Here is a 71,665-nt window from a genome sequence, read left to right on the forward strand (position 1 = left end):
GGCTGCCCCACACCGCCCCATGGCTGCCCCACCCCGCCCCGCGGCGGCGTCCGCGTCCCCCCGCTGGAGGCTGTGCCGGGACTGCCGGACCCACAGCGCCCCACGGCTGCCCCACAGCGCCTCACGGCTGCCCCACACCGCCCTCCGGCGGCGTCCGCGGCTGCCCCACACCGGCCCATGGCTGCCCCACACCGCCCTCCGGCGGCGTCCGCGTCCCCCCGCTGGAGGCTGTGCCGGGACTGCCGGACCCACAGCGCCCCACGGCTGCCCCACAGCACTCCACGGCTGCCCTACAGCGCCCTACAGCGCCCCACGGCTGCCCCACACCGCCCCATGGCTGCCCCACACCGCCCTCCGGCGGCGTCCGCGTCCCCCCGCTGGAGGCTGTGCCGGGACTGCCGGACCCACAGCGCCCCACGGCTGCCCCACAGCGCCCCACAGCGCCCCGCGGCTGCCCCACACCGCCCCATGGCTGCCCCACCCCGCCCCCCGGCGGCGTCCGCGTCCCCCCGCTGGAGGCTGTGCCGGGACTGCCGGACCCACAGCGCCCCACGGCTGCCCCACAGCGCCCCACGGCTGCCCCACAGCGCCCCACGGCTGCCCCACCCCGCCCCCCGGCGGCGTCCGTGTCCCCACGCTGGAGGCTGTGCCGGGACTGCCGGACCCATAGCCCCCCTCGGCTGCGCCACACCGCCCCACACCGCCCCACGGCTGCCCCACACCGCCCCCGGCGGCGTCCGCGTCCTCCCGCTGGAGGCTGTGCCGGGACTGCCGGACCCACAGCGCCCCACGGCTGCCCCACAGCGCCCCACAGCGCCCCGCGGCTGCCCCACACCGCCCCATGGCTGCCCCACACCGCCCCCCGGCGGCGTCCGCGTCCCCCCGCTGGAGGCTGTGCCGGGACTGCCGGACCCACAGCGCCCCACGGCTGCCCCACAGCGCCTCACGGCTGCCCCACAGCGCCCCACAGCGCCCCGCGGCTGCCCCACACCGCCCCATGGCTGCCCCACACCGCCCTCCGGCGGCGTCCGCGTCCCCCCGCTGGAGGCTGTGCCGGGACTGCCGGACCCACAGCGCCCCACGGCTGCCCCACAGCGCTCTACAGCGCCCCACGGCTGCCCCACACCGCCCCATGGCTGCCCCACACCGCCCCGCGGCGGCGTCCGCGTCCCCCCGCTGGAGGCTGTGCCGGGACTGCCGGACCCACAGCGCCCCACGGCTGCCCCACAGCGCCTCACGGCTGCCCCACAGCGCCCCGCGGCTGCCCCACACCGCCCCACGGCTGCCCCACAGCGCTCCACGGCTGCCCCACAGCGCCCTACAGCGCCCCACGGCTGCCCCACACCGCCCCATGGCTGCCCCACACCGCCCCGCGGCGGCGTCCGCGTCCCCCCGCTGGAGGCTGTGCCGGGACTGCCGGACCCACAACGCCCCACGGCTGCCCCACACCGCCCCATGGCTGCCCCACCCCGCCCCGCGGCGGCGTCCGCGTCCCCCCGCTGGAGGCTGTGCCGGGACTGCCGGACCCACAGCGCCCCACGGCTGCCCCACAGCGCCTCACGGCTGCCCCACAGCGCCCCGCGGCTGCCCCACACCGCCCCATGGCTGCCCCACCCCGCCCCGCGGCGGCGTCCGCGTCCCCCCGCTGGAGGCTGTGCCGGGACTGCCGGACCCACAGCGCCCCACGGCTGCCCCACAGCGCTCCACGGCTGCCCCACAGCGCCCTACAGCGCCCCACGGCTGCCCCACACCGCCCCACGGCTGCCCCACCCCGTCCCGCGGCGGCGTCCGCGTCCCCCCGCTGGAGGCTGTGCCGGGACTGCCGGACCCACAGCGCCCCACGGCTGCCCCACAGCGCCTCACGGCTGCCCCACAGCGCCCCACAGCGCCCCGCGGCTGCCCCACACCGCCCCATGGCTGCCCCACACCGCCCCCCGGCGGCGTCCGCGTCCCCCCGCTGGAGGCTGTGCCGGGACTGCCGGACCCACAGCGCCCCACGGCTGCCCCACAGCGCTCCACGGCTGCCCTACAGCGCCCTACAGCGCCCCACGGCTGCCCCACACCGCCCCATGGCTGCCCCACACCGCCCTCCGGCGGCGTCCGCGTCCCCCCGCTGGAGGCTGTGCCGGGACTGCCGGACCCACAGCGCCCCACGGCTGCCCCACAGCGCCCCACGGCTGCCCCACACCGCCCCCCGGCGGCGTGCGTGTCCCCACGCTGGAGGCTGTGCCGGGACTGCCGGACCCATAGCCCCCCTCGGCTGCGCCACACCGCCCCACACCGCCCCACGGCTGCCCCACAGCGCCCCCCGGCGGCGTCCGCGTCCTCCCGCTGGAGGCTGTGCCAGGACTGCCGGACCCACAGCGCCCCATGGCTGCCCCACAGCGCCCCGCGGCTGCCCCACACCGCCCCATGGCTGCCCCACACCGCCCCGCGGCGGCGTCCGCGTCCCCCCGCTGGAGGCTGTGCCGGGACTGCCGGACCCACAGCGCCCCACGGCTGCCCCACAGCACTCCACGGCTGCCCCACAGCGCCCTACAGCGCCCCACGGCTGCCCCACACCGCCCCATGGCTGCCCCACACCGCCCCGCGGCGGCGTCCGCGTCCCCCCGCTGGAGGCTGTGCCGGGACTGCCGGACCCACAGCGCCCCACGGCTGCCCCACACCGCCCCACGGCTGCCCCACAGCGCCTCACGGCTGCCCCACACCGCCCCGCGGCTGCCCCACACCGCCCCATGGCTGCCCCACACCGCCCCGCGGCGGCGTCCGCGTCCCCCCGCTGGAGGCTGTGCCGGGACTGCCGGACCCACAGCGCCCCACGGCTGCCCCACACCGCCCCACGGCTGCCCCACAGCGCCCCACGGCTGCCCCACACCGCCCCCCGGCGGCGTGCGTGTCCCCACGCTGGAGGCTGTGCCGGGACTGCCGGACCCATAGCCCCCCTCGGCTGCGCCACACCGCCCCACACCACCCCACGGCTGCCCCACAGCGCCCCCCGGCGGCGTCCGCGTCCTCCTGCTGGAGGCTGTGCCAGGACTGCCGGACCCACAGCGCCCCATGGCTGCCCCACAGCGCCCCACAGCGCCCCGCGGCTGCCCCACACCGCCCCATGGCTGCCCCACCCCGCCCCGCGGCGGCGTCCGCGTCCCCCCGCTGGAGGCTGTGCCGGGACTGCCGGACCCACAGCGCCCCACGGCTGCCCCACACCGCCCCATGGCTGCCCCACACCGCCCCGCGGCGGCGTCCGCGTCCCCCCCGCTGGAGGCTGTGCCGGGACTGCCGGATCCACAGCGCCCCACGGCTGCCCCACAGCGCCTCACGGCTGCCCCACAGCGCCCCGCGGCTGCCCCACACCGCCCCATGGCTGCCCCACCCCGCCCCGCGGCGGCGTCCGCGTCCCCCCGCTGGAGGCTGTGCCGGGACTGCCGGACCCACAGCGCCCCACGGCTGCCCCACAGCGCTCCACGGCTGCCCCACAGCGCCCTACAGCGCCCCACGGCTGCCCCACACTGCCCCATGGCTGCCCCACCCCGCCCCGCGGCGGCGTCCGCGTCCCCCCGCTGGAGGCTGTGCCGGGACTGCCGGACCCACAGCGCCCCACGGCTGCCCCACAGCGCCTCACGGCTGCCCCACACCGCCCTCCGGCGGCGTCCGCGGCTGCCCCACACTGCCCCATGGCTGCCCCACACCGCCCTCCGGCGGCGTCCGCGTCCCCCCGCTGGAGGCTGTGCCGGGACTGCCGGACCCACAGCGCCCCACGGCTGCCCCACAGCACTCCACGGCTGCCCTACAGCGCCCTACAGCGCCCCACGGCTGCCCCACACCGCCCCATGGCTGCCCCACACCGCCCTCCGGCGGCGTCCGCGTCCCCCCGCTGGAGGCTGTGCCGGGACTGCCGGATCCACAGCGCCCCACGGCTGCCCCACAGCGCCTCACGGCTGCCCCACAGCGCCCCGCGGCTGCCCCACACCGCCCCATGGCTGCCCCACCCCGCCCCGCGGCGGCGTCCGCGTCCCCCCGCTGGAGGCTGTGCCGGGACTGCCGGACCCACAGCGCCCCACGGCTGCCCCACAGCGCTCCACGGCTGCCCCACAGCGCCCTACAGCGCCCCACGGCTGCCCCACACCGCCCCATGGCTGCCCCACCCCGCCCCGCAGCGGCGTCCGCGTCCCCCCGCTGGAGGCTGTGCCGGGACTGCCGGACCCACAGCGCCCCACGGCTGCCCCACAGCGCCTCACGGCTGCCCCACACCGCCCCGCGGCTGCCCCACACCGCCCCATGGCTGCCCCACACCGCCCCGCGGCAGCGTCCGCGTCCCCCCGCTGGAGGCTGTGCCGGGACTGCCGGACCCACAGCGCCCCACGGCTGCCCCACAGCGCTCCACGGCTGCCCCACAGCGCCCTACAGCGCCCCACGGCTGCCCCACACCGCCCCATGGCTGCCCCACCCCGTCCCGCGGCGGCGTCCGCGTCCCCCCGCTGGAGGCTGTGCCGGGACTGCCGGACCCACAGCGCCCCACGGCTGCCCCACAGCGCCTCACGGCTGCCCCACAGCGCCCCACAGCGCCCCGCGGCTGCCCCACACCGCCCCATGGCTGCCCCACACCGCCCCCCGGCGGCGTCCGCGTCCCCCCGCTGGAGGCTGTGCCGGGACTGCCGGACCCACAGCGCCCCACGGCTGCCCCACAGCGCTCCACGGCTGCCCTACAGCGCCCTACAGCGCCCCACGGCTGCCCCACACCGCCCCACGGCTGCCCCACAGCGCCCCCCGGCGGCGTCCGCGTCCTCCCGCTGGAGGCTGTGCCAGGACTGCCGGACCCACAGCGCCCCATGGCTGCCCCACAGCGCCCACAGCGCCCCGCGGCTGCCCCACACCGCCCCATGGCTGCCCCACACCGCCCCGCGGCGGCGTCCGCGTCCCCCCGCTGGAGGCTGTGCCGGGACTGCCGGACCCACAGCGCCCCACGGCTGCCCCACAGCACTCCACGGCTGCCCCACAGCGCCCTACAGCGCCCCACGGCTGCCCCACACCGCCCCACGGCTGCCCCACACCGCCCCGCGGCGGCGTCCGCGTCCCCCCGCTGGAGGCTGTGCCGGGACTGCCGGACCCACAGCGCCCCACGGCTGCCCCACACCGCCCCACGGCTGCCCCACACCGCCCCCCGGCGGCGTGCGTGTCCCCACGCTGGAGGCTGTGCCGGGACTGCCGGACCCATAGCCCCCCTCGGCTGCGCCACACCGCCCCACACCGCCCCACGGCTGCCCCACAGCGCCCCCCGGCGGCGTCCGCGTCCTCCCGCTGGAGGCTGTGCCAGGACTGCCGGACCCACAGCGCCCCACGGCTGCCCCACAGCGCCCCACAGCGCCCCGCGGCTGCCCCACAGCGCCCCGCGGCTGCCCCACCCCGCCCCGCGGCGGCGTCCGCGTCCCCCCGCTGGAGGCTGTGCCGGGACTGCCGGACCCACAGCGCCCCGCGGCTGCCCCACACCGCCCCATGGCTGCCCCACACCGCCCCGCGGCGGCGTCCGCGTCCCCCCGCTGGAGGCTGTGCCGCGACTGCCGGATCCACAGCGCCCCACGGCTGCCCCACAGCGCCTCACGGCTGCCCCACAGCGCCCCGCGGCTGCCCCACACCGCCCCATGGCTGCCCCACCCCGCCCCGCGGCGGCGTCCGCGTCCCCCCGCTGGAGGCTGTGCCGGGACTGCCGGACCCACAGCGCCCCACGGCTGCCCCACAGCGCTCCACGGCTGCCCCACAGCGCCCTACAGCGCCCCACGGCTGCCCCACACCGCCCCATGGCTGCCCCACCCCGCCCCGCGGCGGCGTCCGCGTCCCCCCGCTGGAGGCTGTGCCGGGACTGCCGGACCCACAGCGCCCCACGGCTGCCCCACAGCGCCTCACGGCTGCCCCACACCGCCCTCCGGCGGCGTCCGCGGCTGCCCCACACTGCCCCATGGCTGCCCCACACCGCCCTCCGGCGGCGTCCGCGTCCCCCCGCTGGAGGCTGTGCCGGGACTGCCGGACCCACAGCGCCCCACGGCTGCCCCACAGCACTCCACGGCTGCCCTACAGCGCCCTACAGCGCCCCACGGCTGCCCCACACCGCCCCATGGCTGCCCCACACCGCCCTCCGGCGGCGTCCGCGTCCCCCCGCTGGAGGCTGTGCCGGGACTGCCGGATCCACAGCGCCCCACGGCTGCCCCACAGCGCCTCACGGCTGCCCCACAGCGCCCCGCGGCTGCCCCACACCGCCCCATGGCTGCCCTACCCCGCCCCCCGGCGGCGTCCGCGTCCCCCCGCTGGAGGCTGTGCCGGGACTGCCGGACCCACAGCGCCCCACGGCTGCCCCACAGCGCTCCACGGCTGCCCCACAGCGCCCTACAGCGCCCCACGGCTGCCCCACACCGCCCCATGGCTGCCCCACCCCGCCCCGCGGCGGCGTCCGCGTCCCCCCGCTGGAGGCTGTGCCGGGACTGCCGGACCCACAGCGCCCCACGGCTGCCCCACAGCGCCTCACGGCTGCCCCACAGCGCCCCGCGGCTGCCCCACACCGCCCCATGGCTGCCCCACCCCGCCCCGCGGCGGCGTCCGCGTCCCCCCGCTGGAGGCTGTGCCGGGACTGCCGGACCCACAGCGCCCCACGGCTGCCCCACAGCGCTCCACGGCTGCCCCACAGCGCCCTACAGCGCCCCACGGCTGCCCCACACCGCCCCATGGCTGCCCCACCCCGTCCCGCGGCGGCGTCCGCGTCCCCCCGCTGGAGGCTGTGCCGGGACTGCCGGACCCACAGCGCCCCACGGCTGCCCCACAGCGCCTCACGGCTGCCCCACAGCGCCCCACAGCACCCCGCGGCTGCCCCACACCGCCCCATGGCTGCCCCACACCGCCCCCCGGCGGCGTCCGCGTCCCCCCGCTGGAGGCTGTGCCGGGACTGCCGGACCCACAGCGCCCCACGGCTGCCCCACAGCGCTCCACGGCTGCCCTACAGCGCCCTACAGCGCCCCACGGCTGCCCCACACCGCCCCATGGCTGCCCCACACCGCCCTCCGGCGGCGTCCGCGTCCCCCCGCTGGAGGCTGTGCCGGGACTGCCGGACCCACAGCGCCCCACGGCTGCCCCACAGCGCCCCACGGCTGCCCCACAGCGCCCCACGGCTGCCCCACACCGCCCCCCGGCGGCGTGCGTGTCCCCCCGCTGGAGGCTGTGCCGGGACTGCCGGACCCATAGCCCCCCTCGGCTGCGCCACACCGCCCCACACCGCCCCACGGCTGCCCCACAGCGCCCCCCGGCGGCGTCCGCGTCCTCCCGCTGGAGGCTGTGCCAGGACTGCCGGACCCACAGCGCCCCATGGCTGCCCCACAGCGCCCCACAGCGCCCCGCGGCTGCCCCACACCGCCCCATGGCTGCCCCACCCCGCCCCGCGGCGGCGTCCGCGTCCCCCCGCTGGAGGCTGTGCCGGGACTGCCGGACCCACAGCGCCCCACGGCTGCCCCACACCGCCCCATGGCTGCCCCACACCGCCCCGCGGCGGCGTCCGCGTCCCCCCCGCTGGAGGCTGTGCCGGGACTGCCGGATCCACAGCGCCCCACGGCTGCCCCACAGCGCCTCACGGCTGCCCCACAGCGCCCCGCGGCTGCCCCACACCGCCCCATGGCTGCCCCACCCCGCCCCGCGGCGGCGTACGCGTCCCCCCGCTGGAGGCTGTGCCGGGACTGCCGGACCCACAGCGCCCCACGGCTGCCCCACAGCGCTCCACGGCTGCCCCACAGCGCCCTACAGCGCCCCACGGCTGCCCCACACTGCCCCATGGCTGCCCCACCCCGCCCCGCGGCGGCGTCCGCGTCCCCCCGCTGGAGGCTGTGCCGGGACTGCCGGACCCACAGCGCCCCAAGGCTGCCCCACAGCGCCTCACGGCTGCCCCACACCGCCCTCCGGCGGCGTCCGCGGCTGCCCCACACTGCCCCATGGCTGCCCCACACCGCCCTCCGGCGGCGTCCGCGTCCCCCCGCTGGAGGCTGTGCCGGGACTGCCGGACCCACAGCGCCCCACGGCTGCCCCACAGCACTCCACGGCTGCCCTACAGCGCCCTACAGCGCCCCACGGCTGCCCCACACCGCCCCATGGCTGCCCCACACCGCCCTCCGGCGGCGTCCGCGACCCCCCGCTGGAGGCTGTGCCGGGACTGCCGGACCCACAGCGCCCCACGGCTGCCCCACAGCGCTCCACGGCTGCCCCACAGCGCCCCGCGGCTGCCCCACACCGCCCCATGGCTGCCCCACCCCGCCCCGCGGCGGCGTCCGCGTCCCCCCGCTGGAGGCTGTGCCGGGACTGCCGGACCCACAGCGCCCCACGGCTGCCCCACAGCGCTCCACGGCTGCCCCACAGCGCCCTACAGCGCCCCACGGCTGCCCCACACCGCCCCATGGCTGCCCCACCCCGCCCCGCGGCGGCGTCCGCGTCCCCCCGCTGGAGGCTGTGCCGGGACTGCCGGACCCACAGCGCCCCACGGCTGCCCCACAGCGCCTCACGGCTGCCCCACAGCGCCCCGCGGCTGCCCCACACCGCCCCATGGCTGCCCCACCCCGCCCCGCGGCGGCGTCCGCGTCCCCCCGCTGGAGGCTGTGCCGGGACTGCCGGACCCACAGCGCCCCACGGCTGCCCCACAGCGCTCCACGGCTGCCCCACAGCGCCCTACAGCGCCCCACGGCTGCCCCACACCGCCCCATGGCTGCCCCACCCCGTCCCGCGGCGGCGTCCGCGTCCCCCCGCTGGAGGCTGTGCCGGGACTGCCGGACCCACAGCGCCCCACGGCTGCCCCACAGCGCCTCACGGCTGCCCCACAGCGCCCCACAGCGCCCCGCGGCTGCCCCACACCGCCCCATGGCTGCCCCACAGCGCCCTACAGCGCCCCACGGCTGCCCCACACTGCCCCATGGCTGCCCCACCCCGCCCCGCGGCGGCGTCCGCGTCCCCCCGCTGGAGGCTGTGCCGGGACTGCCGGACCCACAGCGCCCCACGGCTGCCCCACAGCGCCTCACGGCTGCCCCACACCGCCCTCCGGCGGCGTCCGCGGCTGCCCCACACTGCCCCATGGCTGCCCCACACCGCCCTCCGGCGGCGTCCGCGTCCCCCCGCTGGAGGCTGTGCCGGGACTGCCGGACCCACAGCGCCCCACGGCTGCCCCACAGCACTCCACGGCTGCCCTACAGCGCCCCACGGCTGCCCCACACCGCCCCATGGCTGCCCCACACCGCCCTCCGGCGGCGTCCGCGTCCCCCGCTGGAGGCTGTGCCGGGACTGCCGGATCCACAGCGCCCCACGGCTGCCCCACAGCGCCTCACGGCTGCCCCACAGCGCCCCGCGGCTGCCCCACACCGCCCCATGGCTGCCACAACCCCGCCCCGCGGCGGCGTCCGCGTCCCCCCGCTGGAGGCTGTGCCGGGACTTGCCGGACCCACAGCGCCCCACGGCTGCCCCACAGCGCCTCACGGCTGCCCCACAGCGCCCCGCGGCTGCCCCACACCGCCCCATGGCTGCCCCACCCCGCCCCGCGGCGGCGTCCGCGTCCCCACGCTGGAGGCTGTGCCGGGACTGCCGGACCCACAGCGCCCCAACGGCTGCCCCACAGCGCTCCACGGCTGCCCCACAGCGCCCCTACAGCGCCCCACGGCTGCCCCACACCGCCCCATGGCTGCCCCACACCCGTCCCGCGGCGGCGTCCGCGTCCCCCCGCTGGAGGCTGTGCCGGGACTGCCGGACCCACAGCGCCCCACGGCTGCCCCACAGCGCCTCACGGCTGCCCCACAGCGCCCCACAGCGCCCCGCGGCTGCCCCACACCGCCCCATGGCTGCCCCACACCGCCCCCCGGCGGCGTCCGCGTCCCCCCGCTGGAGGCTGTGCCGGGACTGCCGGACCCACAGCGCCCCACGGCTGCCCCACAGCGCTCCACGGCTGCCCTACAGCGCCCTACAGCGCCCCACGGCTGCCCCACACCGCCCCATGGCTGCCCCACACCGCCCTCCGGCGGCGTCCGCGTCCCCCCGCTGGAGGCTGTGCCGGGACTGCCGGACCCACAGCGCCCCACGGCTGCCCCACAGCGCCCCACGGCTGCCCCACAGCGCCCCACGGCTGCCCCACACCGCCCCCCCGGCGGCGTGCGTGTCCCCACGCTGGAGGCTGTGCCGGGACTGCCGGACCCATAGCCCCCCTCGGCTGCGCCACACTGCCCCACACCGCCCCACGGCTGCCCCACAGCGCCCCCCGGCGGCGTCCGCGTCCTCCCGCTGGAGGCTGTGCCAGGACTGCCGGACCCACAGCGCCCCATGGCTGCCCCACAGCGCCCCACAGCGCCCCGCGGCTGCCCCACACCGCCCCATGGCTGCCCCACCCCGCCCCGCGGCGGCGTCCGCGTCCCCCCGCTGGAGGCTGTGCCGGGACTGCCGGACCCACAGCGCCCCACGGCTGCCCCACACCGCCCCATGGCTGCCCCACACCGCCCCGCGGCGGCGTCCGCGTCCCCCCGCTGGAGGCTGTGCCGGGACTGCCGGACCCACAACGCCCCACGGCTGCCCCACACCGCCCCATGGCTGCCCCACCCCGCCCCGCGGCGGCGTACGCGTCCCCCCGCTGGAGGCTGTGCCGGGACTGCCGGACCCACAGCGCCCCACGGCTGCCCCACAGCGCCTCACGGCTGCCCCACAGCGCCCCGCGGCTGCCCCACACCGCCCCATGGCTGCCCCACCCCGCCCCGCGGCGGCGTCCGCGTCCCCCCGCTGGAGGCTGTGCCGGGACTGCCGGACCCACAGCGCCCCACGGCTGCCCCACAGCGCTCCACGGCTGCCCCACAGCGCCCTACAGCGCCCCACGGCTGCCCCACACCGCCCCATGGCTGCCCCACCCCGTCCCGCGGCGGCGTCCGCGTCCCCCCGCTGGAGGCTGTGCCGGGACTGCCGGACCCACAGCGCCCCACGGCTGCCCCACAGCGCCTCACGGCTGCCCCACAGCGCCCCACAGCGCCCCGCGGCTGCCCCACACCGCCCCATGGCTGCCCCACACCGCCCCCCGGCGGCGTCCGCGTCCCCCCGCTGGAGGCTGTGCCGGGACTGCCGGACCCACAGCGCCCCACGGCTGCCCCACAGCGCTCCACGGCTGCCCTACAGCGCCCTACAGCGCCCCACGGCTGCCCCACACCGCCCCATGGCTGCCCCACACCGCCCTCCGGCGGCGTCCGCGTCCCCCCGCTGGAGGCTGTGCCGGGACTGCCGGACCCACAGCGCCCCACGGCTGCCCCACACCGCCCCATGGCTGCCCCACACCGCCCCGCGGCGGCGTCCGCGTCCCCCCGCTGGAGGCTGTGCCGGGACTGCCGGACCCACAGCGCCCCACGGCTGCCCCACAGCACTCCACGGCTGCCCCACAGCGCCCTACAGCGCCCCACGGCTGCCCCACACCGCCCCATGGCTGCCCCACACCGCCCCGCGGCGGCGTCCGCGTCCCCCCGCTGGAGGCTGTGCCGGGACTGCCGGACCCACAGCGCCCCACGGCTGCCCCACACCGCCCCACGGCTGCCCCACAGCGCCTCACGGCTGCCCCACACCGCCCCGCGGCTGCCCCACACCGCCCCATGGCTGCCCCACCCCGCCCCGCGGCGGCGTCCGCGTCCCCCCGCTGGAGGCTGTGCCGGGACTGCCGGACCCACAGCGCCCCACGGCTGCCCCACAGCACTCCACGGCTGCCCCACAGCGCCCTACAGCGCCCCACGGCTGCCCCACACCGCCCCATGGCTGCCCCACACCGCCCCGCGGCGGCGTCCGCGTCCCCCCGCTGGAGGCTGTGCCGGGACTGCCGGACCCACAGCGCCCCACGGCTGCCCCACACCGCCCCACGGCTGCCCCACAGCGCCCCACGGCTGCCCCACACCGCCTCCCGGCGGCATGCGTGTCCCCACGCTGGAGGCTGTGCCGGGACTGCCGGACCCATAGCCCCCCTCGGCTGCGCCACACCGCCCCACACCGCCCCACGGCTGCCCCACAGCGCCCCCCGGCGGCGTCCGCGTCCTCCTGCTGGAGGCTGTGCCAGGACTGCCGGACCCACAGCGCCCCATGGCTGCCCCACAGCGCCCCACAGCGCCCCGCGGCTGCCCCACACCGCCCCATGGCTGCCCCACCCCGCCCCGCGGCGGCGTCCGCGTCCCCCCGCTGGAGGCTGTGCCGGGACTGCCGGACCCACAGCGCCCCACGGCTGCCCCACAGCGCTCCACGGCTGCCCCACAGCGCCCTACAGCGCCCCACGGCTGCCCCACACTGCCCCATGGCTGCCCCACACCGCCCCGCGGCGGCGTCCGCGTCCCCCCGCTGGAGGCTGTGCCGGGACTGCCGGACCCACAGCGCCCCACGGCTGCCCCACAGCGCCTCACGGCTGCCCCACACCGCCCTCCGGCGGCGTCCGCGGCTGCCCCACACTGCCCCATGGCTGCCCCACACCGCCCTCCGGCGGCGTCCGCGTCCCCCCGCTGGAGGCTGTGCCGGGACTGCCGGACCCACAGCGCCCCACGGCTGCCCCACAGCACTCCACGGCTGCCCTACAGCGCCCTACAGCGCCCCACGGCTGCCCCACACCGCCCCATGGCTGCCCCACACCGCCCTCCGGCGGCGTCCGCGTCCCCCCGCTGGAGGCTGTGCCGGGACTGCCGGATCCACAGCGCCCCACGGCTGCCCCACAGCGCCTCACGGCTGCCCCACAGCGCCCCGCGGCTGCCCCACACCGCCCCATGGCTGCCCCACCCCGCCCCGCGGCAGCGTCCGCGTCCCCCCGCTGGAGGCTGTGCCGGGACTGCCGGACCCACAGCGCCCCACGGCTGCCCCACAGCGCTCCACGGCTGCCCCACAGCGCCCTACAGCGCCCCACGGCTGCCCCACACCGCCCCATGGCTGCCCCACCCCGCCCCGCAGCGGCGTCCGCGTCCCCCCGCTGGAGGCTGTGCCGGGACTGCCGGACCCACAGCGCCCCACGGCTGCCCCACAGCGCCTCACGGCTGCCCCACAGCGCCCCGCGGCTGCCCCACACCGCCCCATGGCTGCCCCACACCGCCCCGCGGCAGCGTCCGCGTCCCCCCGCTGGAGGCTGTGCCGGGACTGCCGGACCCACAGCGCCCCACGGCTGCCCCACAGCGCTCCACGGCTGCCCCACAGCGCCCTACAGCGCCCCACGGCTGCCCCACACCGCCCCATGGCTGCCCCACCCCGTCCCGCGGCGGCGTCCGCGTCCCCCCGCTGGAGGCTGTGCCGGGACTGCCGGACCCACAGCGCCCCACGGCTGCCCCACAGCGCCTCACGGCTGCCCCACAGCGCCCCACAGCGCCCCGCGGCTGCCCCACACCGCCCCATGGCTGCCCCACACCGCCCCCCGGCGGCGTCCGCGTCCCCCCGCTGGAGGCTGTGCCGGGACTGCCGGACCCACAGCGCCCCACGGCTGCCCCACAGCGCTCCACGGCTGCCCTACAGCGCCCTACAGCGCCCCACGGCTGCCCCACACCGCCCCACGGCTGCCCCACAGCGCCCCCCGGCGGCGTCCGCGTCCTCCCGCTGGAGGCTGTGCCAGGACTGCCGGACCCACAGCGCCCCATGGCTGCCCCACAGCGCCCACAGCGCCCCGCGGCTGCCCCACAGCGCCCCACGGCTGCCCCACACCGCCCCATGGCTGCCGCACACCGCCCCGCGGCGGCGTCCGCGTCCCCCCGCTGGAGGCTGTGCCGGGACTGCCGGACCCACAGCGCCCCACGGCTGCCCCACAGCGCCTCACGGCTGCCCCACAGCGCCCCACGGCTGCCCCACACCGCCCCCCGGCGGCGTGCGTGTCCCCACGCTGGAGGCTGTGCCGGGACTGCCGGACCCATAGCCCCCCTCGGCTGCGCCACACCGCCCCACACCGCCCCACGGCTGCCCCACAGCGCCCCCCGGCGGCGTCCGCGTCCTCCCGCTGGAGGCTGTGCCAGGACTGCCGGACCCACAGCGCCCCACGGCTGCCCCACAGCGCCCCACAGCGCCCCGCGGCTGCCCCACAGCGCCCCGCGGCTGCCCCACCCCGCCCCGCGGCGGCGTCCGCGTCCCCCCGCTGGAGGCTGTGCCGGGACTGCCGGACCCACAGCGCCCCGCGGCTGCCCCACACCGCCCCATGGCTGCCCCACACCGCCCCGCGGCGGCGTCCGCGTCCCCCCGCTGGAGGCTGTGCCGCGACTGCCGGATCCACAGCGCCCCACGGCTGCCCCACAGCGCTCCACGGCTGCCCCACAGCGCCCCGCGGCTGCCCCACACCGCCCCATGGCTGCCCCACCCCGCCCCGCGGCGGCGTCCGCGTCCCCCCGCTGGAGGCTGTGCCGGGACTGCCGGACCCACAGCGCCCCACGGCTGCCCCACAGCGCTCCACGGCTGCCCCACAGCGCCCTACAGCGCCCCACGGCTGCCCCACACCGCCCCATGGCTGCCCCACCCCGCCCCGCGGCGGCGTCCGCGTCCCCCCGCTGGAGGCTGTGCCGGGACTGCCGGACCCACAGCGCCCCACGGCTGCCCCACAGCGCCTCACGGCTGCCCCACACCGCCCTCCGGCGGCGTCCGCGGCTGCCCCACACTGCCCCATGGCTGCCCCACACCGCCCTCCGGCGGCGTCCGCGTCCCCCCGCTGGAGGCTGTGCCGGGACTGCCGGACCCACAGCGCCCCACGGCTGCCCCACAGCACTCCACGGCTGCCCTACAGCGCCCTACAGCGCCCCACGGCTGCCCCACACCGCCCCATGGCTGCCCCACACCGCCCTCCGGCGGCGTCCGCGTCCCCCCGCTGGAGGCTGTGCCGGGACTGCCGGATCCACAGCGCCCCACGGCTGCCCCACAGCGCCTCACGGCTGCCCCACAGCGCCCCGCGGCTGCCCCACACCGCCCCATGGCTGCCCTACCCCGCCCCCCGGCGGCGTCCGCGTCCCCCCGCTGGAGGCTGTGCCGGGACTGCCGGACCCACAGCGCCCCACGGCTGCCCCACAGCGCTCCACGGCTGCCCCACAGCGCCCTACAGCGCCCCACGGCTGCCCCACACCGCCCCATGGCTGCCCCACACCGCCCCGCGGCGGCGTCCGCGTCCCCCCGCTGGAGGCTGTGCCGGGACTGCCGGACCCACAGCGCCCCACGGCTGCCCCACAGCGCCTCACGGCTGCCCCACAGCGCCCCGCGGCTGCCCCACACCGCCCCATGGCTGCCCCACCCCGCCCCGCGGCGGCGTCCGCGTCCCCCCGCTGGAGGCTGTGCCGGGACTGCCGGACCCACAGCGCCCCACGGCTGCCCCACAGCGCCCTACAGCGCCCCACGGCTGCCCCACACCGCCCCATGGCTGCCCCACCCCGTCCCGCGGCGGCGTCCGCGTCCCCCCGCTGGAGGCTGTGCCGGGACTGCCGGACCCACAGCGCCCCACGGCTGCCCCACAGCGCCTCACGGCTGCCCCACAGCGCCCCACAGCGCCCCGCGGCTGCCCCACACCGCCCCATGGCTGCCCCACACCGCCCCCCGGCGGCGTCCGCGTCCCCCCGCTGGAGGCTGTGCCGGGACTGCCGGACCCACAGCGCCCCACGGCTGCCCCACAGCGCTCCACGGCTGCCCTACAGCGCCCTACAGCGCCCCACGGCTGCCCCACACCGCCCCATGGCTGCCCCACACCGCCCTCCGGCGGCGTCCGCGTCCCCCCGCTGGAGGCTGTGCCGGGACTGCCGGACCCACAGCGCCCCACGGCTGCCCCACAGCGCCCCACGGCTGCCCCACAGCGCCCCACGGCTGCCCCACACCGCCCCCCGGCGGCGTGCGTGTCCCCACGCTGGAGGCTGTGCCGGGACTGCCGGACCCATAGCCCCCCTCGGCTGCGCCACACCGCCCCACACCGCCCCACGGCTGCCCCACAGCGCCCCCCGGCGGCGTCCGCGTCCTCCCGCTGGAGGCTGTGCCAGGACTGCCGGACCCACAGCGCCCCATGGCTGCCCCACAGCGCCCCACAGCGCCCCGCGGCTGCCCCACACCGCCCCATGGCTGCCCCACCCCGCCCCGCGGCGGCGTCCGCGTCCCCCCGCTGGAGGCTGTGCCGGGACTGCCGGACCCACAGCGCCCCACGGCTGCCCCACACCGCCCCATGGCTGCCCCACACCGCCCCGCGGCGGCGTCCGCGTCCCCCCCGCTGGAGGCTGTGCCGGGACTGCCGGATCCACAGCGCCCCACGGCTGCCCCACAGCGCCTCACGGCTGCCCCACAGCGCCCCGCGGCTGCCCCACACCGCCCCATGGCTGCCCCACCCCGCCCCGCGGCGGCGTACGCGTCCCCCCGCTGGAGGCTGTGCCGGGACTGCCGGACCCACAGCGCCCCACGGCTGCCCCACAGCGCTCCACGGCTGCCCCACAGCGCCCTACAGCGCCCCACGGCTGCCCCACACTGCCCCATGGCTGCCCCACCCCGCCCCGCGGCGGCGTCCGCGTCCCCCCGCTGGAGGCTGTGCCGGGACTGCCGGACCCACAGCGCCCCAAGGCTGCCCCACAGCGCCTCACGGCTGCCCCACACCGCCCTCCGGCGGCGTCCGCGGCTGCCCCACACTGCCCCATGGCTGCCCCACACCGCCCTCCGGCGGCGTCCGCGTCCCCCCGCTGGAGGCTGTGCCGGGACTGCCGGACCCACAGCGCCCCACGGCTGCCCCACAGCACTCCACGGCTGCCCTACAGCGCCCTACAGCGCCCCACGGCTGCCCCACACCGCCCCATGGCTGCCCCACACCGCCCTCCGGCGGCGTCCGCGACCCCCCGCTGGAGGCTGTGCCGGGACTGCCGGACCCACAGCGCCCCACGGCTGCCCCACAGCGCCTCACGGCTGCCCCACAGCGCCCCGCGGCTGCCCCACACCGCCCCATGGCTGCCCCACCCCGCCCCGCGGCGGCGTCCGCGTCCCCCCGCTGGAGGCTGTGCCGGGACTGCCGGACCCACAGCGCCCCACGGCTGCCCCACAGCGCTCCACGGCTGCCCCACAGCGCCCTACAGCGCCCCACGGCTGCCCCACACCGCCCCATGGCTGCCCCACCCCGCCCCGCGGCGGCGTCCGCGTCCCCCCGCTGGAGGCTGTGCCGGGACTGCCGGACCCACAGCGCCCCACGGCTGCCCCACAGCGCCTCACGGCTGCCCCACAGCGCCCCGCGGCTGCCCCACACCGCCCCATGGCTGCCCCACCCCGCCCCGCGGCGGCGTCCGCGTCCCCCCGCTGGAGGCTGTGCCGGGACTGCCGGACCCACAGCGCCCCACGGCTGCCCCACAGCGCTCCACGGCTGCCCCACAGCGCCCTACAGCGCCCCACGGCTGCCCCACACCGCCCCATGGCTGCCCCACCCCGTCCCGCGGCGGCGTCCGCGTCCCCCCGCTGGAGGCTGTGCCGGGACTGCCGGACCCACAGCGCCCCACGGCTGCCCCACAGCGCCTCACGGCTGCCCCACAGCGCCCCACAGCGCCCCGCGGCTGCCCCACACCGCCCCATGGCTGCCCCACAGCGCCCTACAGCGCCCCACGGCTGCCCCACACTGCCCCATGGCTGCCCCACCCCGCCCCGCGGCGGCGTCCGCGTCCCCCCGCTGGAGGCTGTGCCGGGACTGCCGGACCCACAGCGCCCCACGGCTGCCCCACAGCGCCTCACGGCTGCCCCACACCGCCCTCCGGCGGCGTCCGCGGCTGCCCCACACTGCCCCATGGCTGCCCCACACCGCCCTCCGGCGGCGTCCGCGTCCCCCCGCTGGAGGCTGTGCCGGGACTGCCGGACCCACAGCGCCCCACGGCTGCCCCACAGCACTCCACGGCTGCCCTACAGCGCCCCACGGCTGCCCCACACCGCCCCATGGCTGCCCCACACCGCCCTCCGGCGGCGTCCGCGTCCCCCCGCTGGAGGCTGTGCCGGGACTGCCGGATCCACAGCGCCCCACGGCTGCCCCACAGCGCCTCACGGCTGCCCCACAGCGCCCCGCGGCTGCCCCACACCGCCCCATGGCTGCCACACCCCGCCCCGCGGCGGCGTCCGCGTCCCCCCGCTGGAGGCTGTGCCGGGACTGCCGGACCCACAGCGCCCCACGGCTGCCCCACAGCGCCTCACGGCTGCCCCACAGCGCCCCGCGGCTGCCCCACACCGCCCCATGGCTGCCCCACCCCGCCCCGCGGCGGCGTCCGCGTCCCCCCGCTGGAGGCTGTGCCGGGACTGCCGGACCCACAGCGCCCCACGGCTGCCCCACAGCGCTCCACGGCTGCCCCACAGCGCCCTACAGCGCCCCACGGCTGCCCCACACCGCCCCATGGCTGCCCCACCCCGTCCCGCGGCGGCGTCCGCGTCCCCCCGCTGGAGGCTGTGCCGGGACTGCCGGACCCACAGCGCCCCACGGCTGCCCCACAGCGCCTCACGGCTGCCCCACAGCGCCCCACAGCGCCCCGCGGCTGCCCCACACCGCCCCATGGCTGCCCCACACCGCCCCCCGGCGGCGTCCGCGTCCCCCCGCTGGAGGCTGTGCCGGGACTGCCGGACCCACAGCGCCCCACGGCTGCCCCACAGCGCTCCACGGCTGCCCTACAGCGCCCCACAGCGCCCCACGGCTGCCCCACACCGCCCCATGGCTGCCCCACACCGCCCTCCGGCGGCGTCCGCGTCCCCCCGCTGGAGGCTGTGCCGGGACTGCCGGACCCACAGCGCCCCACGGCTGCCCCACAGCGCCCCACGGCTGCCCCACAGCGCCCCACGGCTGCCCCACACCGCCCCCCGGCGGCGTGCGTGTCCCCACGCTGGAGGCTGTGCCGGGACTGCCGGACCCATAGCCCCCCTCGGCTGCGCCACACCGCCCCACACCGCCCCACGGCTGCCCCACAGCGCCCCCCGGCGGCGTCCGCGTCCTCCCGCTGGAGGCTGTGCCAGGACTGCCGGACCCACAGCGCCCCATGGCTGCCCCACAGCGCCCCACAGCGCCCCGCGGCTGCCCCACACCGCCCCATGGCTGCCCCACCCCGCCCCGCGGCGGCGTCCGCGTCCCCCCGCTGGAGGCTGTGCCGGGACTGCCGGACCCACAGCGCCCCACGGCTGCCCCACACCGCCCCATGGCTGCCCCACACCGCCCCGCGGCGGCGTCCGCGTCCCCCCGCTGGAGGCTGTGCCGGGACTGCCGGATCCACAGCGCCCCACGGCTGCCCCACAGCGCCTCACGGCTGCCCCACAGCGCCCCGCGGCTGCCCCACACCACCCCATGGCTGCCCCACCCCGCCCCGCGGCGGCGTCCGCGTCCCCCCGCTGGAGGCTGTGCCGGGACTGCCGGACCCACAGCGCCCCACGGCTGCCCCACAGCGCTCCACGGCTGCCCCACAGCGCCCTACAGCGCCCCACGGCTGCCCCACACTGCCCCATGGCTGCCCCACCCCGCCCCGCGGCGGCGTCCGCGTCCCCCCGCTGGAGGCTGTGCCGGGACTGCCGGACCCACAGCGCCCCACGGCTGCCCCACAGCGCCTCACGGCTGCCCCACACCGCCCTCCGGCGGCGTCCGCGGCTGCCCCACACCGCCCCATGGCTGCCCCACACCGCCCTCCGGCGGCGTCCGCGTCCCCCCGCTGGAGGCTGTGCCGGGACTGCCGGACCCACAGCGCCCCACGGCTGCCCCACAGCACTCCACGGCTGCCCTACAGCGCCCTACAGCGCCCCACGGCTGCCCCACACCGCCCCATGGCTGCCCCACACCGCCCTCCGGCGGCGTCCGCGTCCCCCCGCTGGAGGCTGTGCCGGGACTGCCGGACCCACAGCGCCCCACGGCTGCCCCACAGCGCCCCACGGCTGCCCCACAGCGCCCCACGGCTGCCCCACACCGCCCCCCGGCGGCGTGCGTGTCCCCACGCTGGAGGCTGTGCCGGGACTGCCGGACCCATAGCCCCCCTCGGCTGCGCCACACCGCCCCACACCGCCCCACGGCTGCCCCACAGCGCCCCCCGGCGGCGTCCGCGTCCTCCCGCTGGAGGCTGTGCCAGGACTGCCGGACCCACAGCGCCCCACGGCTGCCCCACAGCGCCTCACGGCTGCCCCACACCGCCCTCCGGCGGCGTCCGCGGCTGCCCCACACTGCCCCATGGCTGCCCCACACCGCCCTCCGGCGGCGTCCGCGTCCCCCCGCTGGAGGCTGTGCCGGGACTGCCGGACCCACAGCGCCCCACGGCTGCCCCACAGCACTCCACGGCTGCCCTACAGCGCCCTACAGCGCCCCACGGCTGCCCCACACCGCCCCATGGCTGCCCCACACCGCCCTCCGGCGGCGTCCGCGTCCCCCCGCTGGAGGCTGTGCCGGGACTGCCGGATCCACAGCGCCCCACGGCTGCCCCACAGCGCCTCACGGCTGCCCCACAGCGCCCCGCGGCTGCCCCACACCGCCCCATGGCTGCCCCACCCCGCCCCGCGGCGGCGTCCGCGTCCCCCCGCTGGAGGCTGTGCCGGGACTGCCGGACCCACAGCGCCCCACGGCTGCCCCACAGCGCTCCACGGCTGCCCCACAGCGCCCTACAGCGCCCCACGGCTGCCCCACACTGCCCCATGGCTGCCCCACCCCGCCCCGCGGCGGCGTCCGCGTCCCCCCGCTGGAGGCTGTGCCGGGACTGCCGGACCCACAGCGCCCCACGGCTGCCCCACAGCGCCTCACGGCTGCCCCACACCGCCCTCCGGCGGCGTCCGCGGCTGCCCCACACCGCCCCATGGCTGCCCCACACCGCCCTCCGGCGGCGTCCGCGTCCCCCCGCTGGAGGCTGTGCCGGGACTGCCGGACCCACAGCGCCCCACGGCTGCCCCACAGCACTCCACGGCTGCCCTACAGCGCCCTACAGCGCCCCACGGCTGCCCCACACCGCCCCATGGCTGCCCCACACCGCCCTCCGGCGGCGTCCGCGTCCCCCCGCTGGAGGCTGTGCCGGGACTGCCGGACCCACAGCGCCCCACGGCTGCCCCACAGCGCCCCACGGCTGCCCCACAGCGCCCCACGGCTGCCCCACACCGCCCCCCGGCGGCGTGCGTGTCCCCACGCTGGAGGCTGTGCCGGGACTGCCGGACCCATAGCCCCCCTCGGCTGCGCCACACCGCCCCACACCGCCCCACGGCTGCCCCACAGCGCCCCCCGGCGGCGTCCGCGTCCTCCCGCTGGAGGCTGTGCCAGGACTGCCGGACCCACAGCGCCCCACGGCTGCCCCACAGCGCCTCACGGCTGCCCCACACCGCCCTCCGGCGGCGTCCGCGGCTGCCCCACACTGCCCCATGGCTGCCCCACACCGCCCTCCGGCGGCGTCCGCGTCCCCCCGCTGGAGGCTGTGCCGGGACTGCCGGACCCACAGCGCCCCACGGCTGCCCCACAGCACTCCACGGCTGCCCTACAGCGCCCTACAGCGCCCCACGGCTGCCCCACACCGCCCCATGGCTGCCCCACACCGCCCTCCGGCGGCGTCCGCGTCCCCCCGCTGGAGGCTGTGCCGGGACTGCCGGATCCACAGCGCCCCACGGCTGCCCCACAGCGCCTCACGGCTGCCCCACAGCGCCCCGCGGCTGCCCCACACCGCCCCATGGCTGCCCCACCCCGCCCCGCGGCGGCGTCCGCGTCCCCCCGCTGGAGGCTGTGCCGGGACTGCCGGACCCACAGCGCCCCACGGCTGCCCCACAGCGCTCCACGGCTGCCCCACAGCGCCCTACAGCGCCCCACGGCTGCCCCACCCCGCCCTCCGGCTGCCCCACACCGCCCCACGGCTGCCCTGTGGCTGGTTGGTTGGTTTGGTTTTTTTGCCTGTACGTGCCTCAGATTAGCTTCTTGACTTTCAGAGCCGTTCACCAAAAATGTAATTTTCAGAAAAGGTACCCAAACTTCTCTGGAAACCACCCGGAGTTGCTCACCTCACTTATACCTCTCTGGGCTCTGCGCCCAAGCCCATTTTGCGCAAATTGCAACTGACAAATAAATCACATAGGTATAAGAAATAAAAGACGGATCTTGTGCTGCTTGTGCTGAGTGAGATTAATTCTCAGATTTATCTCATATGATTTTGCGTCCATCACTGTCCTCTTTCCAATCTTATAGTGGATTTTTTATTCCCTTAAGTCCTACTGGAGGTACTTCTAAATTTGCTCCAGCATTAGCTTATTTTCTTTGCACATGAGCAAGCAGCAGTCTTTTGCTAAAGTTAATTTTGCTTCATAGGATTTTAAAGGAGACTTCCATGGCAATAGTTTTCTTCCCCCTGTAGCAGACGACTTTCTTTTTTATTATTACTGCAGCAATATCTCTGGCATATTAGACAAGAAGAGATTAACAGACTACTACTGTAGTTATTCATGAAGAAAAACAAAGTTATAATAATTTTTTTTATTATTAGCTTTGTAGTTTTACTAATTTCTGGGTACAAGAGGTAAGTGAAAGTAATAAAGTTCACTCTGTTAAAAACAAACAGAGTAAGACTGAACGTAAAATAAGCAAAAGGAAAATTCTGTACTGTTGCTTCACAAGCAAGCTTGATGTTTCAGTATTGTGGAGATTTGTGTGTGACTGAAGAAGCAATTGAAAGACAATCCAACATTAGTATATTTATCAAAATCCCAACTTTTTTATTTTTTATAAATTTTATTTCAGCCTGAATTTTTCTCCCCAGAAACAATATGGGAAAAAAATCTTGCAAGTTCTGGATATTCTAAAACATACCTCAATATCTTTTACTCCTTTGGAGACGACAGCCCCTATTCGCCAGTAAAGAGAGCTTTGGTAGCCTCGACAGTTCTGCATCCATGCAGTAGAAACTTTTCTCTGGGAAAAGAAAGTAAACAAAGAAAAACAGAGATACCTGTTGACTTGTGCAACATCTTGCCGTTGCAATCTTTAGTAGAAAGCTATACCCTCTGGAGTGGCAGGATAATCTAGGATACTTGAAATGGCACTGAAATTGTATGTAATTTCAGTCACACAGCAGTAGCCATAGAGAGACCCTTAGGGAAAAGTAAGAACAGCAAAAACATATTTGATATTCCCACCTAATATTCTTCCAGTTTCCTGTCTTTTTCAGCTAAAAGGATTTCCTGAGCTGGATTTTGTTTGCACATTTTGTCCCCTCGCTGTTGGTGGCTGGTTTAGTTCAAGATGGTCTTTTTGAGCCTGTGTAATTTTTTGCATCCACAAGGAGTTCTTCTCAAGGAATTCACAGGTTTTCTGTCTACTGACTGAAGAATAAATTCTTTTTATGCATTCAAATGACACCATACCTTCTTAAAGATTTGTAATTATTTCTTTCTGATGGGTTTATTTGGTATACCAATATATGCCATTTTGCTTCCTGACATCATGGAACCATTTCTGAGAAAACTTACTGCAGCTTAGAATGAATAGTGTGCTTATTAACTGGTACACCTCAGTGATAGCCTTTGTCACTACTGCTGCAGGATCTGTGTTGGTTTCAGGATACAATTTAAGTGTATATTTTGGAATTTCTGCTCATTGTGTGGAGAATATTTCTATTTTAGTTTTTATTTATTCATGGGCTGTGCATTTTTTGTCAGGTTCCAGAGAACATTTAAAACCTTCAATATGATCATCAGCTGCTACCAGAGTGGTTATGTTTTATCTTCTGGGATACTCTCACAGCTTTGGCTGGCAGAGGTACTCAGAATACATCCTCCTATACATTCTGAGTCACAGAAAATTTTCTCACATGTGGCTCAGTAGAGCTTTTAAATTAAAGTCAGTAAGCTGCCAGTAAAGTGTACTCCATAAGAAAACCTCAGTTCTGAAACAGATTGGAAAAATTATCTTTAGTGATCTTTAGAAGAAGTTATCTTTAGAAGGTTATCTTTAGAAGATAACCTATTACTATAGGTTGCCATTCAGGTTGAGCTTTGATAAGAATTGGTCTTTGGAGCCAGCACTAAAAATTCTGTTGTTATTTGTTAACAATATTCTGTTGTTCTAGGTTAACTTCCATTAATTGCTTTTTGTGTTGAATTTTACCTTATTAAAATAATACATTTCTGGGGAACTTCAAGATCTACAGTCCAGATCCACACTGGATTTTAGGCATCTAATTCTTATTATTTTTAACAGAATGCAGGTTTCTCAATCTGACTATCTATGTTATGCTAAAGTACTTGGTAAAATCACCAATGTCTTGCTTTTGAAGGATTGAGCTTTTGTTTTGATGGAGAAAAATATGTACCAATATTATTTGTGATTTCAATACTTTTAAGTGCAGGTTGTTACGATTTCAGTTTAATGGACATCATTAGCTATGGTAAAAAAGATTTTATGTTAGTCATCAAGATGCTTTAGGAAGTTTTAAAGGGATGAACTGTAAAATGTGAGTATCTCTTAGCCTTGGATTATACTTCTTGATTAAGCTATTAATATCTGCTGATCGTTTTGATGTAAAAGCAATACCATCACTTCAGGTGCATGAAAAGTCAAAAACTGGTCCTTAGCTCCTCTAATAGGCAAAAGGTATAATAAAGGATTCTAACTGATGGCAATTGTGTTTGAATCTTAAAACTTCTATAATTTCTATACTGATGAAAAATATTGTTGCTTCTTCCTTTACTTGTGGGTCTATTTCCCCTAGCTGCTGTTAATTATAACATTTGTGTTCCTCTGCAACAGTGGCTTTCAGCCTCCCTCAGTCTACAGACCTCTACAGAATTTTGCCTGGACCCTCAATGAAAAAGTTAATCCTACCGACAGTTGGATTAGTGAACTGGTTTTCTTACTTGTCTTTCACAGACTTCTTTTATATACTTCATAAGCCCTTACAGGTACATGTATCACTTTTTAAAAGCACTATTAATATTGTCCATAATCAGCTGAACCAAGCAATTCAGTCCCATTCATTTTCAAAATTTCAGTCGCTCTTTCCATGTCTAGGGACATAAAATGCAATTTAATCCATTTTTCTGAGTCACAGCTTAGGATATGGGCGTGATTTCACCGTCTGCACCTCCTATTTATTAACTATTTACATAAACATCTCCCATCACCATCTAGGCTTTAGGAATACTAGCATTCTGGTTTAATTTCTCATAGGTTAATAAAGCAGTAAAGCAAAAAAATAGTCCTGGCAAAGAAGTACCTTAACCACAAAAATGTCTCTATATTAAGCAAGAGCTAAAGGTATCTGAAAATAGCTACACATCCCAAGATATTATTTTCCACTATGTGATACCTTTAACAATGTATGTTCTGTGTGAGTGGGCCAGTGCAAGTGTCGCCTCTACACAAGTGACACAAGCTCTGCAGTGCTCCCTGCTTTTCATTGCCCAATGTTTTCAGGCCTCCATGGAGATTGTATCGAAACTGCCAAGGTCCCTCAGAAGTAGGGCGTCTGAAATGGCACACGATCAGGCAATTAAGTCATGACACCAGTTTAGGCACAAAATGTTGGATGCAAACCATTAGCAGCAGATAACAGGGACACTGACTAACATGTTTGAGCAGGAGGATCATCAGAACCATGTCGGTGTCCAGGGGGCTGGAAACATAATGATGAGAAAATGTGATGTTCCTTTGATCATTTGTGCAGTTTCCTGGACAAGTAAAATCCTTCATTTCTATTTTATTATGTTGTATTTTATTGTCTTCTGTTATATAGTCTATCATTTTACTTTATTCTCTACTTTCTATCTTTTCTTTCATTCTTACATTCACTGCCAAATGATAATTTACCTTCAGAGAAAATAGAAGGAAACAGTTTCTTATAAAACCAATAAAATTTTGAATTGTTTGGCAAGGTTTGGTTTGGAGGCAGTACTTTATTATTAAAAAGAAGGAAAAAAAGGAAAATAAAAAACTTAAATCAATGCACAGAAAATATCTTAAACAAGAACACAGGTTTCAGAAATGTCAAGGATCTAAATCCAAAACTGCAATCTGAAATACCCATACTCGTGTGCCATATAATTTTATGTTCTGCTAACTTCTATATAATAGTCTTTGGGATGAGCAGGAAACAGATATTTCAGTATATTTCAGTAGTCTGGAAGTAGAAGTCTTGGCATTCAGCTACCATGTCAAAGAAGTTCTCTCTTTTTTTAATCCCATCTCCATTTCATGAAAAAAATATCTGAACCATTCTCGGAGTAGAGAAAAGAACTCAGATTTTACATAGTACAATATATGTGTACGTTGTAGGGCTATGAACCTTTCAATATGACAGATGCATTCTGTTTTCTAATCTTTTATGCAGAATGTAGAACAGACCACTGGATCACCAACAGTCTGCATAGTTGTCCTAATATATCTAAAAATATATCTAAAAAGACTGAGCTCATATTAGTATTTTTCTACTCCCTACTAAAAGATCTTAACTTGTCTTTGGAATGCTGGTAGAATTTCCAGATGTGCTGTCACATGTCCAAGTACAATACTAGAGCAGTAAAAAACTATATAGTACAGTTATTATAACTTATTAATAGGCAAGATGTTTTTTAATTCAGCCAACAGATTATGGTCTACTTTATTCTATTTAATGCTTTTTACATTTTTAAAATAAAAATGACAAGGCAAAAGGAAACACAAACATGTTGTGGAAAAAGTACCAAATTGCTACTCCTACATAACGTTATGATAATTATACGGGGGAAAATTGTTCTGGGATGTGTATTTATCTTTTACTTTTATAGTCAAATACACTTCTTATGCTGTTATGTGCTCAGAAATTCCTTTATTATGTTGCTTAACAGGATCATGAGAGCCATAAGAAACATTTCAGGGATGTTTATCAAAAGTAACTAAAAGGAACGTATTTTTTCATGTCTACATGATCAATAAGAGAAAAGTCCAGGTGAGTGGTAAAAAGCACATTTTTCTTCTGATGATTATTGGATCATCTGATGTCTTTCTACCCAATCTGAAATGTCAGGTGTCAATTTTTGCTGCACAGTTTTCAAGTTTACTGGATATTAACACCGACTGTCACTCCTGTTTCACTGCCAGCAATAAAGTTGTGGACCATATAAGTGTTTGAAATAGTATTACTGTATTTCTAGTCACCTTTTCAAGTGGCTTCTGTAGGTTGAAGAAAAGACACAGTGGGAGGAAGTCCATGCTGTAAATGTTATGTTAATCTAGGCAGGCCGGTAGAAGGTATCAGTATTCAACATTCTGGTACCTTTTAGAAGTGATACAGTGACATATGTTGCAGATATTAAGGAATGGGGAGAAAAAAAGAAAAACAAAAAAAACCCAAACCAAACAGAAAAAACTATCAAACCGAAGCTAAAATACCAAAACCAGAAAAGTGTTATAAAAAAAATTATACAATATATTTTACTAAAAAGTGCATTTGTCAATGTATTCAGCTTAAAACTTGGAAAGACATGAAATAAAAACCAGCTCAGACAGTTACCAGCAGAGCCAGATGCAAGTGAAGAAAATCTGTACAAATGCCTGTAGAACTCACCATGCAGCACAGATGCAGTTGCTGGAAGAAAATCTTCCAGAAGTGGACATGCAAATCCTGTGATGGCTAAGTGAAAAAAGCAGGCAAGGTGAAACAAACAAGCGAACAACAACAAACAGAACAGGATGTTCCCTGACAACATCCACCCGAGGGTGTTGAGAGGAATGGCTGACATCATCGCAAGGCCACTCTCCATAATCTTCGAGAAGTCATGGAGAACGGGGGATGTCCCAGAGGACTGGGGGAAGGCAAGTGTTACCCCTATCTACAAGAAGGGCTCGAGGGAGGATCCGGGTAACTCTAGGCCCATCAGCCTTACTTCAGTCCCTGGGAAAGTTATGGAACGAATCCTCCTGAGGGCCATCACAAGTCAAATGAAGCACGTGATTGGGAAAAGCCAACACGGCTTCATTAAAGGCAGATCGTGCTTGACAAACCTGGTGGCCTTCTATGACAAAGTGACTTGCCTGGTTGACATGGGGCAGGCAGTGGACATTGTTTACCTGGACTTCTCCAAGGCCTTTGATACGGCCCCCCACAGCCTCCTCCTGGAGAAATTGATGCGTTATGGCCTAGACAAGTGGTCTGTGCAGTGGGTGGGGAACCGGCTGATGGGCCGCACCCACAGTGGGGGGGTAAATAGCTCCTTTTCAAAGTGACAACCTGTCACTAGTGGAGTTCCCCAGGGATCGATATTGGGCCCAATGTTATTCAATATCTTTGTAAGTGACCTGGAAAATGGCATCAAGTGTAGCCTGATGAAGTTTGCAGATGACAGCAAGTTAAGTGGGGAAGTAGACACTGCAGAAGGGAGAGCTGCTCTGCAGGAAGATCTGGATAGGCGGGAGGAATGGGCCAGCAAGAACCTTATGAAGTTCAACAAGGATAAATGTAAGATCATGCACCAGGGAAAACATAATCCGGGGGTGCAGCACAGACTGGGATCCACCTGGCTGGAGAGCAGCTCTGTGGGAAGGGACCTGGGGGTCCTGGTGGGGGGAAGCTCAACATGAGCGAACAGCGGCTGCTGCAGCCAAGAAGGCCAACAGGGTGCTGGGTTGCATCAAAAAGGGCATCACCAACAGAGATAAAGAAGTCATCATCCCACTCTACTCAGTGTTTGTCAGGCCACACCTGGAGTCCTGTGTCCAGTTCTGGTCCCCGCTCTACAAAAAGGATGTGGCCAGGCTGGAAGGGGTCCAGAGAAGGGCCACCAAGATGATCAGAGGACTGGGAAGCCTGCCATATGAGGATAGGCTGGGAGAGCTGGGTTTGTTCAGCCTTGAGAAAAGGAGGCTCAGAGGGGATCTCATCACTACGTACCAGTGCTTAAGGGGTAGCTGCAGAGAAGATGGAGACTCCCTTTTTACACGGAGTCCCATGGAGAGGACAAGGGGGATGGACACAAGGTGCTCTTGGGGATTTCCGACTGGACACACGAGAGAAATTTTTTACACTGAGGTCAGTCAACCATTGGAATAATCTCCCCAGGGAAGTGGTTGACTCAGCCACGTTGGACACCTTTAAGAGTCGTCTGGACAGGGTGCTGGGCCATCTTGTCTAGACTGTGCTCTTCCTAGAGAGGTGGGACTAGATGATCCCTGAGGTCCCTTCCAACCTGTGATTCTGTGATTCTGTGATTCTGTGTTTGTGCTTCTTTTTAAATATATATGGCAGTGAAGTTGTCAACCCGTAGTCTACCTTCTACTTGTGGCCCTTGAAGTCAATCATGTTAAACCAAAAAAGTTAATAGAATCATAGAATCATAGAATCACAGAATTATTAAGGTTGGAAAAGACCCCTAGGATCATCAAGTCCAACTGTCAAATCAACACTACCATGCCTCCTAAACCATACTCTGAAGTGCAACATCTACGCATTTTTCGAACACCTCCAGGGACGGTGACTCCACCACCTCTCTGGGCAGCCTGTTCCAATGCCTGACCACTCTTTCAGTAAAGAAATTTTTCCTAGTATCCCATCCAAACCACCCCTGACACAACTTGAGGCCATTTCCTCTCATCCTCTCACTAGTAACTTGGGAGAAGAGACCAACACCCACCTCACTACAACCTCCTTTCAGGTAGTTGTAGAGATCAATAAGGTCTCCCCTCAGCCTCCTCCAGGCCAATCAACCCCAGTTCCCTCAAATTCTCCATATAAGACCTGCTCTCTAAACCCTTCACAAGCTTCGTTGCCCTTCTCTGGAAACACCGCAGCAAGTCAATGTCCTTCTCGCAGTGAGAGGCCCAAAACTGAACACAATATTCAAGGTGTGGCCTCACCAGTCCTCCAGGTAGACAACATCCACAGCCTTTCCCTCATCCACTGGTCATAGAAGGAGATCAAGTTGGTCAGGCAGGACCTGCCTTTCATGAAGCCATGCTGGCTGGGCCGGATCCCCTGGTTGTCCTGCACTTGCTTGGTGAGCTCACACAGAATGTGCCTAATTTGAGCACATTCATTGAGAATTATTAAGTTTTCTTTGCAGCCTTTAAGGAAATATTTTATTCTATCCAGCTGTTCAGAAATGAGATTGGGGGTGGGTGGGGGCGGAGTAAGGGAGTTGAAAACATTGAAATGTTTTTCAATGGCTCTGTTGGATTTCCAGAAGTACCCATGTTGTAATGGGAGTTATGAGAGTTTTCTCTTATTGCAGCACTGCTGGCAAGCTACACTGGGGGTGGGTGGGGAAGGAAAAAAAAGTTATTCTAGTTTTTCTAGTAATTTTTTACATGACAGACTGTAGAAACCACAGCTCACCCCGGGGAAAGGACTAATAAAATTTGTCCTCTTTCTCCGCAGAGTCACTGAAGGCAGACTAGGAGAGAAAAGAAAGAAAACCACCAGTCACCACTCGTGTTTTTTGTCCCAAATTAGAAGGATGAAGAAAAAGAATTCTAACCTCTTCTTTCAAGGATTAGATTACATTCTTCACATACTGGATGCTCCTCTTTCTTCCGGATGCCCCTCTACACAAGGTAGAAAGATGAAAGGAACCATTTATGCTGATTTAGAACTGTGTGATGATTTTTACTGCCCTTATGCTGTTCAGGCAGCATGTCCAAAGTTACTGTACACAACTCTTGTGACTTTTTAGAAGTCAGAACTAGACCCAGAGACTGACAGAATCTGGGGCCCTCCATTCTGGAGCCTCTTTGCTGCACTTTTGAAGACAATGACTGGTTTTGTGTCCTATATTGGAAACTGATTTCTTAGATGGTGAAATAACAGCGTAGCATGAAGTCTAGAAGGAACAATACCAAAGTTAGCATTTCAGCTATGTAAGCTGAAAATGGAAAACTGTTGCCAAACTGACAAATATTTACTCTTAGGCAAGACTAAAATGAATGGTTGCTTCTTTTTTTATCGAAATAAATAATTTAAAAAGGCATTTATGAGCTATATATGCAGCCTTTGTAAATATCTATTCATTTTGCCCATATGCTGCTGACTTTGGCTTCCTTTTTGCCTGATTTATGTCAGAATCTGAAACACATGTGATGTAAAAATGGTTTATGGGATATGTTTTTGTCAAATGGAAAAATAATGTTATGTTTCACACTGAGCAAAAAACAGAGAACATTTTTAGAGGAAATGTGGACTGCAATTATTGTTAAGCATATTTGTTAGGTTTATGTTTGAAATTATTTCCAACATTGTCTCAAACTAACCTTGAGTATAAATTGCACTTTATATTTCATATCTGTCTGTTGCTTTGTATGATGTAAATGTTTTCATTTTGTATGATGTGTGCTCTATTTAGAAGGAAAGGAAAGCAGTTCAGATTTTAAAAGGTTTGTTTTTAAAGACACTATTAAGAAGCTCAGCTTTCAAAAATTACACAAACTAGGAAGTAATTTAAAATGATATATGGTTATTCAGTTCTTAAAACTTCAGTGTATGAGGATTATTTGACTATCTATTGCAAGGTTACATCTGTCTCCTTTTTCTTTGTTTATCTAACACTGTAAAAATTATGTCTTATTGCATAACTCTTCTGAGGCTGTTTTATGTAGGTGTAGAGAATAATAATGAAAACATATTTTTAGATGTGTACAGGTGTGAAATAAATCTTGATACACCTTGCATTCTTTCAAATTTACTCTTGAAGTACTACAGAACATAATTCTTAAAGAAGGATATTCATATTATTTGAAGAATTAAGGCTTTAACATTATACCTATATAAATTAATAAATAAATAGCCTGATATAAAAAAGATCAAGCCTTGACTTTGTTATTGATATGATATTCTGGCTTTTAAAATAACAGCTACATATTAGTTACTCCTCATCATATAAAAAAGCGATATTTTTCTGACTGCTTTTCTGATCATTTCATGATTTATCTGAAATAACTAATTGTAGGGTTAAAAAATGAAGTTATGAAATTATGAAATAGAAGTAACCTAAAATACATTTTGTTTAAACAAAATATTAAGAGATGTCATGAGCACAGTTGCATGAATACACATAAAGGTGAAGTGCTTTGAGGGAGTTCCGTTCATCCTCCTGTTCAGACTATGACCACAGTTGGATATCCCTTAACTCTCACAAACTGAAGAGTGAATGGAGAGATGGACTTCAGGATAACCTATGCATTAGAATTTCTCTGTGAAAAAGACGATGAACACTTAGCAGAGGATTTTTTGAGATAGTGCTGCTATGTGGTCTTCAACGGAGGGTTTCAGAGAGGTGAGAGTACCAAAGGGATTAAGATGTTCTAAGAGGAGACAGAATCTTTGTTGGAGAGGGTTTATCTGGTCTTTGATTTTTGCAGTTGTAGTCTTTAGGCCAAGGAGAATGGTGTGAGGAAATAGGAAAAGAAAAAGAGAAATGGAGTGAAGGGGAAATTCTGCTAATGAAAGCAATGTTTCTATTCATAAGAAGTAATAAATCTTTTTTCACCTTTCAGTGCTTTCTTTTCTTTTGTCTCCCCATGAAGGTCAGTGGTCAAGACTGCAAGCTAGATTTCTGGGTTGTTCTTCTTTTTCTTTTGAGGGAGATTAAACAAAAAGGAGAAAGGTAAAAGAAAATTAATCATCATGGAACATAAAAGAAAAAAGAATTTTATTATTCCTATCTGACCTAATGGAGGGAGTGAAAAGTAGATATGGCCAAAAAAAGGTCTCTAAAATCCTGAAAGAAAACAAAAATCTCTCCTTCCTTCTTTCCTTCCTTACCTACCTCATCTATCTCTTCTCACTAATAGTTCTGGAGGGAGCTTAGGCAGGCCAAACTGATATCACGTTGATACATATATCTTATATTGATAAACTTAAGGAATATATTTATTGCCATAAGAATTACATGTATTGCTGTCATATTTCTTCTTCCAGAATGCAAACTTTTTTTTCAAGGCTTATGGAACTGCCTCAGGCTGGGATGATATGTACAGTGATAATAGTCAGAAGCCCAAACTCTATAATTCATGTTGGGATTTTACTTTTTCTCTGTTTCCCTCTTGCCAAGGTTAAGATGAGTGTGCTCTGCTAGACTGAACTGGAGCTAAAAGGTAGAGATTAGCAATTACTGTTCTGTGGCCTGTGTTACACTAACTGGACTTGCTAATGACAATGGGACATGCTCTTCTTGAAATCTACTGGACAGTGAAGTTGTCACCACAGGAAAACAAAAACATAGGGATGCACTAGATAGATAAATCCTTATATTAAAACAATCTGCACATTTCTTTACTTCAGCTTCACCAGGTAGTATGATATCTATATTTGGGATTTCATCAGCATCCTTGGGGAAGTAAATATTCCTCTGACACATTGGATTAATCTCTGCTTGTTTCATACCTACCTTCTCACTCTACTTTTTAATAAAAAATCCTCATCTTAATTTTGATGATCCAATTGCATACTTTACACTTCAGTAACTTGTTAATAATAAGGAATGTCTTTCTTTCCCCTAATCCTCCTATACTTGAGTTCATGAATGGATGTTTTATAGGTCTGCTTGGTAGTATTTGCACAGAAAGATAAGGATCTTTAACTTTAATTCTTAATTGGTGAATTACAACTTCTTTACCTTTTCTTAACTTCATCTTTGTTTATTTTGGTGTACAACTATGTATTGCTATGCATACGTGATAGGGCAAATTCATCCACACACTATCATGTAAAAAAGTACACAGAAGAAAATGTAATTAAACACTTAGGGTTGAGTTCTATACAGAAGACCTTTGGATTGAACAATATATATATCCCCTCTGAAAATCACCTACAAAGTATCCAAATTATATTGGGTGAATAATTTTACAAAATCAGAAGGGAGATCATAATCCTGCGGGAAGCAGATATATGCAAAGATGTTATGTTACCTAGCAACATAGGCCCCAATCTGTTATTTACTCCATTTCTCCAATCTTACTATAGTACATGGGGGAAAAATGACACACATTAGGTGTACTGAGTCCTTAATCTCTCGTTCAGCAGGTCCAGAAAGAAATGGAAAATGTATATTTGGATATGGACATTAATATGGATATTTTGAAAATCTTATCTCCCTGCACATGGCAATGACCATTCTCTATTATTAGCTGGTATTTCACAGGAGTCAGAAATGTGTTAAAGTCTTTACAGGTAACAAGAAGAAGAAAACAAAACAAAACAAAAAAATTAAACCTTATTACTCCAGGTGTTGTATTTAAAACAAGTAAATTCCTTGAGGTTTTACTGACGTCACAGCATGGGACAATACTGTCCATTATTCAGTCTTACATACAAGTATCATAGGGAATGCACTTGTAAGAAAGGCTGTTAATGTGCCTTAATATTTACCAGCTCAGAGGGTTTTTTACATAAAAATGTTAGGAAACTTGCAGGAGAGTCAGTTACAATTAGGCAAAAAATGGCAAATATGTCTACATTTTTTCTGATACAGATTTTTTTTATCTGTAGCTCTGACAGCATACAGTTTTCTTTCTAGCTGAAGATCAATCACTAACCAGTAATGAAGAGAGTACAAAAAGGTTATGATCCAAAACTTTTGCAAATAAAACCTTTTCTGGTAATTGTCTAGGGTAGGTTTGGTGTGCAGTTTAAGGAAATTCGTGGTTTATACGTGCCCGTGTGCCTGTGTCTATGGGTACCTTCTGGACATCAGATTTTTTTCATGCTGAAAAAGAGGAGCAATCCCTCTGTTAGATTGGGTGTCCCAAGGATACTAATGTGGTTTTGTAGGCTTTCGGAGAATCTTGGAAACTTTCTATCTTTCACAAACTGGAAAACTCTCCACAGGCAAAGACTCCTGACTAACTGTAGAATCTGCCATTAACGGAGCTATCCCAATGACTTTGTGTGCATATGGATGTGTATGTGTGATCTGCCATCCATGTGAATCTTCTGTTTAGGACTATTGTTTTTATTCCTACTACTGAACAGAATAGTCTAGAGGGTCACCTGGCTATTCCTCAGATATCATGTAGCACAGAATGCCAATTTATGTCTCTTTTTTGGGTCTTGACTCAGCCATGTTTAATCAGTACAAGGGTTAAAAGTTAATGGCTGCACTGGCCTATTAGAAGGTCTTTTAATCCTCCAAAAGGCACTGCAATAATCACTGGTGTATTGTGTGGCCTTGTGTGCAAGAGGTGCAGTAAAGCTAATTTGAAGCTCAAGAGACATGATTAGGTCCATATGCTCCAGAAAACACTGGGCTCACTGAACGTGAAGACCACTTGAGGAATAATTCACTACTCAACCCTGAGAAAGAACAACACAACTCAGGGTCAAAAAGTTTGCAGAAGCTAAAATAGATCAGAGCAGCTTTGACACATTGGTAGATTATGCTGAAAACTGAGAGAAAAAGGGATATTCTTGGGACCATCAAAAGCATTCAACCAGCGCAAGTAATAGCCAAAACTGGTTACCTATCTCATGAAAACAAAGTATCTATTTCTTTAAATAATCTCAATTCAGGTTAAAAAGCCAAAATTTTTAATATTTCTTTTCCAAAACAAGTCAGAATGCTCTTCTGCATTTGTAATATTTTGTATTCTTTGTGTCTTTCTATCTACAATTCAAAGTAAAATAATTTTGGAATGGAAATCTGAACTTTCCTTTGTGAAATGTCAAACTAGGATTTTAAAGTGCAAAAGTCTCCTCCTCAAACACCTTTTTTTTTTTTTCTAAATTAAATATTGCCTAAATCAAACGATTAGTAATCTATTTTTGTTGTTAAATTGGCATTTTCTCATGGAAGCCTTTTACACATTTTATTCCCCAACTAGATCTAGTCATGAAACACTGAGCATCTGGCTGTGGCATAACATTTCCAGGGGACTTCTGGAAGCAGTGTTGTTTGACTTCCATCACTGCTGCTTTCTTGTGAGTGCAAACCCTAAGTACTCAACAGTAAGTAAAAATGAATGAGACTACTAAAAATGGCTATTACATTCATTATAGGCCTTCACTGCCTTACCTTTTAACAATAATGCCTTCCCTACTCTTTTTCCTCCTTTCTTGTTATAACATTTTACCTCCCTCATCAGTGCAAAAAAACAAGGGAGCTAATCCTGCCCAGTACTGAATGCCTTTGATTTGTATTAAATTGAGGAGAATGAGATCACACAGCAAATCTCATGAACAGCTGCTGAAGTGACACCAAGGTCCTGTGTACTTTAGAGAGCCAGGCATTGATGTAGCTGCCGTTGCGCAGCTTGTTTTCTGACAGGTAAGTTTACAGACAGGCAGGCTTGAGCAAGAGTGGCAATAAGATCTTGTTCCACTACATCTCTTCAGCTCCGCTGATGCCTGCAATCAGGGCAATTTATAAGTGAAAAAATAAGGCCAAGCACCAATGCTCTGGTTCTTTTTCCCTGCAGTGGAGTTCAGCAGCATCAAGGATCGAGCCCTCTGGCATTTTTTTTTATTAATTAAAATAAAAAGAAAAAACTCTGTAGTATGTAAGATATGACACATTATTTTCTAGTGTTAGAAAGTTTTCCTTTGTTACCTTTGATCCTTTAATTATTTTTTTAATTAATAACACTGTTTTATGAATTCTGTTTCCATTTTCTTAAGTGTTCTGGATTACAGCTGCAAAAATGCCTTCTATAGAGTGCTACTAGTCGGCAGCCCACAAGGACTGCCGACTGCTAAGGTAGTAAGAACCACCTTAGCAAAAGCAATCAAAATTCCTGTAAACCAGGAAGCAGAAGGGAAAAGAACCCAAACCAAATACTTCTGCAGTTATTTCTTCCCAGCCACCCCAGCCAAAGTCTTTCCCCTGTGATTTAATTTTAAGTTCATTTTTCATACTACCAGTATTGCTTGAGCATTCTGTTATGCTAAATGGATTCTTCCTGAAAGAACAAAGTGAAGTAGGAGCTTTTTTGCAGTATGTTGCATCTTTGGTTCAAGCTGTTTTCCTTTGGATTATAGGAGAAGGCACATGTCTAAACAATATTAGAAAGTATTATCTTTACATCTGAAATCCAAAACCAAAACAGAGTGTAGGCCAACAGCAAGTTCTTAAATACAGTACCAGATGTTCAGAAAACAAATATCAAATTAACAATTTATGAAACAGACACATAAAGGTCAAAACATATTATGCATTTCTGTCAGAAAAGTGCTGTTTTAGCAATTATTCTGGCTTTATTTTTCAAACTCCTGGCTGAACTGAAGATGGTATCACCAAGCCAAAAAAGTCCTACAAACCTTTCTTCACATTGTGCAGAAATTCTAAAAAAAATCCAATAAATACCCAAAGAACTGCATGTAGTTCTGTATTGGTTTGACCCTGCAAAGTACTGAGCATCTCCATTTCACCAAGAATTCACTGGGAATTGTGGACATTCCGTATCTTTTGGGGTCAACTTCCATATGAATCATGCTACAAAAACACCCCCACCCCACCAAAAAAAAACCCAAACCAAAACAAAAAAAGAACAAACCACCCAATGGAAAAGAAAAAAAAAGTTTAGAGACTTGTAAATGGTTACAAGAAACCACAGTCTTGTTTTGGGCTTGTTTTTTCCACTTACAGAACCTGCATTTGTAAAAGGATATGTGGCATATAAAATCCATTCCTGAGCAATGTCTTGCCTTTTAGCTTCTTTGTGAAAACTTGACAGCTTCTAAGCTATAACAAAACCCTGTTACATCTACAGAGCTGGGTGGTGATAGCTAAATTAATTATAGTTTTGAATTACACACAGGCTGAACAGAAGACCATAATAAACATTGTACCTTAGATAGACAAATTGTCTATCTAACGCTATATCCCATTTCTCACAGTAACCAATATTAATTAAAGTGTTTGTTTGCAGCACGAGGAAGGTGCAGCTTGACAGGTTAAAGGAACAATTGAAAGCGTGGCCTACGTTTTGTCCCCTGTCCTTTGTGTGATCAATTTTCTTTCAAGATTTTTTGTTATTGCTCCTGCTTAATCAGATTATACATTGGAAGCTTCTACACAAATTTACTAAAAGGTTGGCATTTTAGTTGTTTATCTATTCATTAATCAACTTCTAAATTTAAAAAAATAAAAAGGACACATTAATCTCATAAGCAGTAGCTGGAATCTCCTGGCAACAACAACGCCATTAAGATGTAATTTCTTTTTTTACTTTTTTTTTTTCTACTGAACAGAACTGAACAGAAAATTGCCATCTAGGTGTAGTCAGATATGCAATATGAAAATAGGAAATTATTTTTCAAAGCAGAATGAGCAGAAGAAAAGTCATCAAGTTGTGTCTTCAAAATTTTCTTTAAAAAGATAAATATACAAGAGGAATGTTAAGTTGTTATTTCTTACCTCTTAATTAAAGCCAAAACATTTCCTACTTTCCACTCAGAAAAAAAAAAAAGAGAAAGTAGAAACCCTATTAATTAGGAAAATACAAGAAAATGGGTTAATCCAAAAATCAATGTTTTTTTTTATATTCCAGCAGTGACCTAAAAAAAAGAAAAAAAAATCAATTGTTCAGATAAATGCAGCTCTACCTTTTAATCTCTTTAGATTTCGAGAAATCCACCAAAAAAGGGAGCTGTTACTCTGAGTCCTTAGACTAAAAGCCTTATATTTTCAGCTGATCTCTTTCACTTTGGCTTGGTTTTGCTTTACCTTTATTTGACCTTCCATGGTTAGAGTGAAACTACACAAGTTATTGAGTCAATCCTCAATAACTTGAACTTTCATGATGAGTGTCACAGGGAGGAAAAATGAAGAAGGGTGTCAGAGAGAAGTGAAGCGGGTCCTTCAGCAGCGACCCTGCATGCCCTTCTACAGACATTTCCCACTTGTGGCCCTGGAGGTTTTAGCAATCTGTTACATGCCCATAGAGGGGGCAGAGCTTCTATATTTTAGTGATGCTACTCACCACGAGATACAATAAAAAGAAAAAATTGCAGCGTTCCTACTGCTGGAAGGGTATATTTGGACTATGGTATGTCTGTGCTGCCTTCACAGGTGGGTTAGGCAACTTAATTTCTCTTGGTCCAAGAATGGAAGGAATATATTCTTCTACTACTAGTTCATCAGATCTCTGGTAGCATGAGCTGCTCTGCATGTGTGCAGCGTAGTGGGTTTACGATGCCTGTCCATTTGTCCGTGGTTTTGCAGCGCAAATGCTGCGCCCTGCGCACAAAAGAAATTATCTGTTTGGCAGACAAGCACATGAATCCCAGACCACGTGTCCTACAGGACCATATAATGCAGAACTGGTCTACAGCGTATGATTTTTTTTTTCTAGTTATAAATGTTGAAACTCTAGAATGTAAATAAACATTCATGTCAAAGAAGGTAAAACAGTAAAAGTGAAAGTTATTTGAATCATGTGGTAAACTATTCTGATTTTCCTCAACCTCTCCAACTGAAAACATGCCAGAGAAGCTCTTGTATGTGGCAGTAAGCAAGAAACTTCCATCCAAAGGAGAGAGGGAGTACAAGCGTGCTTGATAAACAATGGCCCAATTCTTATGCCAAGTACTGAAGTAAACTATTTTCAAGTAACTCCTGCAGAAGTTATGACACATTTATGAATTTTAAATATCTGTGTAGCTTATGGAGTAAATATTTATGTTGCTTAAATAGAAGTCTTGCTGACAAAGCAGAAGCCTATTGCACCCATAAAGTCAAAACAGACTGAGGAGGGCATATTTGGTATTTGCTTGCCTGGAATCTAAACATAAGCACACTAAAATGAGTAAACAACAACACTGTAGCTGTTTGTGAGATTGTACATTTTGTGATGCTACTAATGGCATAATCAGCAACAATGTCTGAGCTCTTGGGCTCAGCTAAGCATACATATAAAAGTAATACGTAGCTGCAAGCGGCAAAGGAGAGTTGTGCGATGTAATTGCACAAACAGGGTACAATGAAAATCATGTACGAAGCATAAACTGCAAGGTATGAACGGTGGATGTAGAACAGGCAGAAAACATGCCTGGAAAAATGAATGAATCCTGTTCCTGGAAAAAAAGATAATCTATGTTGGGAGCAGGTGAGAGTCACCCTTTCTTTTGGGGAGGTTGTAAGGATCATAAAAATACCATGGAAGCATGAGAAAAAAGAGGAAGGATGACTCTTGACTTTGGCCCCAGCCTTACCTCATCAAAGAGATCCTCAAACCTGACTGCAGCCATCACTGCTGACTACAGGGCTTCAGCTCTGTGGTGTTGAATACACACAGCTAATGTAGGAAATGGTTATTAAGGACTATTTGAATAAGCAGCAATTATAACTAATAATGTGTAAGAACTTACCACTGGAAAATGGGTGTTGTTAATGAATGCCAGTCTAGTAAAGCACTGCTTTGATGCTGGCCTGATTCCTGCCTTTTAAATACTCCCATCACAGTCATGTCTAGTTCCCTGATACACATGTATTTCTACAGCTGTACACACACACACACAACATACTCAGATGTAAGAGTATCATGTGAAATTGCATTTTAGATTCTGTATATTTTACATAATAATTTCAAGATTAAAAGGTCCAGATTCATCCAAGCTAGGGTTTTGTGGGGGAAGAATCCTGGACTTCAGCATGTATCCACCCCCTCTAGGTGTAGGGATCCTGCCTTAGTCACCTCAGTAGCAATGATGATTTGATCCTCTTATCAACTCAGGAAGGATAGAATTGTTTGTGGACTGCAAAATGAACTGGATCAATAAAATGATCTTTGTTAAATAAAAAGCCTCAGGAAGTCAAAATTAGTGGCTGGAGGCTAGTGAAGGCAGTAAGGGACTACTCAGATCAGCTTTGCCAATGGAGAAAAAAAATAACATCCTGAGTCACCACTGCAATACTCTAGCTTTACATCAGAATAATACATTTGAAATCATTTGGGATGCCATGACGTAAAATCGAGTAGTACAATGATTAATCGGGTCACCAACCTCTTCTCCCTTATGTCTCTGAAAAGTTATTTAATTAAAACTAAAATGCCATGTGGGATTCATCCCAGGGTATGGTTTCTAGGCGCTGCATAAATAGGAAGAAGGTATTATTTTACTGTTAATAATGTTTCATCTATTCAGTCTTCCCACAGTTTGCTGACATCCAGCAATTCTCCTTTTAATGTTCAGACACCACTGGATGCTCTCCTCATGGATAGTTTCAGAAAGATTTTCAGAAATTTTCTATCAGAAAATTCCAATTCAAGCTAATCAAAACAAAGGAAAAGTAATCTTGTCAAAATACAATTTCAAAAAAAATTAAATGGAAGACAATGAAAGATATCAAATCCTGATTTCCTGGTATTCCGTTCTGATTTTCTATTTCAAAATGTGCTTAGTTTTATATTAGAAAAAAAAAAAAAACCAAACCACCCAAAACAAAACAGAACAAAACATTTCACATTTTAATCAACTCAAATTGTTTGTTTCAGTTTTCTGTTTTGAACTACACTGAAAATTATTTATTAGGTTTGCATCTTTACCTGGCTGGTTGTTTTTGGTTTGGTTTGGTTTTGTAGCAGAAAAATGGAACTGATACACTTCCTAAAAACAAAACCACTTCTTCACAGTTCTCACGCTTAAACAAGGTGCTAGTTGCTTTTTTTTTTTCCTGAAGTGTTTCTTAAGTGAGAGGTACTTTGTGTTTCAAATAGTTCATTTTTTGTCTCTGAAATCTGTGTGTTTTTTGAAGTCTGAAGTCTGAATCAGGAAAAGACTGAGGAGAGAAAACATTATTTTTCCCCAGTTAAAATAATTCAATTACAATGAATTAAGATGTGAATTAATAAGAAAACCAAGGCTTGGTATCACTGTCACACCACATAACTACATTAGGCCTCCAGAAAGAAAATGACTGGCATATGAAACCTTTGATGCATAAAATCAAGTCTGAGAGACGAAGAGAAGGAGGCAGGAAGCCTTTAGCTTTACTTTTGGAACAGGCTTATTCCTATAAATCAGTAGTTCTGTATCTGTAAAATACTGGGGTAGAAGGCAGGGCTGGGCCTTCTGAGGCTTGGGTCTATTTCTAGCGCTATCAACGCTTGACATGTGACCTTCCCAAGGTCAGTGCTTCTGTTTTCCAATCTGTTGAGCAAATAAAATTATAGTGTATTCCATTGTAAAAACCTCTGACATGGATTGATAGAAAGAGGAAGAACTGGGTATTGCTCTTACATAAGATTTGACTTTTCACATTGTACTTCTGAGTAATCATGATAATTACCTCAGTCACCATGTTTGTTCATCGCAGATTTCAAAGCACCTTTGGTCTGTATAATTCCTTCCACTTCCTCAGACTGGGAAACTGAGGCACAGGAAAGAGAAACGAGTTGCCCAGAGTCATGTTAGCAAACTATTGGTAGAGGCAAGTCTTTCCCTCAGTGGTTCTACACTCTACACTCTGAGAAGCATTTCCCTCTCCATTATTAAACAATGGAAATACATTATAGTTAGAGAGGAGACATAAACTCTTATCTACTTTTGTCCATTTAAACGATCCTTATGTTGCTCTGAGACTGTGCCATGAAAATGGATAAGAAAAGAATTAATTATTAAAACTTTATAGATCTATTATTCAAGCTGACGTGATTCAGTGGGATTACTTGTGTAAGCAATAGATTGGAAGTTTGGACACAATCTTTTTTATTTTTTTATTTTTTTCATTTGACAAAGATACTTTCAATGCCTTGTGTAGAGCTAAATGACACTGTGATTTGTGTTGCATGAATTAACTCATGCTCTTCCTGTCTCAATATATGAGTTTTCATAAGAGGATGAATGTAATTTTTAACTAACTTTAAATGGTATGAATGCACTTTACTAAGCTACCTCAGTCAGTTAAATATGTTGCAGAGCAACCAGCTGTTTCAACCTTTTGCTTGTTTGCAGTCTCTACTGTTTCAGGAAAGAATGAAATAAGCAAGCAATCAAACTACAAAAAGGTCACATTAGTAAAAGTGCAGTATTATATTGTGTATTGATCACACTACATGGGAGTCAAGTCTTGCAGGATGTTGAGAATTGTTGTAACAAGTACTTAAAACAATAACACTGGAATGTGTTCAAAAAAAAAAATGCTGAGGTTAAAATATGGTGCAAATGTTATCACTTGTTATTAAGGGCTATAACATTATACTAGTACTTCCCCTGCTATAGCTGACCAAAAGAACAAGTATTTCTCACAGCTCCAGTTAATTTCACTGTAATATTTTTTCCCCAGCCTAAATGTATGGTTTTTATCACAAAGAAAAAAAAAATAAAAAAAAATCTGTGTACTTCAGTGCTGCAGTGCTGAACACTGCAATGCCAAACTCAGGAAGCAGAAGCCTGGACTGAAATCCCAGTCCCCAGGTCCGGCAACCAACCATCTCACGTACTGCACTGGGAAAGGCAGATAATCAGGCCTTCACATCAGGATTGAAAGTATCTAAAATGCAGCTCAGAGGACATTTCAGTGAAATGCTGCAGTGGAATCTCAGTTCACGTTCTGGGGTCAGGGCTGCAGCAAAACCATCTCCACCTATCTGGGCTCCACAACTTGAAATTCTCTCCTGAAAAGAGATCACCCACTTCTGTTGTATCAAACTTTTAAAATGTGTGTATGTGTATGTGACTTTTGGGATGAGAGGAATAAAAGAAGGTGGGCGACCCAGCTCCCTCTCTCTCCCTCCTAACAGCATAGTGGGCAGAATATACTTCCCCAGTGGAGACACAGGGTCAATTCACTATTAAGTTGGAAGGGGCTTAAGTCTGTCCCTTGCCCTCCCTTGCGTACCCTTTTCATTTGAAAACATGCCACTCCAGAAGAATATGCTGGAGACTATAGGCTGCAGGGGAAAAGAAAAATGAAAGGAACAGAGGGAGGAAGATAAGGTATAAATGCCTGTGTGAGTCCAGTCCTTCACCAAAGAGCTATTCTGCATACTCCCACCAGTAAGGACAGCAGTTCTGGGGCTCACTCCTGTCCTAAGAACTGCTTGGGTATTTTAACGTAAGCAATCACAGTGAAAACTGGGTCAGAAACTCAGATCAATAAATATAGTTGAAATAAGAAATTTTGGTCAGGACCTTGGCCTGGCCTACTTGCTAAATAAACCTCTTGCTTCTGCATCATCAGAATTTCAATGTGAAATGACTACATGGCTTTTATGGCAGACACCCTGTCACCTGGTCAAGCCAATGTTTCCAACACAAAATTATCGCAAGGTCTGATGAATATGTATACTAGAGAAAGAATGTCTATGGGTTTTACTACCGGCTCCACAGTCTAAGCATCTGATGTGTGAAGTCTATTAGGTTAAGCTCAGTCTCATACAAAAGCATAATGCAAGCAAGTCTTCCCAGGGCTCTACACACCCTGGTGGGTGCTGTAAGCAATAGGCTGTAAACTCATGCTTCCCCACTGCCTTTCTTTGGTTCAAGAGATCTTAAAATTATTTTTCTTGTAAAGTAGAACAGCTGTAGCAAGAGGGCTGGTAGCCTGGTGGTTGAGGGTATGAGCCAAGAAAGAGGAACATGTGGGCTGGCTCTTACACTGCAAAAGATAGAGAATTTTTTATTTTCTCATCCTGAGCCAGTCTCCTACCCACTAGAAGTAGGCAAACTACTTCTTTAACTTTCTTTTCTTTCTTTTTTTTTTTTTTTTTTAAATCATCATCATCCGCCACTGCATCATTTTGCAGAGCTCCATCTGGTGAACATATCACAGGGAACACACTCACACATCACCGCCCTCAGGAAAATGAAGAAGAAAAATATCTAGTTTCAGAAACCTTGTTGGGCCTAAATGTAATTTAGGTAGAAATCAAGTAGTTCTGTGAAGGCTGGCCTGCGAAACATACTGAGATTGAAAATTCTGGGAGAAGAACCTTGTATTAGTTTAACCTCTCCTACCATTACTTGAAAACAGATAATCTGAACTGGTTTAAAGTAATCATGTACATCAGCGAGCATAGTTTCTGCAGGAGTTGCGTCAACATATAGAGGCACCTTGTTAACTTTCATTCCCAGAATAGCCAAAGCCTGAATAAAGACATAATTTCAAATTAAATAATGATCCTATGATTCTTCTACTTGCTGAGTCCATCATCATTTGTGGCACGCACACACATAGATTTATATACATATATATACACACACGCACATACATCATCATGTCTACAGTGTAGGATGTCTTTATTGTGGTTATAGCTCCCACAGAAATACGGAAGACGATTTTACAGCGCCTTTTAATGGCAGATGCTCTTTCAATATATATGACATATATATGAGACACAAATCTGTCAATATCGTTCCAAGGTGTACAGCTGAGAACACAATGGGTTCCTTATCTAAATACTCTTTTGGAAGTTACATAACACCCATAAACCTTATTACATCTTCTGGAAGATTTTTTACCTTTCTCCCCACCCCCTCCCCCCACCCCACACTTTGAAATTCTAGGGGCCCAGGTGGCTTCCACTAGTTCCCACCTCTCAGGAGATCCCTTGGGAGAAGCAGGCAATTTGTCCTTCATGCTTTCACAGCAGGTCATTGTCTCCTTCCTCGTATCTGATTCTATTTATTTATTTAATATCTTGTTAATGTTCAGGTCCTCTGGTTGCATTTTGATTGTTTTTACGGTGCCTGAGCAATTTTAATAACGTGAAGGTAAAGACGTTCAGAAGCTTTATTCTAAGGCGGGAGGATCACAAGCTCTTTAGTACTCCTGCCCCACATCCCGGTGAGCGTTCCCCAGCTCCTTCCCTCTTTTTCTTTTTTTTTTTTGCCCTAATGAAACCACTAATATATTTCTTGTGGTGCTTTCTGTCTCAGTGGCATTTTATCTCTTCTGGCCCGTCTGTAATTTATTGGACAGGCTTTTCCAGGGCCAGGGTTCCTCTCTTTTTGTCTGTTTCTTTTCCTCCTCCTGTCCCGTTTCCTCCCCCGGCTCCCCGCTCCCTTCCTAGTCCCTGCCCACCGTAAAGAACCGAAAGGCCAAATCTTCATCCTGGGGACCCCAAATGGCCACGGTAACTGTTGTAACTTGTCTGTCTTCTAATTACATTAATTTGATAAGATCATCGTCGGCAGGATGTCTAATTTACTTGCAAGCGGCAGCCAGGGAAAAGCTTTGACCAAAATAGCATGCCGCCGGGACTAGGGGGTGCGGGCTCCATATGGCTCCCTGGCTTTCCCTATAAATAACCCTCCTCCAGCCCACCCCCGCCGTTACATCCCCCCCTACCAGTATGCCGCAAAGTTCACCAGCGGCTCCGGACGGGAGAGGTGCAGCCCCGGGCTGCCTCTCCTGCCCCCTCCTCTTCCTTCTTCCTCCTCCCTCCTCCTCCTCCTCCTCTCTTCTCTTCCCTCCTCCTCCTCCTCCTCCTCAGCGCGATTTGACAAGGCAGGGGGAAACGCGGGTTTCCACTTGCACCACCAGAGGTGCAACTGGTTCTTCGCTCGTAGGCATCTGAAAACCGTCCAAATGATGCAGAAACTTCTGTATGCTTGGCTCCTTTCTTTAAGGCCAGGCACCGATTTTTCCGCTGTGTAATCTCTTTTGTCAGAAGGGTGGGAGCTGGAAAGGGAGGCGGGGGGGGGGTGGGTGGAAGGGGGGAGGAGGGAGGGGGGAAGGGGTCGAGGGAAGCAGGCGTTTTATTTCCACAGAAAGGCTATTAGGAGAATCCCTAGAGAAATATCTACGCGTGTACATACCCGCACCTCTAGATTTTTATATATAGATGAGAATGTCAAGATGCACGACTGCCAGTTTCAGCCCTCTCCTCCCCTCCTTAAGGGAGAGACTATATTCTGTGTGGGAACAGGTAGCGCGAATTGCTAACAGTGCAGCAATCCCCTCCTCCCTACTCCCCCCCCCCCCCCCTCTGTGATCATCTAAATTATAATATATATATATAAGGCAAAAATCCGCGGTTCAACGTTGCATAGAGAAAGCCAGCAAGAGACCAAATCCAGCATGAAACGCTACAGACTGCACGGGAGGAAGAAATGCGTGTAAAGCAACGATAAAAATGGCGTGCAGAATAATTACCTCAAATTGCCATTCGCTTGACACCCTGACACTAATTCTGTTCGAGCCGTTGGGAAATACAGTAAGGCAAACGCACCTTCCTAGCCTGCTTGTGCAGGTGTGAGTGTGTGTGTGAACGGGGGCAACGGGGAGCTAGTCGGGAGGAGGGGAACGCTAAACTTTCCCTTCTGAAAGGGAAGAAAGAAATTAAATAATCCGTTTAGGAGAAAGCATCCAAATAGATCGACAGCTTTTAATGCCAACGTTTTTAACGCTTGCCCTGTACGTGGATTGATTTTTTTTTTTTTTTTTTTTTGGTCTCCAGCATTCCCTCAGCAGATGGATTTTTGCCACTGCAGCTCAGCAGAGGGTGTCAGATCTTTCAGAGTGCACCAGGTTGAAACGAGCAGAGCCTCTTAGCAACTCTCCCTCTGCGTGCATGTGAGAATTCCCACACTTCTGACCAGAGAAGCTTTTCTGCACAGCCCCTGATATTGACAGGCTCCAAGATCTAGGGACTAGTTATGATCATCACATTATTCTTAATAACACACTCAATATTTATGAGGATCTTAACTCCACGTAATAAAGCCCCCATTCACTAACTGTGGTGACTTGGATGCTTTGGGGATAAAATTAATCAACATGCATGAAAGAGGATCTCAGAGTCAAACAGGAAAATCTGCACATAATAACAAAGATAGTAACTATCTGGCAAACCTATATCACAAGGAAGAAAAATACTATGATTAAAGACTTCGTTCAAAATGTAAAATACTCTGAAACAAATCCTGCCAACTCACGTAAGAACCGGCAAACAGGAAGCAGCTGACTGTGCAATAAAGCCCATCACACAGGGAAAACACAATGTTAGAGAACTAGATGGTACTACACAGTCCTTGTCATCGTGCTGCAGAGTGCTTTCTTTCGCCTGCTTTTGAAGTGCATGAGGCTCAGTCCTTCTAGCTCCTGCTCCCAGTGCAGTACTTCTTGCGCCTTGAGCCAGCAGCAGGTATCTATGGTCCAAGGAAAACGTTGCTGTCCTTTTGCAAATTCTCACATGGGTGAGCTTGGGGCACCCCTGGCTCAAGTAGGCTCTGTCAATATTCTTTTTTAATATTTTGCAGCATTACACTTCTTCCACAGCTGAGTCCTAGGTTGAGCTTAGCTCTGCCACTTAATGGTTTCCTCCCTGAAATAAGCACTGAGCATAGTCTTGTTACAAGGGGGATAAGGGGCGCTCTCTATCCCATCACATATACGAGATCTCAGACTGCATAAAGATCGTTCAGTATGAAACATGCTATGAGGTAACATATTACTATCAGAAATATGAGCTCACAAGTGAAAAGAAGAAAAAAGAAGCAGTTTTGGCTTATAAACTCTTGAACATCTTTGCATTTGAGAGTTAGTGTTGAACCTTTCCTAACCCTTCAGTTATAGCTTGTACTACATAGTTTCAAACTTGACTTTCAACTTTCAATAATCATTTGCATGTACGTATCTTCAAAGAATGGTATTTGATTTGCAACTATGTTTTGTAATGAGAGGCTAATTAACACAAATATGGTTATTAGCAAGTTCCAGACATTTACAGGACAAAAACAGCAGACCAAAGCCTATGGCACACTGTCACAGGGACAGAGAACCTCAAGGATGAGCAAATACCAGCCAAGGCTCTGCCACTAACTATATTACCACAGGCAAATCGACAACACTAACTCTGTTTCCCCTTCTGTAGTGGGATAGTAAGACTCATTTACTTTGCTGTGTAGTTCTCCAGCTTAATTAAATTGTTACCTTTAAATTAAAGGCACTACAGAAATGCCAGGAAGTAGTGTCTGAACTAGAAGGTGGAGGTAACACCCTAATGAAGCAAGACTATTTCCATCGACAACAGCAGCCATAGTGAAAGGTCATCCATGGCATAATTGTGAAGCCACATTCCAAGCTTCTGAAGGTAAGATGACTTTCCCCAAAACTTCATTAAGGAAGAAGGTATGTCCCAGCAGCACCAGATGGCTGAAATGCTGTAGTTTCACAGGTACTCTATGATAGTTTTCGTTACTGCTAAGTTTCTCTTTGCTTTCCCAATAGCAGCAAAATATCACGGTTCTTGAAAGCATGCTTTTTCCACAGGCAACTGTTTTCAGTATGATCAAAGACCTATTAAGAAAATTGCAGAGGATCACTTCCCTTCAAGTCAGTAATGTTCAGCACAGAGTTTTCAGTCTTTTCTTTAGACGAGCCACAGTAGAGGCACTCCCGCTTTTTGTCTGGGACAGCTTCTCCCAATATCATTGTATTTTAACCTTCCCAGACACACTGGAAATTTCCAACTCTTGTAAACATAAGGACGTTATTGAAAGATTACTGTGCCAGCTTTTTATTTTTGAAGTATTGGAAGAAACTTAAACAGTAAGAAGCAGGCCAGTCCTCAGCAGAGGGCCAGTTCACCATGCATTCCTAAAAGAGCTGCAACTTAGCATCAGGGGTGAAGCCGTACACCTCCTGTGTCTCAGAAACCGCGCTCAAGTCCTGCCGTGGAACATCCCAGATACCAAAAGGCATATACCATCCTAAATTCATTCAGTCTATACTGGGACATCATTAAACCAAAACTAGGGAAACAGGCAGCTACTTCCTTGTTTCTTGGACCTGAAAAAAAGACCACCCAAGAACAACTCATCATACACAATGTCTTTGTATCCAGAGTGTAAATACCAAGAAATACCGTGTTTGCTGTTTATTTTTTAATAATGCAAAAGCATTTGCTTTTTACTTTTAGGAGCAAGATGTACCATAGGTCAGCCTAGAGTTTTCCTGCTATTACCTAAGATCTCCTTGTGCTGACTGGTTGCATGTTATCTAACTTCCACGTGGTTACGTTAGAAAACAGCGGGAGATACCCAGGGAACTACAGATGCAACACAGCACTCCACATATGATCTTTTTTTTCCTACCAACTAAAAATATAATATATACTTGTATATACTTACTTTATATATATATACACACACACTATATATATATAAAATTGCTGTTTTTTTATCCTTGCATTTGTGACCAGGAAGACCAAAATTGTTGCAACCAAGTTTCCAAGTAAGATAGAAGATGCACTTGTAGTATCGTGCCCACAAACTGGATTTTCTGTTTGCTTATGTCCGTCTGCCAGCTGCCTACTAATCGCTTTTGAGTCCACTGACCTGGCTTTCAAATAAATTTGACAGCAGGAGGAAGTCCCAAAGCTCCCAAGACTTTCATTTAAAAAAAATAGTTGGGTAGAGGAGAGACTCATATAAGACAAGAAGAGAAAGGTTAATGACAAAGGTCAGCTCTTATTTGACGTCAGAGAACCCACAGGAGGGATCACCCTAGAGACACAAATCCTCAGGAACCAGTTTCCATTGGTACTGCTGCTCTTCTAACACTTGTTTCAAACCGAGCTGGAACCAGAAATTAATTCCAGTTCTCACAACAGTTCGCTGGCCTTAGGTAAATCATAACTTCTGATGCTACTTCCCCTGCCATATTGTGGCTAGTGTTAAACTCCCTTATTACGATGCTGCAACAATTCATATTTGAAATGTCCTTTGAAGGTCTGAAGAGTTGTATTCACTAATTATTACCTGTCTTGAGATGTGAGCTGAATATTCAAAGTGCTAGCTTGATTCATATGCAAGTGCACATCGCATAAGCATGTGGTATGCACTAAGACTCAAAATATTAAAGCAAAGTTTTCTTGTAGAGAAGACTTTATTATAAAGTCAGCTTTCAGCTCAAAACACATCATTTTTATTACCACAACTCTTCTATTAGACTGGATTTAAATTATTCCTTTTTTTTGGATTAGCACGTTATAGAGCACCAGTTTGAAAAATAAATATCCATTGAGAGAAGACAAAAGGATCATGCAAAATTTTATTCTGTCCCCAAAGGAAAGTCTGATGTCTGAGATCTTAAACCTTTGATATCAAGCTGAAAGCCAGCAGGTAAGTTCCACAGGGCAGTTACTGGGCACTGCAAAACCAGAGCTTATCCTAGGAACGCTGGCAATCGAAGCACCAGGACTGGCAATGCTACCTGACAGTAGGCAGGCATTTTTATTCTTTGGTCAGGCACTTTCCAGCCTTCCCAGAAATGAAAATGCTTTTGCCCTCCCTTGCCAGAGCATCCCATGCGTTCTGTTCTTGCAGACAAAAAATAAGATGTCTTGCTGAAAGTACTATAATAAATAGATGAACAAGATAGTGCTTTTTAAACAAAAAAATAAATAGGCTGAGTGCGCGGGGCTGGGGCAGGGAGCTCCTGAAGAAGAAACTTTCCATGCGTGAAAGGAGAATGGTGCTTTGTGGTAAATCTCTTTACTAGAGAGATTCCTATTTGAGGGTGAGGGAGCAAACTACCATTTCCTTCAGTAATAACAGATCAAGCTTTTATCTTCAATCTTCCTCCTGTAACATACTGACTACCAACCGAGTACTCGATACTTCCCAAGACTGGCCTTTACGTTTCCTGAAGGAGCAAGCCCTGCCTAAAAATAACAACCAAAAAGCCACAACAACATCAGTTAAGTTTTCCTTCTAATCCTCCCCATCTCCCTACCCCAGGCAAGACAAAGCCAGCCTGGCCAACTTATTCTGACAACAGTGACTAGATTTATGTCCCTTGTACCCTACCACTGCCCTACAAACGTATATTATTTTAATGCAGCATAAACAAATGCACTCATTTGTTTAACATCACATTGAGTCCTAGTGATTAAAATATGTATATGCATAGAGCAAAATTTACACACGCACAAACCCCTTTATAAGCTCCGAAGATAAAATTATCAGTATTGCCAAACACAGAATATGTATTATGTTTTAATTACACGAGGCAGCCGAATACCAACAAGCCTACTTCATTTCTAATCAGAAAAAGTTCAGCAGTCACCTTCTCCCCTCCTACTACTGCCTGACAAGAATAAATGAGGAGTCCCCTCCCGGGACCCTACAGCAATAATTACACTATTTCTGGCAACTGGAAGTTTGGATGAAAAGGCTATACACATATACACATACTGTGTTTTACCACATGTACAGGTAACTCAGGGCAAACAAAACATGGCCCAGCACAATACTTAAAGTCTATAAAAAGCTGGAGAGCCAGGGAATGCGTGTATATGGTATTGAGTTGTTCTCTATGCTCTGGTTCCCATTTTCATTTACAACCCAAACCTAATAAAGACCAATTGTTTTCCACCCTCATTTATAGAGACAGTGAAGCTGATGTGTTGCTATACTGTCTTTTCAGGCACAGAAAAGATTAACTGTACTGCATGCAGGCAAGGGATCGAAAAATGCAATGCAGTTAAAACATAATTAAAAGTGGGATTTTTAGAAGCCTGTAGATTGAATTTACTGAAAGTTACCTAACACCTTAACCTCCTCTGAAAAACCAAGGCTAACATGGCATTTCTAATGTCATTCACAGATAATTCATAAGACACATGAATGACAAAAGAACTGTCTGATACATGTTACTTTCCTAATCTGAAGTACAGACTGCTTTAAAAAAAGCAGAAAGTTTGCAAGTATGCCACGGATTAAACCCAAACCTGCCCTACAACTCCAGCTCTGGGTAACTGGCTGCAAGGGTTGGAAGCTGCAGCATAGACCATTAGCAACCATATTCTCAAATCCTTTAAACTGCACAGGACCTAGATGCCACAACTCAGCTGCAGTGCAGAACAGGCTTCAATGTAAGAAGCGTGAAGATTTTAAAGGAGCAGGATGAAACATTTGTTACAATACCTGCTCAAGGTATTGATATGATCTAAAAGAGAAAAAAAAGAACTCCGTGTAATTTAACTCCAGTTTTAGCAGGTGTTTGAAGGTCCCCAGGCAGAAGACATCTGGGATTTCCTGATGATCAATCCTCCTTTTGCCAGCAGCAACTCGGAAGAAACCAGCATCATGTTAAAAAAAACCCACTCATTCATTTTGCTGTTTCAACTTCAGCTGAAAAGCACAGAACCAAAAGTTATTCAAAGGACACTATGCTGCAGAACAGCAATTAGAAACCAACAGTCTCTCATCACTAGAACAGACAGGATGGAAGATGCAGAACTGAATTTACAGTAATTTCCTTCCCCATGCAGACCACACTAACCCTAGGTTAATCAGGGCTACCTGGAACATTTCTTAAAAGCCACCTGTTGGTAAGGAGGTTGCCTCATCTCCTGCATTTACTGAAAACTTGATTTCTGAAACACCGTAATGAAACAGTCAACAATCTCCATTCCAAAGAGGGAAAACATTTCATGTATATTCTTAGGCGTCAACCTTCAGGCTTGGGAAACGTTTTTCTAGGTTGTCAGCAAGCGTCTGGTCAGCCTCACGCAGAACTTCAAGGAAACTCTCCACCTGGAAATAAATTGCAAACACACACATAAAAAGGAAAAAGCAAAACAAAACAAAGCTTGCACGGAACTCAGAATTCTTACACTTGGTCTCTCTACTCCTGTACCTTCCCACCAACACCAGCCAGCAGCAGCCACTACAAAGAATAATGAAAAATGCTCCACAGTGGATACCTTCTTCCTAAACCCCACAATTTCAGATGGTCTAAATTTTGAAACATTATTGACTTCCCCAAACTCTTATTTTTAAAAAGTACACAAAGAAAAGCTCCTTATGAAAAATATTTAGAATAATTATTCTATAAAAATGTACAGGACAAATTTTCAGCTAGCATAAGTTTGCAGACATGCATTAATTTCAGCACAGCTTGACTCTTGTATCAGCTGATGATCTAGGCAAAGCTCTGGCTGAAGTAAGCCAGAAGAGGCAGAGAGGGTAAGACTGTCTAGAATGGCATATTACCTGTATCTGAGTAACTCTGTCCTACCTCTACACCTGATTCTGAAAGGCCTTGCAACCTAAGTATTATTTTTTCAGCCTGTTAAAGTTCTTCTCATATACTCACTGATGCAAAATACAGAGGCAAGAGGTTCTGAAATGCACAGGAACACGTCTGTTCATTTAGATGACCCTGGTGTAGTCCTTCTAACGTATTTTCCTGGAAAATAAAATGAAATACAACTGGCATGTCATGAACAGCTCCTGAAAGAACAAACTCAAAATTGTGCACACAGTGTCTACAGTATGTGCTTCACTCTCAGTTCTCAGAGAATGCCAGACATAGCTAATACAAAAAGGTGTGAAAGTTCACACATCACAGGTGTCTTCCTCTGAAGGATCCTGTAATAAAGAAGTCCAGCTGAGAAGGTGAGTTTATATATTGATACTCCTTCCTTTTCTTACATAGATTGGCCTTCATTCAAAAGAAATGGTGACATACACCTAGAGAATTTATCATACAGAATCTTGGCCCTGAAGGCATACAGCTCAGAAAACCTGTGTCCCTGCCATCTAACACATGTTGCTCATGTTGCTACTCCCCTTCTGGTTGATCCTGTAATGAATTTCCAGTATGCAACTTCACTTCTGCAGAAAAATGCTCACATTAATAGTAGTGCCTTTTTTCTTACCTACCCTGCAGAAACCCCTCTTAGAACTGTTATTCTTACCTTGGTCAGTTCTTGAAGCATATTGGAAAGTAATTCACAGCAAATATCCTTCAAAATTTTTAAATGGAAATCCTCCTCGTTTAGATCAGCCCTTCCAGTCTCTTGTTGTTCGGGCTCCTTTGAGTCATCAACAGATCTCTTCCCACAGCCCTCCATGTATTGTAAGATACGAATCAAGCTCCCAATCAGAGGCATATCTAATATAAAGTAACAAGAAGAAAACAAGCTTTTTTTCTGCAAGCTAAACTGTAGCTGCAAAAAAATATATGCCAGCAGTAACGAATATGTGAATGAAAATGTCTCCAGTAGTAACTCACAGAGGCTAGTATGTTAAATTTGCGTCCAGATAATCACATTGGATAAACTAAACCAACACAATGTCCTTCTGCTGCAGATGACCCTGACTCACATTGCCAAGATAGGCTTTTAATTCTAAAGACTTGTCAATGGATTGAAAAGTAACAAGTGATAAAGATGGATTTAAGTAAGTGAAGAATCTACCTCTGCCAAAAAGAAAAAATTACTATCAAGACATCATATTTTAGCAAAGATGAATTCTGCAATAATAAGGTGCCCAAAGGACAAGACTGAACAGAATCCGTAGATTCTATTACGGTAACTCTTCAGTGCTATCCAGCAACCGAATGTTGAGCTAGCTGTGATTTTTACAGTCACCAGTAAAGACCCTTACTGTATTCAAACATATAATGGAATTCTGTGTTCATAACTGATCTCTAATAAAAAAGTAATAAATTAACCACCTTTCGCCCCACATATATAAAGTCAATTGTGAACACGAAAGAAAAGAGCATGACTTGCTTTTTCTCATCTTGGTGTATTCTTGGTCTGTCTGTGAAGCAAACATAGCAGACAGCACAGACAAAATAGAGGCCAATAGAGTCTTCTGCTCCTGCACAATGATTGGTGGATCGTCTGACTGGCACAGTTCATGGCAAATGAGGTCATACAGCAAACTCCAAGTCTCTTTGCCTCCATCAGGAGCCTGCACTTGAGAAAGAGACAGAACCCACCAACCCATCAAATTTAATCTAGGCACGTGAATTATTTTTCTCCCCATTAAATATCTGATGATGTAGGAGTTACCGCCATTATTGCTCCTATCACACATAGCAATTCAAGTGTCTTACCGATAGCCTGAATACCCTCATCCACCGTGGTCAGGAGCTGCAAAATATGCATATAAACATCAAGTCCTTCAGGATTGTCTGATCTACACAGAACACACAAAAAACAGACAAATGAAAGATCTGATTACTGAGTCTATATTCTGTGCGTTTTTGACACACAGAAGACTAAGAGCAATCACAGCCGTTCTCTTTGCTAACAAACTAGTTGACTCATTTCAAATGGTAAGTACAGAGAAATGTATTCTAGCAATCTGTTGAACTATGTGGCTCCCACTGAAACCAGGATGTTCAAGACACAGGCCTTAACAAGGTCATAAGGAGTCTCCCCAGCCATGAAACCAGAAAGAACACTCACATACCGAACTTGTTTGGCTGCTTCAAGTATACAGGGCACAATCTTAAAATCTGGAAGTTCTTCAGGGGAATCATCTACAGATGGTCCCACAGACCGACAAGTGCCATTTTTAATCCAGTTTAACATTAGCTCTTCATCTAGATCAAAGAGTTTGTCCACCACTTCACCCACTTTTACCAGCAATTCAACTGCACAAGAGAGAATGTATACATTTCAACAAGACTAAAAACAAAGAGCAAAAATTAGCTCACAAAATGCAAATGTATAGAGGTATCTAGAGTAAATTCAGTGATGAAATATACTAGTTTCATTCACGGCCTACTAATGGTTGCTATGTTTATTTCCTTTTAGTGGCACAGATCAGATGAAGAGTTTGATAAATAGGGACCGTTGGAAAGCTCACAGACACCTGCTACCTTTTCATGCCATTTATAAAGCAGGAACTTTACTCTGCAAAGAGACTTCAGGTTCCTGAATAGTCATAAGCTCTGCTTCTAATGTAAAACTTTCCAAGATTTGTCCCTAAATATGCAGTTTTCTGCTAACCTTACACCTGCCAATCTGCATTTTACTTAAGTAGGTCTGTGATTTCAATTGGACAGAGCAGGATTTCCGACTGTCATTAAAAAAATACCCACCCAAATAGAAAATGCTAAATTATTTGTATTCCTACACAAATAATAACTGCTGTTATGATTGAGTTGGACATGAAAAATAAATGCTATTCAAAATATTTCCATGATTAGGTGCTTAGTGTGGTTTTTGCTATATTAGTCCTAAGAGAGATTTGTGTGCCACTGACTGCATATCCAAAGCCTGTGCAGTATTCTGCTGCCATTCAGAGTAACTGAATCATTCCTCCAGTTCACATTCCTCAAGTATGGTAGTTTTAAAAATGGAAAATACATATGCGATTTGAAAAAAATTTAAATGAGGTCTTGTTTCAAGGATCAAAAATGACTTATGTATATCCCCGAATGAGGTCTATGTCCCTTCCCTTACTGTGCAAAATAAAAATTTCTCCCATTAGACTTATTTTTATTCCTCCGCAGAGCTTTCTTCCTCCTCTATGGGTCCTTTTCTGGTTGGTTTTACATATATTTATAAATCCGCAAAGGCAGGACAAGTTTTTTTTGGTGTCCTTTAAATTCATGAGGTTTAATTAATTTTAAAGGAATTCTGTACTCCCAGTTGAAAAAACTGTCTTCGAAACTGCACAATCCAGTTCTCTTTTTTTTTTCTGCAAACATCCACTAATTCCCAGCTTGTTTTGGCAACTTACCATTTGTAGAGCTGGACATGATAAAGCAAACACAGTCATATACAGAAGGGTTTTCTCGGATTCTCTCAACCCAGACATTGGCCACCTCAGGCTGGGAGAGGCAAGTTAACAACAACCTAGGCAAGAATTGCCCATTTAACAGATTAGAAGCCAATTCATTTATATTAGCTATACAAGTATAAATCCAAAACAATGAGAATGATGTAACAGAAAAGGAATCTAAGCTCACAGCAAATGAATTCCAGAACAATGCGGAAATGACAAAAAGATAGGGTGAGAGGATAATAAAATATTGACAACTGGGTTCACTTTTATTCCCAGGCCTCAGAACATAGCAGAACTACACTAACGATGCATTAATTTCTGAGATGTCCTACCTGCTTGTTTCCAGAAGAGTTGGAGAGTCTGAATCACACAAACGTTGCAGTAACACTTGGCTTTAAGGAGAAAATGCAAGATTAGATTAATAAATCATAGAATGGTTTGGGTTGGAAGGGACATCTAAAGGTCAGCTGGTCCAACCCCCGCTTGCAGCAAGCAGGGACATCTTCAACTAGATCAGGTTGCTCAGAGCCCTGTCCAACAACCTGACCTTGAATGTTTCTAGGTATGGGGCATCTACCACCTCTCTGGGCAACCTGTTCCAGTGTTTCACCACCCTCATCGGAAAATATTTCTTCCTTATATGTAGCCTGAATCTACCCTCTTTCAGTTTAAAACCATTACCCCCGTGCTATCACTATAGGCCCTGCTAAAAAAAGTCTGTCCCTATCCTTCTTATAAGCCCCCTTTAAGTATCGAAAGGCCGCAATCAGGTCTCAGCTGGAGCCTTCCCTTCTCCAGGCTGAACAACCCCAACTCTCTCAGCCTGTCCTCATAGGAGAGGTGCTCCAGCCCTCGGATCATTTCTGTGGCCCTCCTCTGGACCCACTCCAACAGGTCCATGTCCTTCCTGTGCTGGGGGCCCCAGAGCTGGACGCAGCACTCCAGGTGGGGTCTCACCAGAGCAGAGTAGAGGGTGAGAATCACCTCCCTCGACCTACTGACCACACTTCTTTTGATGCAGCTCTGCAAACTTGCTGCGAGTGCACTCAACCCCACTATGTCATTGATGAAGATATTAAGCAGCACTGGTCCCAGTACAGACCCCTGAAGGACACCACTTGTCACTGATCTCCATTTGGACATTGAGCCATTGACCACTATCCTCTGGATGCCACCATTCAACAAATTCCTCATCTACCAAACAGTCCACCCATCAAATCCATCTCTCTCTAATTTAAGCTCCAATAAAAACCATGTTTGTTTAAAAAAGTTATAAAAAGGTTAATTTCAAAACTGCAGTCATGTACCAAGATTAAAACCAGCTTTTTCTGACTGTGCATGCATTACCAATATTTCAGGATTGCCAAACTTAGAAATTAAAGGCTCAAGAACTTGACTGCTGATTAAAAACAAAACAAAAAAATAGTGGTCTGTATCCTTCTTTTTCCTTCACTAAACACTTCTCCCACAACTACGGTCAGCCAAAAAGGTATGAATGAAGACGAGGCATGGCAGCCAAACTTAGTTTCTTCTATGATATATATTTCATGATTGTGAGTCCATAAGAGCAGTATTCATGCATGTATAAAGCACATATACACTTACCCAAGATTTTCATCTTTACTAATGGACATGCATATGTCTTGGAAACAGGCCATATTTCCTAATATTCCCACACAGATTTCCTGAAAAGTCAAAACACAGTATAATGAAGCAACTGCAACACAGTTCACAACTTTATTTCCACAGCCATAAGGCAAAAGTAAGAAAGGCTTGAAGATGTTTTCAAGTTTGATTTCCAAGTTCTTATGACCCACCACTTTCAAGACAGAGATACAGATTCTTTCTACAGGATGCTATTAGACTAGCCTAAAATATACTAATGACTGGTACTTTTCAGATACTTCCATGTTAAAGTGTTCCATAAAAGCAAATATACCTTGAAATCAACTTTCCTTGCATATCCTATTGTAGGGGAATAGACAGGGATCGGCGACCGGAAGATTACGGGATGTGACGGAAAGATAGACTCCTCCCCATAGGAGTGGCGGGAACAGGAACTGCGAGAGCTACATAAGCGTGTGACGCAGCCAAATAAACGGACATTTGGTATCCATCATATTGGTGTCTGTGCATCGCTGTCCCCAGGGTGGGTAGAGCCCTGTGTCCCGGAGGTATGCGGCCCAAGATAAGGTCTCCCGTAGAAGCGTACAGCTACATCCTATGTATACTGTTTTGAAGCTAATCTGGCATCCCTATTATTGAAGCAATAAGGAGTCCTAAGAACAAAAATGTCCCCATGTAAGCGCAACCCTCACAGAGATTCACTTCCTCCCAAAAGAAAGGGGTCTTAATACAGGCTTCCAGCAAAGCCCATTTTCTGATTGCAGAGATTTAAAAAATAAACAAAACAAAACCAAAAGCAGTGCATCCCATTAGGATATTCATGCCTAGACCATCAATAAAAGGATGCACAATCCTATAAAGGGGGGTGTGAGAGCTCTGAAACATCTGTGGGTGGCTGGTGCTAACACAGAATGCCCTGGGAATCGCTCACTTTCAGCAACTTTAAGCTGGCAATCAACCCTCACCACTCAAGGTTATCTTTTTTGTTAACATTCTATTACCTTTGCTAAATTTCCGCAGATGCTCTAGCAGACACTATTTCACAAACGTAGCTGTGACAGCCGATTTGCACTGACTTCCAGATTTTCGTTGTACTTCAAAGGCCAAGGTACTGAACTTTCAAAGTGTTACATGTCTCTACTCTTCTCCTGAAGTAAAGCTCTGAAGTAACTTCAGAGAAAGGGAATTTATACCAACACTGAGTACCTTTCAAAACCCTATCTTGGATCCTAAATGCCAGTGCATTGTGTAGTACAAGCTGCAAAACAGTCACATCAAAACAAAGGGGGAAGAAAAAACCAAAGCATTAAGTACTGGTGTCTAACAGTTCCTAACTGCTAATTTGCTTTTATAGGTCTGACTGAACAAATACATGGCCATTTCTGTTCAATAATCATGAACAAGTAACAAGGAAAAAAAGCCAGCTGTTATAGGTTTGCGTGGCAAGGTTTTGGTAGCAGGGGGTTACAGGGGTGGCTTCTGTGAGAAGATGCCAGAAGCTGCTCCCATGTCTAATAGAGCCAGCGGCAGCCTGCTCCTAGGCAGACGTGCCACTGGCCAAGGCTGAGCCCATCAGCAACAGTGGTAGTGCCTCTGGGATAGCATATTTAAGAAGGGCAAAAAACTGCTGTGCAACAGCAGCCAGAAGACAAGAGTGAGAACATGTAAGAGGAAAAACCCTGCAGACTCCTCTTCAATCTGTGGTGAAGACCACGGTGAGGCAGGCTGTCCCCCTGCAGCCCATGAAGGTTAACAGTGGAGCAGATATCCACCCACAGCCTGTGGAGGACCCCATACTGGAGCAGGTGGGTGCCTGAAGGAGGCTGTGAGAAGACCCCATGATGAAGCAGGCTCCTGGCAGGACCTGTGACCTCACGGGGGACTCACGTTGGAGCAGCCTCTTCCTGAAGGGCCGCACCCCATGGGAAGGGCCCACATTAGAGAAGCTCGTGAAGAGCTGTCTCCCGTGGGAGGGACCCCACACTGGAACAGGGGAAGAGTGTGAGGAGGAAGGAGTGGCAGAGACAAGGTCTGATGAACTGACCACAACCTCTGTTCCCCATCCCCCTGCACCACTTGAGGTAAGGAGGTAGAGAATGTGGGAGTGAAGTTGAGCCTGAGAAGAAGGATGGGGTGGAAGGGAAGGTGTTTTTAGATTTGGTTTATTTCTCATTGTCCTACTCTGATTTGATTGGTGATACATTTAATTAATTTCCCCAAGTTGAGTCTGTTATGTCCATGACTGCAGTTGCTCAGTGTTCACCCTGTCCTTACCTTGACCACATTAAAAACACTGCAAAAAAGCATTTTAAAATTTGACTTTGTTTTTTCCTCATTCCTCTAACCTATTTAAACATGCAACAGGAGGAGGAGGGAGATATGTGCAAATGCAGCACCGACGCGTTACCCGCCAGGCTCCCCACGCCGCGGGGCCGCCCCCCGCACTCACCATCACCGAGGCGGCGGAGCTCCCCGGCGGCCCGCCGAGCCGCCGCGCGCCCCGCCCCGGCCCCCACCTGCCGCCGCCCCAGCAAGGCTGACGCTTCCTCTCGCACTGGAGTTCGCCCGACCTATGGAAACCGCATACCTTAGATTTCCTGCCGCCGCGGCTTTTGTTTTTTTTTTTGGTTTTTTTCTTTTCTTTCTCCCCACCTTTCTTTGCAACTGGGTGCCGGGGGCGGCGTGCAGGGCTGGAGCTGTTCGCTGCCTCTCCTGCCGGAGGACCGTCCTGTTTGACATAGGATGTCGGTCCCAGTTACTGCGGAGCCTGGCTCGGAGCCACCCTACTTAGAGCAACCGAGTAAACAGCTGCTCCTGTCGGTTTGCAAGCATTAATAAAAAACAGTTATCTGCTCCCACATGTCCACCAAACCTTCCCAAAGCAGCTGGTGCTCCTTCATTGCCCTTCATCTTGCTGGCACCAAAAGGCCATTCGTGACCCGTTTTTCCGAAGCGTGGCAGGTTCCCCGCTCTCCCGCCACCCCGACCTAGCAGAGCCTGCCTGGCTGCTCCGGGCGGAGGCGAGAGGCAGTGGCCTCGGCCTCACCCCCAGCTGCTGCAGCCATGGCTGCTCGGGCCTGCAGCACACAGCAAGCGCGGCTGGGCATCTGCCCCTGCAACGCGCTACCCTCCAGCTCCCCTTCCTGTCACCAGACTGCCTTTCACCAAGCTGCAGGACAATCCTATTACACCGTTTCCTTGCATTTATACTGTCATATTGTCCCCTCCCCCAGTCTAGGGTTTTTTAAACTCGTCTCCAGCTTCTGCAGTATCGGGGTGCTGGTGGCACATTTCTCTCACCAGCCCTCTCTTTCATTACATCCTTCTCCCTCTCTCAAATTATTTGAAGGGGAAAACAAAGGTCTACCCTTGTCCTTCCCCCCCATACCTACCTCTCCATACTTTCAGTCAATTCCCTATTAAGAGACCCAAAAGGTGGCCAGTCCGCTGCCAACCTCAGTCCACATAATCCTGCCTCACAAACTGTCTGATAGGCCTTTCTCAATCTGAGTTTAGCACAGCTAACTTAATCTTCTTTTCCTGGCCACTCATCCAGGCTCTGCTCTTGACTACCTACATCACAAAAATTCAGACATTTTATCTTGTTCCTCCAGTCACTTCTGCAAGTGGGCGGTTGCTTTGACTTCCTCTTTGCCTTCCTAAACATTGCAGGCATTTGTTTTGGTTTGGCTTATCCCCCTCCTGATTCTAGGATTATTCTGGTGCTCAAAATCAATCCTGTTTACTAATACCTCAGGTTTAATAGCCTGTTCCACAACTGCCATAGTCCCCATATACTATGCAGAAGTTAGTTGCTAAAATTACCTTTCTTTCCCATCATTTAAGCCACTTTTTACCCTTCTATTTAATTTCTTCATGTTCCTCTTTTCTTCCCACATGAATTTTCGGCTTCTCACACTGAAAGCCCCATATACCTTGCCTTATTTGCATAGTTTATATATGTTTATGCTTAACAGTATCTTTTAAAAACTAAGATTTCACTATGGGCATTACCACTCTTTAAAATAACCGATACCTTTATTGCCTCATACATCTTGCTACCAAAAGCAATAACCCACACTATACTTAGTAACAATGCAGTTTTGGCACTACCACTTCAAAAATACATTAACCTTTAATCTTTTGACTGCATAGCATGGATTTATGTTTTAAGTACAGAACTTAAATGAATGCTTAGTTTCTATATATTCATGCAAATAGGCTTCTTTTTGACCTGTCCTTTTTGATCTGCTCACTTAGTCACTGTTAACAGCAGAGCTCCTACCTCCTCTGTTGCACTGGAGGCTTTTCCCCCTATGTATTGTCATTTATTTATGCAAATTAAATAGTTGTTGCACCTAGAACTAAACACATTATAAAATGTTTAAAGTTAATAGCCCAAAGACTGGATGTTCACTAGATTAGAAATTATGTCATATAAAAGTTCTGCACAACTTAATACCTTTAAGCCATAAGCATGGCAATGTAAAGATTTTGTTTTCTAATTAACATCTCTTAGCTGTTAAAATGAACAGCCATGGTATCATAAATAGGAGCAAGAAGACAGGCATCTTAAATTATAATAAAAGGTAAACAAGAATTATAATAATAGTTACCGGATTTCAAACTGCTTCACAAACAAGCCAAATTTAAAAATATAACTAACTGGAATATTCACTACCTGTCTGATTAATTACTGCTTTAGTATTATTATTATTATTATTATTATTATTATTTAGTATTATATTAGCATTATTTGGTAAAGGTCCATTGCCAACTTCAATTAACGAAATAAATTTGTCTCTTTAGAGTTTAAAAGGATATGGTTTCACCAAAGATTATCTTAAATTCTGTCCAATTCCAAAAGTTCTCTAAGCTCTCTCTCAATCAGCAGTTCATTTATCACCATCAAATTTCCCAGGTTTACATCACGGACTCCTACACCCCATATTATTCAGCTGTCTGAACCATCACAAGCAGAATGAATTTTGCACTATTTGCACATGTAGGTGTTCATAAATTACAGTGCCACTGAGCAAGAAAATTCCAATTTAGTTACCTAAGGCAAAAAGTACCGAGGCTCAGTGAAGTGTAAGTGGCATCCCCTGCACCTGTGGGAACAAGAAATGTATCATGGGACTTCCACATTCTGGATATGGGATATTACAGAGTCGCCCTAAATCCAGTAGTGTTGTGGCAAAAGTGGTTAAAACTATTTACTCGGTGTTCACAAAAAGGGAGTAAATATTTGGCACTTGTGTCAGAAATAACCTCGAGTTATTGACATGCACCTGTAAGCACACCTCTAAGCTACATCTCTGGCTTGGGCAGTCTTACTCCCATTGCTGCCTGTTCCAGGCTCGCTGCTGAAATGGCTGCTGCAGAAGATGGCTGGCACCATTATGCCTGCATTCTCCATGCGGACGTAACACTATGTAATATCAAAGGCCCTTCCATTCATTATTTTTACACAGCACTGCATTTGGGACACTAGTCAAGTCCCAAATCAGGGGTAAAAGTTAATACAGTATTTTCTTAATTGTTTAATTAGTTGGAGGCACTGTGCAAATGAGGGCTGTAGAAACAGCTAACATCTGCCGCCTTAGCTTAATTTAGGTGACACAGGGACAAAACGATACAACTTTATGCTTTTTGGCTGGGAAGGACTGATGGGAAAAAAAACTGACAGAGCGATTACAGGGAACCTGAAACATGCCCAGAGTCAACAAGATGACCTAACGTTTGTCCTTTTAAAAATAAATACTCATAATGAATACTTTCAGTTCAGCAACCCATCTCTGACAAAGAAGAAGAGTTATCCTAGGTGCAACTGTTAATCCTCAAAGACCATGCAATATACTTGTTATTTACAATGGGAAAGGAGGAGGGGAAAGCACTATTCCAGACCATTAAATAGTGGCAAATTTATATTTCACTCCGTGATTCCTTCTCTGAGAGTCTCATTTCATCAAATGCCTTTTTTTTTTTTTTAATCTTCTGTATCTTTAAATCAATAACAACCAGAGGAAGTTTGAGGAATATCTCAGCCAGAATCACCTACAGGATATGAACTCTAGCACATGCTCTCCAGTGCTGCACTACTAGGAGCCAGATGGAAGTGATTTTACACTTTTAAGCATTTTTAACTTTTGCACATTAGGATTTCTTGATGAAATGTTCTGGGGTGAATAACAAATGTTCATAAAGGCTCCAGAGCCCTCTGCACTGTTGAGATAAGAGTGCTATCTTTTCCTTGCAAACACAGCATATTAGTTTAAGGTCAGTACATTTGAAATTCTGTTATATTTTCAAATTATTTTCTCCAGATCAGAGGATATGCATTTTAAATCCTAGCATGAGCTCTATTTCCACTTAGGAAGAATAGATTTCATCTTTTGTTTTTAAGGAAGTAGGATATTGTTTTCACTTACAGATGGCTTTTTTTATTACTTGTAGAGATAAAAGTAATCTTAAGTTTCCAGTGCTATGAAAGTCCTACAGGAACAAGAAAGTATTCTTCCTTCAGCAGCAGTATTTGCTTCCTTTAACTCAGATATTTCTAATCTTCTTGCAAACACTCAGATAACAATAGCTACCAGATTGGAATATTTGCCTGGAAAACCCAGTCTAATCCAGAGTAGCACATTTTATGGTCTTATGTAAGTATTTTCCAGGCCAGTTTCTTTTTTCCATCAGTGCTGGGACTACTGTAAGGAGACCACTAATGCTGAGCAGCAGAATTGGCTGCTACCACCAAAACCAACAACACACCTGCACTGAAGTTAAACCCACACAGTGGTCAGTAGGTAACAGTAAGATAGAGGTTAAGGAGAATAAAGAGGATGGAGGGGAGAAAAATATATTTCACATTTCATATTCATCAATTTTGTTATCTGAGGATGATATGCTGTTTATATACAGGTTTACATTTCTTGTTTATTAAGAGGTAATTTTATTTCCTTTGAATTTCAAAGAGAAACATAAACCAGCACATGCCATATCTGGACCTTCAGAGGACTTGTATCTTTCCAAAACCTCTCTCTTCAATATTCAGCAAGTAAGGGTAATTCATTCCTTTCTGACACTATTTTGCTTGAAAACCACAGCTTTGATTGAGAAAGAGTATTTTAACCAGTTCAGTATCATTTTATACCTGAGTTACTCCTCTTAAAAGCCAGAATTACTATGATAAAGCCATTGTTCTGGGAATGTCATACAGACCATATGCTGTCTTTGCCTAGAGACAAATGTAAAATAATACCTAATTATTTGTCCACACACTACATTTAAACTGATGTTCTTAAAAGGGCAAGTAGAAGAAGAAAGAATAAATGCAAATGGAAAACCAGGAGAGGAATATGTCAAAAGGTAGCAACAGCAATAACAGTAACTGAAAGGGGATTTGGAACAGAAATCTCTGGTGTATCATCTTGCTGTCTTCACCTTGCTGCCCATATACTTAAAAGACTTCAGATTCAGACTCATCTCCTGGTGGGCCTTTCATTTTGTCAGCTTTGGTCTGTTGCTGGAGACAGCGCTTAGACAGAAGTTTTCAGGAAGAAAGACACTTTGCTTTGCTTTACCTTATTGATTTGAGTACATACAGAGGCAGGAAAATTTATTCTGGCTCAAAGCAAGCAGAGACTTGTCAGATTCTGAAGGAGAAAAGCGACATATTGAAAAGACAGTGACAAAATAACCCAGAAAAAAGGCCTACCCATGAATCGTTTACCTGCCTACATTGTCAGAGTAATGCTGCGTCCAGAATACACTGCCTATGATTTCTAGCAAAGATTCAGAAAGAGAGCAATACTCACCAATTACTAACTTACAAAGAAGAAACCCACCCTTCTGCTTTAAATTATTCTCCCATTTTCTCCCACACTTTATCAGCAGGGTCACATTGACTCATTGTCTAAATCCTAGGCCGAGAACTCTCAGGACAGACAGTCCTGTCTGTCCATCTCTCTCCTCCTTTCATCCCTAATTCAAATCTTTTTGCTTCCTAAGTGCCTGGGTGCAAGTAGCACAAGCTGAAATCATAACTTCTATGACATGATAGTTGATATTTCTGAATTTCAGCATGGGAACTGACTTTCCAAAATTTCTCATCCAGATACTGATGATGTCCACAGCAGTCAAGACTGGTTTTTGGAAGTTTCCTCACCTGAAATTCTGTAATGCAACCCAGCAATACTGAGAACCAAGCACATTTCCTCATAAAGAGCCATTAGACTTCCTCCAGTTCAAACACAGTCACGGTGCAGTACCTCATCAGTGAAGTACAGTGAATGCATCTAGAAGCTAATTCCCACTCTTTGTGACTGGAAAGAGCTGCAACTGGACTCGAAGTATTATTTACTTATTTTTAGCTTTTATACTTCTACAAGACATTTGAATAAACTGACAATACACGTGAAGAAAGTGCATCGCTGACTCATTGTGCTACTATCTTCTCAGGAAAATCTTAGTTTTGGATTTCAGTCGCAGGAGTAGGACTTGAGCCAGTTGGCGACTGATGAAGATAACATTTCTTTAGATTAGTTTTATTGCCTAATATATTTTAAAATAGTAGTTCTTTCATCTTTTCCCTGCCTTAAAATGTGTTTGTCCTTCAACATTATAACTGTTCTTCCTCCTAAAACACACAAACACACACATGTGCACGCACACAGAGTAAAACTCGAGAAGTCCTTTTACTGTTGCTCCTGTTTAATCCCTGCAAGACAAGAATTCACTGCCTGCAGGGCTTGTTTTACAGGTGACAATGCATTTAGGATGCATTTTCCTATGTGGTTCCCTGCCCCTGCAATGGAGAAAACTGTATTTCCTTTCTGGGATACATATATGGATCCATTGTGCTTCAAGGACTGCAGACCAGTTGTGAAATGGTGAAATATGTCTTCTTTCTTTCTATACTATTGTTCTGTGGGGTTACTGTTGCAAGGTTAAGATTAAAAAAAACCAAAGAAACACAAAACAAAAAAAACCATTTCATACAAAAATGGCCACAATCACTGTGGAGGGCAAAGTCTGAAGAGTAACTGCTCCTCTATATGGCACTAACTGGTGAATTCTCATTTACTTAAAGTGCAAAAAATTATTCACAAATAATTTTTATTCCTTTTGTGTTCTTATAATGTGATGTTATTGCTGCTTTGCAAAAGATACAGAGGAAATGTAGTATGTTTACTTCAAGATCTGTGCAAAGGAAGAACTAATATGGACTAAATGTGCCAATCAGGCACTAATTGTTTAGTTTTTCTTCTCACAAATTGTGATACAAAAACCAAGACTAGCTATTGTTAATTTCCTTTTTCATCAGTTTCTAATACTTTTATACCTTAGTGATTTATTTACAAACTATATGGAATATTGCTTATTTGCTGTTGCAATTTGAATTTTTTTAAAAAAGTTGTTTTAAAAAAACATTTGGTAAAGGCTTAAGCTTCCAAAATCTCAGTCTTTGTTTTGAATTAGCTTAGCTTTAGAAAAATCTCAGTCTGTATATGAAGTTGCATGTTTTACTAGAAGTGCTAAAAAATTTGAAGTCTTTTTTTTTTTTGGTCCTGAAACATTCACTTTAGTGTAATTAATTCAGAAAAATACTTTTGTTTTCTTGTTTATTGGCAAGAAAATGACAATGAAAATATCATAACCCAAAACCTGTTGGGAAGTAATTTTCAGTAAGACCTTTAGTACAGAGCTGTCAGACTAAGGGCAAACAAAGCCAGATTTTTTTCTTTTGAGCCTGCTGGAACAACTACTTCATTACAGGCATGAAAACATCACCTTTATAAGTCACCAAATAAAATTTTTGAAGGTGAAGTTTATCCCGTTGTCAGTACTTCTTCTTACAAAGTAATTGGGATCTGCATTTTATGTCAACACTTACATTGCTATTATGAGTGTTTTCTGTTATGTTACAAAGGAAATGCTTTTTGAAATCATTGCACTGCATTCACAGTGAAAGTCCCTCCTTTATTATACAACTATACTGGCCTGTAACCCCTACTTCTTTTTCATCCCACGTTCTTCTGTTTTCATTTTTACACTATGGCAATGTATACCCACAAAAGATACTGAGATCCTTCTGCTGAGACCTGTGTTTCCAGGAATATTTCTCATAAAATATGCTGGTTGTTAAAATAATTTTCACTATTAATTTTCTTCTTTCTATAAGGATGAAAGTTATAATGGATCACCATAATGCCAGGTAAATTAAAACCATCACAGGTGCAGAATGAAGTTGTCACTGGGTTTCAGAAGTGTAGTGTAAGCTGTTCATCTGATGGTAGCTGGTTTTGTATTCACTTACTGCCATTTGACTCCTTTAACCTTCAGACTGAGACTGGTACTTTTACACAGAAAAGATACAGGAATGAAAAAAATCTGTCATACCTGGAAAATGGAACAGACAAGTGCTGTACTAAGCAAGATCAGATACAGGCTGATACCTACCCCGAAAGCAGTCATGGAAATATCTACAGAATTAAATATATAGAAAAGGAGACTATCTTGATTAACGTCACAGAATCCTCTTAACATACAACTGGTAGAAACAGCTCATCACAAAAAACCATACTTCATCTTGGTTACGTCACACATAGCTTCACCTAAGAAAGAAGTGCTGAAGGAAATTGCTCTGACTATGTCTTGATTCTGGCTATACAGCCATTAAATCTATGTTCCTCAGAGTAATGCTATCGGTTTCAGAACAAAAAGAGAGGGTATTTAAAGACAAGGAGGTATGACTTCAGGCGCATACACACTACTTGCCTGTTCAAAACTTTTGTGTGAACTCTACACATTGATATTAAAAGGAGTTATGTCAAAGCTTTCAGTCAGAGGCTACAGGAATTTGTAGGGGAAAGGAAAATGCTAATGCCAGCTAATTAAAAAATTCAATTTTATGGTTTAGATTTTCTTCTAGGATCCCAAATTTACTCTTTTCTGGTTTTGTTTGCTTTGTTTTGTTTATGCAGCAGTCTACACTGACGTAACCGTTCTTGCTATTTCTACGATAAAACTAGAATAACTAACTCATAGGAAGAAAACTAATCTGATAACCAGATAGCACACATATAATATAAAACCATGCATTTTAAAGAGCTTTCATGGACCATCACATTTAAAACTCTGCTCTCCTACTGTATTTAAAAATTTATTTAGTTTTTTTAAAAAATCCTATTTAGATTTTTTTAAAAGGGAAGAACCTAACCTAAGTTTAAAACTAACCCCACTAAGTGTCTAAAGGAAGCTCTCCCATCTAGATCTGATACATAGCTGGCAAATAGACAAAAATCAAATTATGGAATTACTCATTACACATTTGTAAAAGGACAGTCGTCACACAGTATCCAAGCAAGCCTGCACCTTTCAAATACTGCTTAGAGTGGGTGCAAGAGTCGCTGTTAAACTTCTAAGATCCAGCTTTAAAACTGCTTTATGTCCCGTAACTACAGCCTCCATGACAATCTCTCTTCTACAAAGCCGTATCTTCATTTATTTCAGGGTTATTTGTTCCCTAGCTTACCTTTGTCTAGAAATTTGTCTGTTCAACAAAAGAAGAAACTGTTCTTAGGGAAACAGAATGGAATAAAATAGCTGTTTCATATCCACTGGCAAAAATGACAGTTCAAAACTCCATGCTTGTATCTCCAGGGATTTAGATTTATTGGCATCTTTACTAGCTGGGTCTTGGAAGCCTGCAAAGTTAGCTAGAAAGATCAGCGTGTATATATTGAGACAGAAAACTCTGTGAACAACAGACATTTTTCACTGATGAGTTCTGTTTTTCCAAGAGGATGGGGTGAAGAACTGTAAATAACATGTTGGGCTGAGGTTGAAAAAGTTATCTAGCTTTTTATAGGCAACTTTAAGACTTAATTGCTTACTGGGTTTCTGTTTTCACTGTGCAGGAAATAGGCCCTGAAAGAGTGAGCTTTCTGCTTTGTAAATGCAGTAAATGTTCAGTAAATGCAGATTCTTACTGTCAGCTTTCTACTGACTATGAAGCTTTCAGATGTTAAGTAAAAGACATCAGCCTGCTACACACTGTCTTCATGTGCCAGGAAGAGTAAGCTGCTTTATGAAATGGTGTGACAATTTAGAAACCAGGAGTGTCAGCAGTGCACTGGTGTGCTGTTAAGAGGCACTACGCTACAGGGAATCCTTGTTGCAGAGGTGCCTGTCTGAGCCAAAGGCTGTACGGGTCATCCAGTACCTCTCCTAAGGAGAGATAATGCAAATCTTGCTATTCTGCACTGGGGATAAGTTTGACCTAACATGCTGCCTGCCTGGGTTGCTTCCTCTGTTATTTTAAGTATTATTTCATCACGTTTCCTACATTCCTGAATAATGTCATGATAAAGCTATTGTTCGTCACCTTTGTGAAGAAGCCATTTCTGGTGTGGTGAAGAGAGACTTGTGTGGAAAGCTGCTGAGGAATAAATAAAAAACCCTCCAGGAGTCCCTTCTGAGCCAAGTAATTGTATAATCCTATGTCTTAATTTGTAAATATAGTCAGCTGTATAAATGGCAGTTATTTTATGGCTATAGTGTAAACTAAAGTTTGGAAGACTGAAGAGTGAAACTAAATCGAATCAGTGTCTTCCCATCCTCTGTTCCTTTTTTTCTTCCTTTTGGTCTTTGTTAATTTTCTCAATTTCCCTTCACTGTATCTTCTGTGGAGCAACACCATGTCAGAGGCATGGTGCTCCCAG

General features: G+C 51.7%; 1 protein-coding gene and 2 long non-coding RNA genes across 4 annotated transcripts; all 3 read right to left on the minus strand.

Moving 5' to 3' along the window:
• Nucleotides 1–22,169: 22,169 nt before the first annotated feature.
• Nucleotides 22,170–27,983, minus strand: LOC135311098 (uncharacterized). 2 transcript variants are annotated; one of them, XR_010370965.1, is made up of 4 exons: nucleotides 27,477–27,983; nucleotides 27,068–27,185; nucleotides 22,745–22,846; nucleotides 22,170–22,331 (listed from the first exon to the last, which is right to left on the minus strand). It is a non-coding gene; the product is annotated as an uncharacterized LOC135311098 (long non-coding RNA). The 2 variants fall into 2 exon arrangements; XR_010370964.1 differs by lacking the exon at nucleotides 27,477–27,983 and having other exon boundaries at nucleotides 27,068–27,404.
• A 1,313-nt stretch (nucleotides 27,984–29,296) lies between these two features.
• On the minus strand, nucleotides 29,297–46,174 carry LOC135311101 (uncharacterized). The gene is made up of 4 exons (XR_010370966.1): nucleotides 46,123–46,174; nucleotides 32,386–32,470; nucleotides 30,382–30,448; nucleotides 29,297–30,297 (listed from the first exon to the last, which is right to left on the minus strand). It is a non-coding gene; the product is annotated as an uncharacterized LOC135311101 (long non-coding RNA).
• A 5,745-nt stretch (nucleotides 46,175–51,919) lies between these two features.
• Nucleotides 51,920–59,022, minus strand: LOC135311097 (protein SAAL1-like). Its single transcript, XM_064440247.1, has 9 exons — nucleotides 58,920–59,022; nucleotides 57,647–57,706; nucleotides 57,270–57,385; nucleotides 55,992–56,175; nucleotides 55,633–55,715; nucleotides 55,304–55,492; nucleotides 54,485–54,681; nucleotides 53,881–53,973; nucleotides 51,920–53,318 (listed from the first exon to the last, which is right to left on the minus strand). Exons 1-9 carry the CDS (start codon nucleotides 58,970–58,972, stop codon nucleotides 53,226–53,228), a joined length of 1,068 nt encoding a protein of 355 aa, XP_064296317.1. The 5' UTR covers nucleotides 58,973–59,022; the 3' UTR covers nucleotides 51,920–53,225.
• Between the last annotated feature and the right edge of the window lie 12,643 nt (nucleotides 59,023–71,665).

Source organism: Phalacrocorax carbo, unplaced genomic scaffold, assembly GCF_963921805.1.
Source record: "Phalacrocorax carbo unplaced genomic scaffold, bPhaCar2.1 SCAFFOLD_58, whole genome shotgun sequence".
NCBI lineage: Eukaryota > Metazoa > Chordata > Aves > Suliformes > Phalacrocoracidae > Phalacrocorax > Phalacrocorax carbo.

Coding starts and splice junctions, on each gene's coding strand:
- LOC135311097 (XM_064440247.1), bottom strand. CDS start 58,972: ATGGCCTGTTTCCAAGACATATGCATGTCCATTAGTAAAGATGAAAAT. Junction 57,386..57,646: donor ACTCTTCTGGAAACAAGCAG/GTAGGACATCTC, acceptor ATTCTTGCCTAG/GTTGTTGTTAACTTGCCTCT. Junction 55,493..55,632: donor TGAGGGTATTCAGGCTATCG/GTAAGACACTTG, acceptor CTCTTTCTCAAG/TGCAGGCTCCTGATGGAGGC.